The sequence below is a fragment of the Mytilus trossulus genome, chromosome 2 (genome assembly GCF_036588685.1).
Source record: "Mytilus trossulus isolate FHL-02 chromosome 2, PNRI_Mtr1.1.1.hap1, whole genome shotgun sequence".
NCBI classification, from domain to species: Eukaryota; Metazoa; Mollusca; class Bivalvia; order Mytilida; family Mytilidae; genus Mytilus; species Mytilus trossulus.
In genome coordinates, this window is record NC_086374.1 from 101,960,042 (window position 1) to 102,032,130 (window position 72,089).

General features: G+C 33.0%; 4 protein-coding genes across 4 annotated transcripts in view; all 4 read left to right on the top strand.

Moving 5' to 3' along the window:
• Nucleotides 1-6,498: 6,498 nt before the first annotated feature.
• LOC134706169 (uncharacterized) lies at nt 6,499-29,134 on the top strand. Its single transcript, XM_063564878.1, has 2 exons — nt 6,499-7,640; nt 29,001-29,134. Exon 1 carries the CDS (start codon nt 6,499-6,501, stop codon nt 7,594-7,596), a length of 1,098 nt encoding a protein of 365 aa, XP_063420948.1. The 3' UTR covers nt 7,597-7,640; nt 29,001-29,134.
• LOC134708560 (uncharacterized) lies at nt 27,689-29,101 on the top strand. Its single transcript, XM_063569203.1, has 2 exons — nt 27,689-28,424; nt 29,018-29,101. The coding sequence occupies exon 1, from the start codon at nt 27,745-27,747 to the stop codon at nt 28,378-28,380; it is 636 nt and encodes a 211-aa protein (XP_063425273.1). The 5' UTR covers nt 27,689-27,744; the 3' UTR covers nt 28,381-28,424; nt 29,018-29,101.
• Nucleotides 29,135-37,019: 7,885 nt separating the features above from the next.
• LOC134706170 (uncharacterized) lies at nt 37,020-51,727 on the top strand. The gene is made up of 2 exons (XM_063564879.1): nt 37,020-37,041; nt 50,039-51,727. Exon 2 carries the CDS (start codon nt 50,048-50,050, stop codon nt 51,725-51,727), a length of 1,680 nt encoding a protein of 559 aa, XP_063420949.1. The 5' UTR covers nt 37,020-37,041; nt 50,039-50,047.
• A 17,713-nt stretch (nt 51,728-69,440) lies between these two features.
• LOC134705593 (uncharacterized) overlaps nt 69,441-72,089 on the top strand; it is an 18,311-nt gene continuing 15,662 nt past the window's right edge. The window contains exon 1 of the mRNA XM_063564314.1: nt 69,441-69,572. Coding sequence (XP_063420384.1) covers nt 69,552-69,572 — 21 coding nt within the window. The 5' untranslated portion in view covers nt 69,441-69,551. The remainder of the gene's footprint in view (nt 69,573-72,089) is intronic.

Here is a 72,089-nt window from a genome sequence, read left to right on the forward strand (position 1 = left end):
GTGTGTCTATTCGAAGGCAAAGGTCCCCGAAATGGTCTTATCGCACGATAACCAGTAGCGATGAGCCGATCTCGAACAGTTCTTGTTTAAAGGCTCATGTATGGTAATCACTCTCTTTTTAGGATTGTCTTGTTTGCATTGGGTTTCCTTCTCTGACCATCCTTCATTATGCTTGATTTTTCCTAGCAGATGTTATAGGGTGTCTTCTCGATCTCGGAAGGTCTTTGCCTGATTTTATTCTCAAAATGACTTATAGCGGAAAAGGTATGACCAACAATACGTGCAATTGTCACAGCGACAAAACTGCTTCTCTTATGATGATTATCTGCCATCTTGCTGCAGTTATGAGTTGTGGATGACCAATTACAAGGTGTCAATCACATTACGTTGTAAACTTGGTTATTTAAAGTGTTGAAAACAATGAGAAATAAAACATCTGTTTTAATGTTTACGAGTACAGTAGCTGCATGCGCAGATAAGAACTTATCGAGTCGATATTTAATGACCAGACTCAGATGATATTTAAATAATGTTTATTCTATTCTATTCTACCATATAGTGACCGCCTTCAACAAATTGAAGATTATGTCACAGGAGGAAACTTACAACAAGACATAGATTGAAAAAATTGACATTTTTTTTTAAATATGAAAAAATTAAAAATATAAATTGTTTTGTATAATAAAGTAAGATGTTGTAATTGAGTTAATATTGATGCTTTGAAATTGAAGATTTGAAAGAGTCTACTGAAGTGCAATTTACAATGTTATCCGATACATTTTGTAGATTGTTCCAGTCGGTAATAGTTCTTGGAAAATATGATTCTTTTCTTTACTGTGTTTTGCAGGATGGAATTGTTCGAATTAGAATGTCTTTTTTGTCTTTTTTGTGGAATTAAGTTTACCTAGTTCTATTTCAACAAATTATATCACAAAAACATAAAATGATTTTTTTTAATTTGAATTTCAAACGGTGCAATACTTTTTCCATGTGTATATTTCGATTATCTTGTTTATTTATTTTGTAGATAATAATTGATTATTTCACCACGACAATATTGACACGTATGTGGTTTGTCGTTTCTTACCAAAATAGCAAGAAATCTAATCAAACAAATCATAATGATCTGGGTTAAATACTTAACATGCTCACGTCATATCACGGTAAGAATCATCACGAATATTTTATTTGACAGAAATCTTATTTTAAAGAAAGGAACGGAAAACATGTTTTCGCAATCTATAATCGCTTAAGTTTCGTCACCACACACCCACACACCCCATTTTTTTTGGCTTAAATTTGTAAAGTTCTTACGACTTTTCCCAACCACTTTGAATTTTCTATTTTCTATAATTGTTAGATGAGAATGACATCATGGGGTCAGAACTTTATTGGTTAGTTGCTAAATGGGTTGCTTGCATTAAACGTCACACTGAACATTGTTCAAACCTTTACTATAAAGCATATTGAAGCATTAGCTTGCAAAATATTGAAATTCCTAACTTATATTCTGAATTTGATATTATCTTTATAATCAAAAGTTTTTTTTATTTTCTCATCATCAATCATAATCACGTCTCCGTAATCAATCTAATTTCATGCACAAAACGAGTTCCTTATTTATTTACATCCCATAAAACGTGTGTTCTTTTGTTTTGAGTGTTATCACATTGACTTATCTTTAGGTTTCATACTTATCTCTAATATTGTGGCAAATCAACCTTTTTTAACCCCTTGTATAAAAATAATTATCAATAACCGGTGATCTCAGAAGATCATTGAATGAGTTTAAAGGTCGTAATATTTATAAGCTCACTGTATGAATCACAAAACGTTAACAGGTGTTACTGAAATTGACAAGTTTGTGGAATGTGGAAGTTTTCGTTTAACAAAAATAGAAATTACTTTTTTTAATCATAGAGAAACAGATTATTACATGTATGTAGTTACATGTATTCGTGGATAAGAGAGTTATCCAATCCCCGAGGCTCGGACTTTAAAATTGATAATTAAACTATCTCAACTGGATACTCCGATAATCCACTAGTATCAATGTGAGAATCTATATCATGTATGTGACTGTCCAGTACAATAACACAGAGTCATAACATAATCGAACAAGGTGAGATTGTCCCTTCAATATCGTTGTCTTTGTACTTAAGGGCATACGATACAGTTACAGGGGGTAATGACGTTGCTAACGTAAAATGTTATGTTCGTGACGTCAAACTATGACATATCGGGAAAAGATGCATTGTTCGACCAAATTTTTATCATTTAAACTGATTTAATTTAAAAACGAGTGCGTGGACATTTTGTTTCATTTTGCAGGGAGATTATGTGGACCCAATTTTATAAAACTGTAAATAATGCAATTTTTAAATTTTGATAAATATACAGCAACAAATTACGTTTTTTTGTTAATTGATGACCATTTGATAAATACGTGTATGAGTTATTTCTATATAAAAAATGCAATTTTTTTTAGGATATTTATAAAATACAGAAATTGCAAATTATTTAACAAAAAAAACATTTTGTATTTATCTTTTAAGATGAAAAAAAGTTATGGCTTTCTTTTAAAAGGAAAACTACGTCCAAAAATCCGAATTTTGAGCAAATGTACGAAATTTCGACCTCATTTAACTAAAAAAGTAGCAAATTAAGGTATATTTTTTATTTCATATTTGATTTAATCAGTCAACAATTAGGCTATATGTAAATTTTCATCAAACTGTGAATACGGGATCAAAACTGTATCGTATGCCCTAAAACGGTTAAAGTTTGATGTGCCGTAAAAGAATGTGGTATTGGATAATATGTTAAATTATCTTCTAAATCGGATGAACTACAATACCATTCAAATACTGAAAATGGCGACAGAGCTACTATAGTTTCATAACAGAAACCAACAGAACTGTTCTCATTATTTAATAGAGATTGCTGTTTGTTTTACGGGCTTCATGATATAAAAGATTGTGCAGTAGGGTCTCTGTAAATCCGGGATGCGGTAGGGGCTGCTGAGGAGGATCTAGCCATTTCAGAAAAAGGTGTAGCCAAACTCAGAATTTAAACTATATGTTCCCATTCAAGTGTCTAAATCGTCAAAAAGAGTGGTTCTTGATAGAAAAGAGGGGATCTGGGTTGGGGTTAAAAAAAACATACCCCCTCCTCCGGATTCGCCGCTGTGTTGTGTTTCTACGTTTCAGAGAGTGTCATAGTCATAGTCTCAATTATAGCGACACCATCATGATAACCTAGCAAATAAGCTCTTTCATGTAAGTCGCTTTCGGGGGATTATAAGCGAGACCAAGAGGATAGCTTTTTGTGCGACTACGACACACTGCTTTCAATTTATATTAATGAATGCGACCTTGGCTATTTTAGCTACTTAATTATTGATTTCGGTTGTAAAAACTTGTATGTTTCTCTGGTTGTTTTCCCTTACACAATATAATTTTTACAGCGGCAGGTAGCGTTTAGCTTAAAAACCTTACCACTATTTTTCTATACCGTAATGGAACAATGTCTGATACTATTTTGGATAGATTATTAGTTCAGCAACTCCTTCCATTTTGTTTTTATGTTTTGCTTTACAACTGTTTTGATATGAGTGTCAGTGATGAGTCTTGTGTAGAGGAATGCGCGTCTGGCGTACTAAATTATAATCCTAGTACTTTTGATAGTTGTTAAACTATACACATGGAAAAAAGTATTGCAACACCAAATTGAAATTCAAATTAAAAAAAAAACTTTTTATTTTTTGGTGATATAATTTGGTAAAATAGAATTAGTTAAACATTATTTAAGTATCACCTGAGTTTTAATCAATAAATATCAACTCGATAAGTTCTGATTTGCACATGCAGCTACTGTACCCGTAAACAGCAAAACAGTTGTTTTAATCCTCATTGTTTTCACCACTTTAAGTAACCAAGTTTTTGAAGTTATGTGATAGACACCTTGTAATGGGTCCTCGACAACTTTTAACTGCAGCAAGATGGCAGATTATCAGCATGAGCGAAGCAGGGATGTCGCTGTAACAACTGCATGTATTGTTGGTCATCACCATTTCACTATAAGTCATTTTGAGAATAAAAATCAGGCAATAAACGATGTTAAAGACCTTCCAAGTAAAGAAGACCCCCTTTACCATTTGCTAGGGAAAATTAGGCATATTGAAGGTTGGTCAGAAGGAAACCCATTGCATACAATACAATCCTAAAAAGAGAGTGGTGGGTATACAGGAGCCTTTTAACAAGAACTGTTTGAGATCGACTAATCGCTACTGGTTATCGTGCGAAAAGACCATTTCGGATACCTTTGCTTACGAACAGACACACTGTTTTCCGTATCCAATGTAGTGCAGAGCTCAGTAAAGTTGAAAATTAGCATCGTGGAGGAAGATTTATTGTTCCTATTGAATTCGGTTCATTTTTCTTGGCCCGATCGTATGCCCGGAATTGAACCATATCGAGCATATATGGGACACTATTGGGCAAAAAGTGCGCGAAAGGACACAACAGTTCAAACACATCATGAAATAAATAATGTCCTTCATTAGAAATGGTTGTTGCTACCTTAGAAACAAATTAGTCGATTTATGGCAGGAATCAGAAGACGTTATGGTGCGGTTATCCGTTTGAATGGATGCTGCGCACAAAGTACTAATTCATTGGCGTATAACGATCACTCATGATGTAAACAGTCATCGGAAGATTACTTTTGAAATGTCTGACATTGTAATGTTCGACTACAGTAATAGTTGTAAAATCCATTTTTTTGTACAAAAACACTTCATTTTGTTATCAAAATTGCGGTTATATAAATTATTATTTTTAAACATTGTTTGTTCGTTTAAATGCCAATGTTATCATAAACTATGTTTCAATAATGATATACAAATATTTTACTGTATTTCATCCAAAAAAAGAGGTTGATTTTTCAAGTTTTAAAAAAATAAGGTGGTGCAATACTTTTTTCCATGTGTATAGTTTGGTAAACAACAAACGTAGGGTGAGACAACAAACATTTAGAGAAATCTTGCTCTATATTTGTTTTATCAAATATAGATAAACAGAATCGGAGACAGACGTAAATGTCAGTGTACCTACAACAGATAAAAACAAACGAAAATCTCGAAAAACTCGTCAAAATTAAACAGTCATCTACACAATATGATAAGCTTGATATACCCTCACGAATCCAGTAATATTTTTAGAATCAAGTATGGAAAAAACATACTCATTTACTAACAACCATTATCCAAACAAATGAAATAAAGAAACGTAACTCGATCTTCTGATGAATTATTCAACAAATTCAATAGAAAAATAATATCGGTGACAATACTGATTCGATTATATCAAAACAGCAATAGTTTATTCAAAATCGTTTTTATGTTATTTTAAATATAGATGAAATTTCTTTTGATTTTTTATAATAGTATGCACTAAAGAAAACTAACGGACTAATTTAAAAAAGAAATTACATAAAAGAAATACCAAACTACATGCGTCTGACTTGGCAAAAGCAAAAACAGAATGTGGTGGTGTTTAGCCTGTTTGTGAGTGCTCAATCCTCCCATATTTTAGGACATCAGTTCATCAAAAATTACTTTACAAAACTCAACAGATGGCATTTAATCAGAAAAAAACATCTAACAAAAACACAGACTGAACGTAGCAGGGCATTAATACATCCTTTAAAACACGATGACACAAGGTACAGAACTGAGCTTCTTCGCAGTTATTGACTGATAGTTCATAGCACACGTAATATGACTTAATCAAACAATGAAAACTTGCCACCAAATTATAGCGTAAAGTCATCATCAACAAACAATCAAATAAAATCAAAATTTACCTCAATGATTTCTTAGACTAGATCTTCTAACTAATTTTAACGTTACTTATTTTTTTTCAGGAAAAATAACATGGCATCTAAACTGAACATATCGTGTGGTTCATGTGGATATGAAGATATCTCGAAAAATGCAAAGAAATGGTGTACCATATGTGAAGAGGGATTCTGTGGAGAATGTGTAAAGTACCACAAATCTATGAAAGTAACTAGAGATCACAGGATGATTTCGATTGAGAACTATCGTCAAGTTGAAAACATTTCCATAAATCTGAACTGTGAAATTCACGGCAAAAAGCTATATCTTTACTGCAAGAAACACGATATTGCAGTATGCGTAGTTTGTATTCCTTTGGAACATAAATCATGTTCCTCTTCTGATGTCATCTCCATTGATGACGCATCAAAAAACGCAAAACAATCAACTTCACTCTTAGACCTAGAAGGAACTATCTCAACAACAATAGACAACGTGCAGCACTGCATCAAAGACCGAGAAATAGCTTTGAAAAATGTGGACCAAGATGAACAAAAAATACGTAAAACGATTACAGACACACGAAGAAGTCTTAATGAATACTTGGATAAACTCGAGTGCAAGCTGCTTCTAGATTTGAAAACTGTAAACTTAAAATCATGAAAGTTTTTAATCAACTGAAGCAAATAGAGAAAGACGTAGAAAAACTGAAAGAGCAGACACTTCAAATGAAATGTTTTGCATTTGACCTGCAAGTATTTCTAGGAACGCGCCAATTAAACAAAACAATTAGTAAAAAGATTGAATCACTCAAAGAAGATATCAGAAATTGTACGAACAATAGAATGGAGATAGCGGTCAACCGCAGTTCCTTGGTGAATGAGGTAAAACTGTTTGGAGAAATCAAGGTTATGAAAACTATAGCCAATCTACAATTAAAAGATGCAAAGATCGATCAGGCTCAGATACAGGTACACGAATTATCGCAAAATATTCACAATGTCACTCTGCAGCTGGACCAGAAGTTTGATATCAAAGGATCAGTACATCCAATATCTGGCTGCATCATCTTACCAGATGACCGAATTATATTTGCATACTATAGAGGATGTGGTAAATTAATGGAATACAATAACAATGGTCAACACATACGTGACATTCCTGTCTATCATAAACCGTATAGCCTTACATTAGTAGACGCTGACTGTATTGCTGTTACATATGGAACATCCGAATACCTGGAGATTATAAACACTAAGAATAATAATGAAAGGAAGAAAGTGAATTGTTATAGTAGTTGCTATGGGATATCTTACCAGGAACAAAAGCTGTATGTTGTTGTATTTAGACAAGGCATAGTAGTGATGGACTTGAATGGAAAGCAATTAAATACAATCGGTATCGCTGATTCATATGTATATAATATAACAACGACCAGTGATAGGATATACTATACAGACTTGAACAGAAATGCGGTACATTGCTGTAGTATGACAGGACAAGAATTCTGGGTTTTCAAAGATCATTCTATTATCGAACCGAGAGGGTTATCAGTGGACATGAATCAGAACGTATATGTTGTTGGTGAAACCTCAAACAACCTGACAGTAATGCAACATGATGGCAAAGATAGCAAAGTCTTACTGACTGATCGGGATGGACTTGAAGCTCCTTATGCAGTGAAATACAACAAACGAAAGAAGATTGTCTGCTTAGGCTTCAAGGCAGGAAGCATTGCATTGTACCAAGTGTCGTAAAAAAAAATACGCGCATAAGAAAGAAGTCCTTACTGTTTGTAATGGTTTGTACTACATAAAGTTTCGAAAGAAATACTTATGCTTAAAATACTAGTTTATTATACTATTACCTTTAACGTAAGTTATACATAACCTTTAAGATTGTTCTATGTTATAGCTTTAAGATTTTATTTTTTATCTATTTTGATTTATTAATTTTGTTTATATTCAATGTAAAAACAAATCTCACAGGAATATGAAGTAGTTTTCTCTGAAACAGTGATTAATCACACCAACAATTATAGACGATACATATCACATACTGTGAAAGTACTTTTATTCGTGGGGTACCAATTTTCGTGGTTTTCGTGGATGAATGTATCCACAAATTTAAGTGTCCAACGATATAAAACAGCCATTGTCCAAATCAAGACATGGAAAGATCCCCATGAAGGTTTGACTACTGATATGATCTAGAGCATATATTAAATAACCTCGAACCCAAGAATACTTTAATAGCAGTCACATCACTACAACTGCACACAGGAGTATACCCCTTTAATCTTTAATAACCTAAACTGTACAACTTTTGGTCTTTTAATTCTCAAAAAAATATTTTTTTCGATGAAAGTCAGGTTTCCGGTATTGATATGCTAGTATGATAAAGTGTTAATTTTGTAGAACATACTCACCCCTTCTCGTCCAATGAAAACTTATTTTTTTGCCCTCTAATTTTCATAGTATTTGGTTTGCCATGCACTATGAAATGCTATACATGAATGACTTTTCATTGTCAGTTTATTAAGAAAGTGAACTCTTAATAGCTGCACTAACAAAGTAAACAATCCCCTAAGACATTTTTCATGGAAAAATAGCATACTGCAAAATATCTGACATGCATTTTCAAATGGTACACATATATAGAATACACCAAAATTTAAAAAAAAATGGTTATGATAAATAAAATGATACTTATTTAATTTATATACCTTCCACACGTAAGGGAATTATTTTCTTTTTCTTTAAAAAAACACAATGCCAGACTGCTGCTATATAAAGCACATTTACATTTATCAATGAAAAGTAAGCATTTAATGTTGAATGGTCTGAATTCAAATATTCATCCAGAGCCAGTTTTATATTTATAAAAATAATAAAATTTCAAAATTGGGATTAATAAAACATTGTCATGATCAACGTTGCTTTTTAAAATAAAAAAAATAAAAATATATAGTATTAAATTTTACCTGAAGCAGAAGAAAAACAATTAATCCTTCAAAAACTATATCAGTGCTATTTCATTTCGTCCATTGAAATAATCATTACCTATGTTTTATATTTAGTTCATTATAAAAAGTGAACTCTTATTTAGGTTTGAATATTACAATGGGAAAGGATATTTGTGTAAGGTCACTCGAAAGTGTGAATATGTTCTAAATTGGTCAGACAATACTTGGGCATGTTTTCTGAAGATTTAAGCCATGACCAAGTATTGTCTAACTATCCTCATAGTTCTCGTACATATGGGAAATAATACTGTCATGCTGGGCTTGATTTTGAGATGAATTATTTGACAATTTAAGATACCTTCATGATACAGATTTCTTTAGGTGACATATTTATGGCCTAATTACCACCTTTGATGGTCCCTAATCTGTTGATCACTTTATCTTGGTAGTCTCAGCTTGGGATAGTTAGTGTTGTCACTGCGATTTACACGGGTCAATGTTTACTTTGCAATTTCCTTCAATCAAGACTATGTGTAACTTCGTTTCTAAAGGCTTTAATATTTCATTTAAAAAACAAGAATGTGTCCACATTCTTCTTCTTCTTCCGAATACGGGAGTAGACTCCTAGGTAGGAGTGTAAAACTTCCCGGAACTTGTGTGCTATGTACATATGGACTTAATTTAAAAACAATATGACAAAGAAAAATCGTTATCAATAACATATATACATTATGTACAGTGACTTTAAAGTTTAATAAGTTGCTGTGGATCCTTCAAGTGTTAGAGTGGATATGCCACTTTTGAAGGATTCTAGGGTGTCAGACATACCTATTGCTTCAGGTAGTGAGTTCCAGTCCGAAATAGTGCGAGGATAAAATGAAAATTTATAGAAATCTTTATTTGTGGATATTTGCCTAAATTTATGTTTCCCCCTAGTGCGTCTATCAGAAATTGTTAAGTTGTCCTTAGGAACTTCAACTAACCCCCAATTTATTTTATACAGCATAGTTAATCTAGCCTTCTTCCTTCTTAATTCTAAATTTTCCCATTCCAATGATTTTATTAAATTTGAAACTGCCTCCAGGTGATCTGTCTTTATAATCATTGAAGACAAACCTGGCTGCCTTACGCTGTACCTGCTCAACCTGAGTGATGTGTTGTTTTTTGTACGGATCCCAGACAGGGGAAGAGTATTCGACGACCGGACGGACAAATGATGTGTACGTAAGGTTTTTAACCTTACGTGTGCAGTTTTTTTAAGTTCCTACGAAGAAAACATAAGGTCTTATTTGCCTTACAAGTAATATTGTCAATATGCGTTCCCCAATCAAGATCATGGCTTATAGTTACGCCTAAATATTTGCTGTCTTTTACTGCTTCTAAAATATGATTATGTAATATATAATCAAAAGTTGAAGGTTTACTTTTTTTAGAAATATGAATTACATAACACTTCTCAGGATTAAAATTCATTTGCCAATCCTCTTCCCATTTTACTAAACTAGACAAATCTTTTTGAAGTATTTGTGCATCAGAACTATTATTAACATTTCTATATAATAAACAGTCATCTGCAAAAAGTCTTGCATTGCAAGTTACATGTTCGGGTAGGTCATTTATAAAGAGTAAAAATAATGTTGGGCCTAAAACTGTTCCCTGAGGGACACCAGAATCAACTGCTAATTTTGAAGATTTTACACCGTTTAGTAGTACTTGCTGTTGCCTGTCAGCTAAAAAGTCATTTATCCAATTTAAATTTTGATTTCTAATACCATAAAATTCTAATTTCTGGGCTAATCTTTTATGGGGGACTTTATCGAAAGCTTTGGAAAAATCTAAAAGTATGACATCTATTTGGTTACCATATCCCAATGATTTAGCAAGATCTTGTATGCTGATGATAAGTTGGGTCTCACAAGTCCTTTTGCTTCTAAACCCATGCTGACTATCATTTAATATGTTATTAATTGTAAGGTGTTTCCTTATGTTGCTTGTTAAAATATGTTCTAAAATTTTGCAACATATTGCAGTTAATGAAACTGGTCTATAATTAATAGCGTTATGCTTGTCACCTTTTTTAAATATAGGTACAACATTAGCCTGCTTCCAATCATTTGGGATTTTACCAGTATCGGATGTATTTTACACATTACACGGATGCCCCACTTGCACTATCATTTTCTATGTTAAGTGGACCGTGAAATTGGAATGAATTCTCAAATTCGGCATTAAAATTAGAATGATGTTATCAAAGAGAACATGTACACGAAGTTTCAAGTTGATTGGACTTCTACTTTATCAAAAACAACCTTGACCAAAAACTTTAACCTGAAATTTGCACTATCATTTTCTATGTTCAGTGAACCGTAAAATTGGGGTAAAAACTCTAATTTGGCATTTAAATTAGAAAGATCATATCATTGGACACATCTATAATACTAAAATTACGAGGTCCAATATGTCAGCCGTCATCGGGTAAAAACGACAAATCAAAGAATTCGACTTTATATATAACTAATAAAGGGCAATGGTGTAGATTAAAAATTGCACTACTCAAGACCCTTTTGTTTTCCAAACAATTAATATTGCCAATAATTAACAAGTTCCGGGTCGAATCCGATACCGATACCAATAGTATATTCACCTGTTACCTATTACCTTATCTGTACGTTCCGCATTTGACAGGCGCACCACCAAACGGTGTATTTAGGATTTTGCTACATACACGGGTCATAATCAAAGGGCTGACACTACTAAATTCAATCATTGTCAAATTGTTCCCTATTGTAGTTTTATTCAGCAATCAGCAAGATTTTCGAAGATAACTAATATAGGACAATGCTGTTGATTAAAAATACCCCATTCCTGGATATTCAGAATCTTTTGTTTTCAAAATAATTAATAAAACCAAAAATTGATAAGTTCCAAGTCGACGGGTTCAAACAGAAAGATTTGAAAGCAGAAAAAGCTGTGTATCTTATACTCGACATGACTTTATCAGATGACAATACCAATTACTAAAATAAGGCTTATATATATATATAATAAGGCATAGTTATATACTTTAAATCAGTCACGGACTCGCGATATCACGGGTGTGTACTTGTGTATACTAAGTTTCAAGCTGATTGGACTTCAACTTCATCAAAAACTACCTTGACAAAAAACTTAACCTGAAGCGGGACAGACGGACAGGTGCACAGACGGACAAACGAACGGAGACACATACCAGAAAACATAATGCCCCTCTACTATCGTAGGTGGGTTATAAAAACTAAAATCAACGAATTTAAAAACCCACGAACATGTAAATATTGTTCAAACCAGGAAAATTGATACCCACGAATTAAACTACTTTTACAGTATATGCCAACATATTCAATATATAGATAAGGACATATGTTAAGGTCAAGTTACAGTAAATGGGTAATGTCACATATTTCAGAAAAAATTGGCATACAACTCTGGCTTGATGAACTTCAACTGAAAATCGAAAAAATATTGCAATTATCACAATTATCATTTGAAATATTACTGATTGAATTCTTACAAAATGGGTGAACATTTGTATAGAAAGCACATAAAATCGGCGCAACCCCTCTAAATATTGTCTTAAAATCTCCAAATCTCTAATTCTACTCCATAGATTTTTCTTAAAAAACTTTATGTTGTTGATACATAAATTTCCGTTATAATGATGCAAAATAAAGATAGGGTCACCGACTTCGTTTTTACGGGAAACATTATTCAATGTTGTGTTCTTTGTGAAAAAAATCCAACAAAACGTCGAAATAATCGTAACGTTATCGCGTTGCAGGCCGTAAAACATTGGTTTTTGACGTTTTTCACTACCAACAAGGTAACAAATTGATTATTAGACAAAAACCGTAGTCGATGACCCTATGCTTATTTTATATCATTAAAACAGAAATTTATGTATCAACAATATATAGTTTTTTAAGAAAAATCTATGGAGTAGAATTAAAGATTTGTCGATTTCAAGACAAATTTTAGAAGGTTTTTCGCCGATTTTCTATACAAATATTCACCCATATTAAAAGAAATCAATCTGCAATTTTTCAGATAATAAACGAGATAAATGTATTATTTTTTTGATTTTCAGTTGAAGTTCAACGAGTCAAGGTTGTATGCAAATTTTTAGCAAAATCTGCGACATATCCCATTTACTCTTCCTTAACCTTAATGTACAATCATTCAACTTTCCATCAGAGAACTGAGGATGAGGATGTTTTAAACAAGTATAGGTCATCGCACAGGTTTTAACAATGAACAAAACCCGACATAAAAGTGAAACGATTCGTAACCAATTACATTCCTGTGTTTATAAATCCTTCGGCTTAAAAATACCAGGACTATAATTTTATACGCCAGACGCGCGTTTTGTCTACATAAGACTCATCAGTGACGCTCAGATCTAAACAGCTAAAAATCCAAACAAATACAAAGTTGAAGAGCATTGAGGACCCAAAATTCTTAACACTATAATGGATGTATTCGTTCATAACAGGTATTCAAACATATTAGTATTAAGAAAAGGGGTACAGTTCAAGTTGATTGAATGGTATTATGATAATAAAGAAATTAAAGCTATTGATAATTTTACCTACCTAGGAGTACTTTTAAATTTTAATAACAAATATGATATGTAACAACGTTAACAGAAACTGCCGGAACAAGCTAGACAATCAATGTTTACTTATAGAAGAAATGTCAAAAGTATGTATTTAAACTATGTCACTGTGTCATCACTTTTTAAAAACTAAGAATTTTCTTATCCCAGGAATAGATTACCTTAGATTTATTTGGCACAACTTTTTGGAATTTCGAATCCTCAATGCTCTTCAACTATGTACTTGTTTGGCGTTATAAATATTTTGATCTGAGCGTCACTGCTGAGTCTTATGTAGACGAAACGCGCGTCTGGCGTACTAAATTATAATCCTGGTACCTTTGATAACTATTTGATACTGATATCGATTTTTTATTGAGTTATGCAAACGAAATATAGGGTACACATAAAGCCCCGGCCATAGAGTCAAAATGAACTATTGTAAGAATATGATTGGTGTTAAATTGTCTACTAACAATGTTATGTTAAATCAAGTACTAAATAGATTGCTTTCTATTTTCACAAGAAAATCCAAGATTTCACAAACATTGGTTTAAATTGCTAAATACTTCAAACTGTATTGAAAAACTGTTATTACTTTTATTGCAGATTAGAGAGATGTCCAAATAATAAGTGTAACTGGCAGTATGTTATAAAGAATGAACTGTTTGTCATAGGTTTATGTGATCATAATTATGGTTTAGCAAAAACTTCATTTCAGACATACCTGGTGTATTTTTGTGATTTTAATTTTTGCTGTCATACTTCTCCAAAATGTTCTAATTATTATATTTTTTTGGATAATTTTAGTCTGCAATTTTATTTCTGCAAATCAATGTAACAAAACATGTATAACGAAAACAAGAACAAGTAACCACATCGTAGCTATAGAAAATTGAAGATGCTATGGTATAACAAGAAATAACACAAAATGTACTATAAAAATGATATAGAGGACGAGTTTCATTTAATTCTTAAATGTCTATTCTTTCAAGGTTTTATAACATTTTGAATTAAGCCATATTAATGGAAATAAACATAAATGTACTTTATAAAACTAATGTGTACAATAAAGGCAACAGTAGTATACCGCTGTTCAAAACTCATAAATCCATGGACAAAAAACAAAATGGGGGTAACAAACTAAAACCGAGGGAAACGCATTGAATATAAGAGGAAAACAACGACATAACACCGAAACGTAACGGACCAAGCATCAGACAAAACACCACGAGAATAACAAATATAACATGAAAACCAAATACATGAATTTGGGATAGACAAGTACCGTGCCACGTCTTATCTCAATATCTCAAAAATAAGAGAAAACACAAACGACTCAACGTTAAAATGCAACACACACATAAACGAACAATAATATAACAATGGCCATCTTCCTGACTTGGTACAGGACACTTTTAAAGGGGAATAAAAGGGGTGGGTTGAACCTGGTTTTGGGGCATTCCAAACCTCGCACTTTAATGGCAAAGTTAAATATAACATTGAGATGACAACATAATATTACAGGACTACAATACAAATAAATAGGAGAACATATTAGACAAAGAAAAACATGATTAATAGATAACAAAAAGCATCAGGTTTAAAATTCGATACAAACAATATTAAAGGCTGTGTAGTTTAGATGTTTATATTAAGAACTTTTAAGCTTAGAACCGAAATATATTGAAATAATGTTTATGTTTTACTTTTACTTTTCTCTCACATAGTTTGTGTATATGTATGCATTGCATGTATTGATTATGTGGATTTAATTCAAATGTCAAACTATGGTTTATATAGACTTTGTTCACAAGGAAGCTATTAAATCAAGAGTTCCTAATGGTGAAGTTGAAATCATCCCTTCGTAAATTTTACGGACGCCATCACGAGTTGGTTGACCGTTATGGAATAACCGTTTCACAAATGATATCGGATATGTTCCTTACGTCGTAACTACACTCCCCTTCCCTTTCATGAATTTGACCTAACGAATTAGACTATTTACCGGATTTGTAATCACATAAGCAACACGACGGGTGCCGCATGTGGAGCAGGATCTGCTTACCCTTCCGGAGCACCTGAGATCACCCCTAGTTTTTGGTGGGGTTCGTGTTGTTTATTCTTTAGTTTTCTATGTTGTGTCATGTGTACTATTGTTTTTCTGTTTGTATTTTTCATTTTTAGCCAAGGCGTTCAGTTTGTGTATCTTTCGTTCCTCTTTTAATAAAGATATTACAAAAGACAGAGAGTGAGCGAGTGCAGAGAGAGAGAGATAGTGAGCAAGTGCAGAGTGAGCGCTCAGAAAATGGTGCATGCAAAGCTAGATTAAACCATTTGGATATTTAATCCTATTTTCAGTATTATACACAAATTATGTACAAATCTCTCATAAATATTATATTACATTATAACAAAATATGTTAATCCGACATAGCTATTTTGCCTTCATAGTCTTTTTCGCTTATCTTTTCTCTTTAAGAATTTATCTCTTTTGTCATGTTTATTTTAAATATTACTAAATATAATTTTCCATATTGTAATCTGTTGGAATATGTTCTTTTTTCATCACATCGTACAGTATGTATATGCAAAACAAATGGTATCAATAGAAGATGAATCTCTTTTTCTGATGGAATGTCAAGAATTTGAAAAAAAAAGTTATGTAAAAATTCACCTAAAAATATGTACTGATTTCAAAAAGTCTTAATAACGAAACTAGATTTACTAATAAAATTGAGAATGGAAATGGGGAATGTGTCAAAGAGACAACAACCCGACCATTTAAAAATACAACAGCAGAAGGTCACCAACAGGTCTTCAATGAAGCGAGAAATTCCCGCAACCGGAGGCGTCCTTAAATTTATTTCGTGTTAACACTACTAATATATCTATAGTTGAATCCATAAGAATTATCGTTATTTATTCTCAACTTCCCGCAACCGGAGGCGTCCTTAAGTTTATTTCGTGTTAACACTACTAATATATCTATTGTTGAATCCATAAGAATTATCGTTATTTATTCTCAACTTATTCATACGCTTTCTATTTGTTTTCAATCAGCTCAATAATTAGCTAAATAAAGCATTCGTCATCGTACTAGAAAACGGACCGGCGCGTTATGTTTTCGCAGATTGGTCCTGTCGCGCGAAGAATACCTGCTGAAAATTATTACATTTGCGCGGATTTATACAAAAACAAATTAAAAATAGATCCATTACTTTTTATATATTTTTCAAATAAATTGAAATGCTATTCCAAATAAAGTGACATAATAGAGGTAAAATAACAGCAATTACGTATGCAACTTATATAAAATTGGCCAATAAAAATATCCTATATAACGTATAGAAGAAAACTCTTCATTGAATCAAGATGAAGATTTAGAACAATATAGAGAAGATGTAAAAAAAACAATACCAGCATTCTTTGTGCATATTCAAATCATGAACATAAGTTTATTGGTGCAATTGTTGTTATATTTTTAATTTTAAACTCGTTATTTTGTGCGTTTTAAAGACCAATTAGTTCTGGATTATAACTTCCTTGGCATTTAGATTTTTTTTTTTGTTTTGGCATTTAAATAATACATTTTCAATTTCCGTATTTGATTTTAGAATATAATCTAAACTTTTTGTGTATAAGAATCTTATTTATATGCACCTCGAAAGTCTCTATCCAAAAATATAGATTTTACTTTGTTGTTTTGACATTAAAATGGAAACTATTATACATAGCTACCATTAATTTTCTTTTGTTATAGTAACCAAACTTTAAAAAAATGTTTTAAATTATAAAGGCAACAGTAGTATACCGCTGCATTTTCATGTGAAATCCGTCGTGTTTAGCACTGCCACATTCTGCATGTATCTATCACAAGTCATGAACCTATAATTCGGTGGCTTTCGTTCATTGTGTGACAGATATATGAAATTTTGATTCCCTGAATGGTTTTGTACATAGACGAGTCTTTGAATTTTCTCGTTTTGAATTGTTTTACATTTGTCATTTCGGTGACATTTATCGTTTACTGTGCGGTATCGATTTTGCTTATTGTTAAAGACCGTACGTTGGTCTTTATTTTGTTAACTTCTACATCGTCTTCGATTGAAAGTAATTGGTGTCTTATTTAAAGATACTAGTTGGTTATCACAACGAGATCGATTTTCTCGCTTGAGCCGGTACGGTGAAAGTGAGAAAAACAATTGTGTTTCCTTAGTTTCTAGCGATAATTTTAATATCACTCGAGTCCGTTTTCATATCTCTCGATTCGGCCGAGAAAGGAATTTATCAGTTAGCAAAACCAAACGAAAATAGTAAATAAGCCTTTATAGCATATCATCATATTTATATTATGATGGTGTCCACATAACTAATGGAGGGATAAATTTTGCCAATGGTTGCCTTTTATTTTTTTAAAATACATATTATTGTAGAATTCTTTCCTTCTGTAATATAGAGTTTTAGATAAAATTTACTATGCTTGAATGGTGTTTTTTTTATTTGAAAAAAAGTGATAAACATGATTTCTTATCTGACTCTTTAAGAACTCAAATATTTAACATTATCTAAAATTCTAACAAGAGGAAAGACAATTTTTGTTGTTTTGTTTTAACAATATTTACTGCTGATTATATCTGTGAGAGATGTTTCCAATTTTAATTAAAGTAATCGGAGAACATAGGTATATCAATTTACAATGAGACATTTTATATTCGTCCGATTACAGATTATAACTGTAGGTACCTTCTGCAGGTTTAGTGTTACAATATATTACGATTATCTTATTTAATATTTTGCATATTATAATACTGCTTGCATCATGAAAATTTCGACACATACATGTATATGGTTTATCTTACAAGAAAAGAATTTTTATCAAATATAAGACATGATCTAGGTTAAATACTTAACCGGCGAATGTCATATCGTGGCACCAATCATCACGAATCCGTTTTGTGTCAGAAATTAACGGAAAACATGTGTTCTTGATAAATGATCGTTTAATTTCCTCTACCACTCCCCCACTCACCGTATTTTTTTGGTTTAGTTTTGTATTGTTCAGAAATATTTTCCGAACCGTTTTGAATTTTCGATCACACTATTGTTGTTTGAGAATCGTATTATTGGGTCTGAACTAGATTGTATACTTGGCATTTACAGTCACATTGACCATTATTGAATTCTTTACTATATATAGTATATATAGTACTGCAACTGACCTAAAAAAAAAGACGCTTAGTAAACGAGTTTAATGGTCCGGAATAACACACGGCTGCAGATTGATTTAAATGATAGAATAATATCTATATTTTAATTTCCGTCGGGTCGTACAAAGTTTCTATGGTCACATTTTTGTATTTTATCTCTTTAATTGAGGTAGCTCTCAATTTACGGTTTTGGGTAGTTACCTTACAATCCAAAAATATATATTTTGGTTAAGTTTCCCTCTATTTTTGTAAACATTTTCTATGCACATATCATCAAGGATCATTGGAATGATGAAGACATATATATAATACCATCTCCAAGTGAAACTTTTAAACTTAAAGTTGGCTGTTTTTTAGATAGAAATTTAACGCGTTTTTTTTTGACAACGAGAAAACGTATGATTCAAAAACAGTATTTGACATTTGAGAGGACAAAGCATATTATTGAGATACTGCATGCAAATTTTGTTGGGCAAATTCCAAACAATTTGGTCAAAAACTCAAAAATAAAAACATGATTTGTACCTTTTTTAATTACGGAAATTTCCTATCCGTCAATCAACTCTAGCATTTATTTTTTCCTTCACAATCAATTTGATAGTTTCGATGTGATTATGCAGATTTTGTAGGAGAAGTTAATCAATTTTTGTTTGATTTGAATATATATAGTAGTTCTTTCATGTATTTTCTGTAAATAAGTTATATTTTTGTTAATAAAATTTTGACTTTTTATGAAAGTTAATCAAATCCTGCGGATTAGAGTTTTTTCCGGATATTGACTATATAGTTGATATTGTGTGAAAATACATTGTATGTTAATGTTTAACCTCAGAGCAAATATTATGCATGTAAGTGGTCGGGGGAAAAGTACTATAAGTTTCGCAGAGATTTGGTGTGTGACAAGGTGATGCTAAAACCAACTTCTCTTGATATTCTGCTTTTCTTTGGCGAATCATCAGTAGTGTTATGAGACTTGCACCAGAAGGCACAATTGGTGCGTCTTTAAATTAGATTGATTGATTGATTGTTGGTTCCTTAACGTCCAGTGGAAAATATTTCATGCATGTTTAGGATGAGAAAAAGTTAACAATAAAAACAATAGGTAGGTTTTGTAATAATAGAGGTCATTCGGGATGATGGTCGGGAAAATTTAGACTGCCACTGGAATATGATGGTATATAGGATTGGGACAACATTTTCAATTGCAACAGACCACCTATCGACCCCTCAAAGAGTTGTTGCAAGGGTTTTAAACGTGCAAAGAACGTGACCCTCCCTTTACACGAGGCATCGGATTTAACGTCCCCACTGTGACCGGACGCGACTGCGAACTTGATACATCCCGCAGAGCAAAACGGACGCCTCACTCCTTTTTACTGTTTAATTTTTTCCCCAGTCACCCATGGGGAACTTTAAATTAGAAACAACAGAAATCCATATATGTGATCAAACTGGTAGACATGTATCCTCACAATCTGACACTTTTATACGATCTTGCGCTCAGTTTCTTCTTGTAGTTTAGGGTTTTTTGCGTAAAAGAAAAACCTTTACAAAACACAGAAAACTACACAAAACTGAGTCCTCTTAACGTGTTGACAGTAATTTAAGTTGTGCTTATTAATGTGAGTAATCATTTGTCCATGCATAAGCAAGTACTTATTGAAGTCAGCACCTGTGTATTAAGTAAAATAGTTACTGAAAAATTAGAATTTGAACTTGCTGTCAGTTCATTAATAACGATTGTTAGTGATGTGATTTGTTCTTCCATAAGAAAAAGTCTTTCTCATGTAGCACATACTCTGCATGTACCGATCACTTTTACATAAGATTGTCTCTGATGCTTATCAAACTGTCAAACTCCAGAACTAACTAGATATTGTAACACCTTACAATTTAGACACAGGGGGCAAGGGATATGAAATATAGAGTTTAGCTCTGAATTCAATACAGGGGATGCCATTTGTAGAATTATATCAAGGTGTATCTGGAAAAAAATCAAGAATACATTAAAAGAAGAACAACTACTTCACCCTGCCACCAGTGTTCTTATCAGCCATGTCCTCGTTTTGATATTTCTATGGAAATGATGCCGCTTAGCTTCTTCGTCGATATAGGAAGATGTGGTATGAGTGTCAATAATACAACACACCATTCAAGTCACAATTTATAAAAAATAAACCATTATAGATCACTGTCCGGTCTTCAACACGTTAGTTAATTGATGAAAAAATAACACAAAGGCGCTTCTGAACCGTATACTGTCCCTAGAGATAACCAAAAATTCGTAAATGTATGGCTATTTAAAAATCAATCGTTTCTGTAGCAACATTCGCCCCATTACATTTGGGATTGGCAGAGCAGATATATCATGCATATGCATATGGGAATATGTGTCACGAACATTGATCGAAACTTTGTACTCACATTGCTTTTGTGTTTCCTATGCAAAGGTAAGACTGTGTATGACGTGTTTGACCATTCATGACGGTAATTACGCTACAGATAGCATTTGTTCTCAAAAACTGTGTTTTCTTTGAACAAAATCTGTCCTGCACCGAACTTGTTGCTATAAAAAAGGGAAGTATTTTGTAATGCTAATAGTTTTTACGCGTACTGAATCCGCATATGATGACTGAGAGATTGATTCATGTCCCTATTTAATGAATACTTGAGCTATTGTGTGTCGCTTTTAAAAGTTATATAAGGATCATGACTGATTTTGAATTACAACATCAAACAATTATATTAGCAGTACATTGTATAATTTTTCATCCTTCCCTTAAAAAAATATTGAATTAACCTTTTTTAATAGGATGATCCCACTAAAAAAATTTTCATTCATTAATCTGACTTTGTTTTACACTCATTTTTTTAACCTCGCTCTGTCCTGGCTTCGCAAATACACAATATATATTTGTCTATAACTAGATACTAATTTTCACAAAATACACAACCTTTACGATGCAAAATTAAAAACACTGTTTCAGCGCTTGTAATTTTATTTTTTTTAAAGATAGAAAAATATTGAAATAATTTGATAAACTTGTGTTTTATAGTTTAGAAAATTATTCTGTAATATACTATAGTGAAACACTATACACATATGAAAGTTTATGGATGTGAAAAGGTCAAGGCCACTTCTTCTTTTGCTATGTCTTAAATGGAAAAAAATCAGAAGGTTCCAAATCAACGCTTTTTTGTAATGGCATCTCTTCTTATGAGTAGTCAAATTTGTCGTTTTAACATCGTTTATAGCATACTGTAAACCAACTTATTTTCGCGTATACTTTATTTCGCACTTTACTTATTCTTGTTCCCTTCGCGGCTATTTAATTTCGTGATATTCTTATTTCTTAGTGTAGTTTGATAAGAAGAGATCCAAATTTTAAATATTCGCGACGATTTATATTCGCGTTATTTTTCTACTCGCGAAATTCGCGAAAATAAATCGCTCGCGAAAATAAGTTGGTTTAAAGTATGCTTATAATTTAATCGGTTTTGTATCATTATATTGAATGTATATCAGTATATTTCTCCTTTTTGTCCTTGTGGTTAAAATATTGATATTTTTAGGTCTGACCTTTGACCTCAATTTCACAAAATTGTGACCACTCTGAATTTTTACGACCCAACTTTTCATTTTACACGAATTTTCCATCGATATATAATTTAGGTTTGTGTTCTTCCGGACCATTAAAATTTAAAAAAAATGAACTCTGGTTGCAGTACTAATAGTTAATAGTATATAACTTTTTTGTTTGTTTATTGTCTATTGCAATTGTGTGATAAAAAATCAATGTCCTGATACTGGTAATGGGTCCACTATTGGAAATAAGATATATCTTATCACATCTTATCTTATGGAGAATATCAAGGCACGCCGGCAGTACAACTGTACCTTCTGTCAGCTCCTTTTGTGAGTTCTTTTTTTCTTACTATAATGGTTTCTTTAATATAATTCTCTGGATTATATTTTCGTTTTTATCAATGCTTTTATTTGATACGTTTTCATAGCATTGTATACTTAGGATTCTTAGGCATAGTTCTTATATTTGTTTAGTATCATTTGTCATCGTTGTCGGTGACCGCGTTCACAAATATTCCCGCGGTAGTTAAAATTCTGAAATGTTTATTACTTTCTTGTTCTATTCTGGATTTCTATAAAACTAGAAAAGAAGCTTGTTTATGATCATTATCCAGAAGTAATTAAAAAAAAATCATTTTTTCCGTAATTAACTTATAAATGAAGTTAGTTTTTCTGCAAGGAAAAATTATATTCTTTCTGTGGTTACAGTTTTTAAAACTTTGATAACTTTGTCAAACTATCCTGAATTTCTACCAAACTTGAACCGAAGCTTGTTTATGATCAAATGCTAGTATCTAGAAAGGAAATTTTGTAAAATGTTGTACCTGTTTATCCGTATTTTTCTTATAAATGGACTTAGTTTGTCTTCAAACACAAACTGCAGTTAAATATTTAAAACATTTATTACATACATAAACTATCCAGGATTTTCAAAATTTGAAAAGAAGCTTCTTACAATAAAAAAAAATAGTATCGAATGAATATTTCTATTGATTTAATTTTTCATTTTGATTGAGCCTGCGATTAACAGAAAAAGTAGGCGAGACAGTGGTTTCTGTAGAACACTGACAAATTTTTATTGATTCTTCAATATTATTCATTGTAGACAAATTTTGTGGTTTTCAGTGCAAAAAAAAACCGCCACGTGTTTAAAATTTACCTTCCCAGAGTCAGAAACTTCGACATTGTTTATCTTTAGGGTAAACAGCATATAAGGTTCTGAAAAAGGGGGCACTCCATATCTGTATTATTCTAATTTGTTGTGCCATTTTCTCTATTCTTTATAATTATTGACCATTATTCTCTATTCTTTTTATTTTAGTATTCTTTATTTTTTGGTTCATTACTCTCTATTATGTAACAAACCCACCCCACCCCCATCTACACACTCAAATACGATCATTTTGGGATTTGTATTTCATTGTTCATCACATTAAATGTTTGAAATAACTTCATGAAATCTGCGTTAAAGAACTATTAAATGATCTGGGAATACTTGTGTCAAACGTTGCTGTTTTTTTATTTTCAAATTTACCCGCGTCTTTGACATTTTAAATACATGAACAAATAGGTCATGTGATTTAAGTGTAAAGACACATATATATTGACTAGCGATAGAAACGAAAGTTGGAAAAGATAGTATCGCATGTTTTTATAAGATTTTCAAAGCACAAAGTAAAACCAAATATGTAACTAGCTTCCTTGTTGATTTTCCAGTACAATAACACAGAGTCATAACACGATCGACCATGGTAAGATAAGTCCTTCTTTATCTTTGTCTCTTTGGTTTTAAAACGGTTATAGTTTCACGTGCCGTAAAATAATTTGGTATTTGATGATATGTTCAGATTATCTGCTAAAGCTGACAAAACTACGGTATGATTAAAAAAGAGGGACGAAAGATACCAAAGGGACAATCAAACTCGTAAATCTAAAACAAACTGACAACGCCATGGCTAAAAAGGAAAAAGACAAACAGAAAATCAATAGTACACATGACACAACATAGAAAACGAAAGAATAAACAACACGAACCCCACAAATGTGTACTGAAAATGGCACTGCTACCCTTATTTGAAAGAAAAGTGCTGTTGTTGTCACAGGCTATAAATCTATATAAATATAAAACAGTAAAGTGACTGTAAATCCGGGTGCGGTAGGAGCGACAGGAGCGGATACATACAGCCTTTTTTTCCAAAAGGCGAAAGGGGTTCCCAACACATATTTAAGGAGTTCCTGCTATATGTCCCAATTCAAATGTATTGATCGTCGAAAAGAGAAAGACAAACCTCACGATCTTTCACCAGGCTGTCTTTCTACGTTTCATAATGGTTAATATTTACTCAATTATAGTGGCACAATCGAGTTGACCTAGCAAGTAATAATTTTATTACAAGTCACCTACGGGGGAATCATAAGTGAGGACAAGATGACAGAATTCTTTTTGATGGGACACTCTACTTTAACTTAAAATAATGAGTGTGGTCCTCAACTATTTTAACGACTTAATTTCGACTGTAGACACATTTTATATTTGTTGGGTTTTTTATATTTACAGAGGCATGTAAAATGTAGCTTTAAAACCTAACCAATATTTGTGTGTATCGTAATGGAACAATGCCTAACACTTTTTTGTCACACATTGTTAAAGAAGAGGGACGGAAGCTACCAAAGGGAAAGTCAAACTCATTAATCTAAAACAAACTGACAACGCCATGGCTAAAAATGAAAAAAAGACAAAACAAACCAACAACAGTACACATGACACAACATAGAAAACCAAAGAATAAACAACACGAACCCCACCAAAAACTGGGAGTGAATACAGGAGCTCCGGAAGGATAAACAGATCCTGCTCTACATGTTGTGACGAGCAATTACTTCAATTTTAATAAAAAAGTTAATAGCTCAAGTAGTAAACAACATAGGTAGGGCGAGAAAAAAAATATTAAGAGAAAATGTGGTTTATATATGTTTTCCCAAATAAAAATAACAATAATTGAGGGTAGACATTCTAGAAAACAACATAGCTCATAAAAAATGAATAGAATGAAATTCAAAACAGTGTGGCTGTGGCCATTGATTGACACATTAAATTTATCAATTGACTAGGACAATTTCGGTGAACGTTTGTATGTAACGACCAAAGCTCACTATTAACTTTTGATGGACTCTTAAACTATTGGATCACCAAAGGTTCTCAACACCTAATTAAAGTAATTCGAAAAATTAATCAGAAATAACACGATGTTTTGATTTATATCAATTATATAAATCAAAACATAAAGATTATTCCTGATTAATTTTTCGAATTATTTTATAATTAAAGGCATGTAGAAACTTTTGGAGACCCAACAGTTTGAATGTCTATCGTAGGTTCGTGATGCTATTATTTAAAAAAAGTATTTAGAAAAAAAACCAACATGATAATTTTCAACAGCTAGTATCTATATCAAAACTAAGAAATAAAGAAAAGTAACTCTTCTGATCAATAAGTCAACAAATTCAATAGTAAAACAATATCGGTGACACCAAAACAACAATCATATATTCAAAAACGTATTTGTGTATTTTCAAATATGGATGATTTTTTTTTGTCTCCATTCAATTAGAAACAAAACGCATTGATAGACTGTGAAATTCGAAAAAAATAAACTTTAAAACAAAAATTCAAATGAAGTGTTTGTATAGTTAACTGTACGACCTGCAACAATTAGAAAACCTCTTGTCGTATAGTATGCTCTAAAAGACCTAGCCATGAAAAATATGCACTTTAGAAAAAACTTCATTTTTTTCCATAAAAAAGGCCGTTAGTTTTCTCGTTTTACATTGTCTTATTGAGGCATTTTATAGCTGACTATGCGATATGGGCTTTGCTCATTGTTGAAGGCCGTACGGTGACCTATAGTTGTTAATGTTTATGTCATTTTAGTTTTTTCTTGATATTTATCTCGTTGGCAATCATACCACATCTTCTTTTTCATATTTACGGCCTAATTTAAAAAAAAAGAATTTAACCAAAAAATACCACTGAACCATTGTGAAATTCATGCATCGGTATTGGCAACAGCCAAAAAGGAAGGTGTTCGGGTTAAGCATGTTTATCAGTAATCAACCTTTCTATATTCTGGGACATCATATCATTACAAAATACTTTACAAAACTCAACAGATCATATTAAATCAGAAAAATGTCTAACAAAATTACAGACTAGACGTGGCAAGGAATGTATACACCCTTTACAACACGATGACACAAGGTAGAGATCTGAGCTTCTTGGGCAGTCATTGACTGATAGTTCATAGCACTCTTAAAGTATGACTTAATAAACCAATAAAAACTTGCCACCAAATTATATCGTACAGTCATCATCAACAAACAATAAAATGAAATAAAAAATTTACCTCAATGAATTCTTAGACTAGATCTTCTAACTAACTTTAACGTTTCTTATATTTGAACAGGAGAAATTACATGGCATCTAAACTGAACATATTGTGTGGTTCATGTGGATATGAGGACATCTGGAAAAATGCAAAGAAATGGTGTACCATATGTGAGGAGGGATTCTGTGGAGAATGTGAAAAATACCACAAATCTATGAAAGTAACAAGAGATCACAAGATGATTTCTATTGAGGACTATCGTCAAATAGAAAACATTTCCGTAAATCTTAACTGTGAAATTCATGGTAAAAAACTAGATCTGTACTGCAAGAAACACGATATTGCAGTATGCGTAGTCTGTATTCCTTCTGAACATAAATCCTGTTCCTCTTCTGACGTCATCTCCATTGATGACGCATCGAAAAACGCTAAACAATCAACGTTACTCTTAGACTTAGAAGGAACTATCTCAACAACGATAGACAACGTGAAGCTTTTTATCAAGGATCGCGAAATAGCTTTGACAAATGTGGACCAAGATGAACAAACAATACGGAAAACGATTACAGGCACACGAAAGAATCTAAATGAATACATAGATAAACTTGAGAGAAAACTGCTTCTAGATTTGAAATCAAAACATGGAAACTGTAAATCTAAAATCTCGAAAATTCTTAATAAATTGAGGCAAATAGAGAAAGAGGTAGAACAATTGGGAGAAGAGACACTTCAAATGAAACGTTTTGCATCTGAATTGCAAGTATTCCTAGGAACGCGCCAATTAAACAAAACAATTGGTAAAAAGATTGGATCAATCAAAGAAGAAATCAGAAATTGTACGAAAAACCGAATGGAGATAGAGATTCATCGCGTGATCAGTTCCTTTGTGAATGAGGTAAAACAGTTTGGAGAAGTCAAAGTTATTGAAACTATGGTCAATCTACAATTAAAAGATGCAAAGACCGACCAAGCTCAGATACAGATACAGGGATTATCGCAAAACATTAAAAATGTCAATCTGAAGCTGAAACAGAAGTTTGATATCAAAGGATCAAAACAAATCACTGGCTGTATTGTATTACCAGACGACCGAATCTTGATTGCGGACTATTATGGATGGGGTAATTTAATGGAATACAATAACAATGGTCAACACATACGTGACATTCCTGTCTCTGATAAACCGCATAGTCTTACATTAGTGGATACCGACCGTGTTGCTGTTACATATGGCATATACGGATACCTGGAGATTATAAACACTAAGAATACTAGTAAAAGGAAGAGGGTGAATTGCAGTAATTGGTGCTATGGAATATCTTACCAGGACCAGAAGCTGTATGTTTTTGTATGTGGACAAGGCATAGTAGTGATGGACTTGAATGGGAAGACATTAAATACAATCGATATCGATGTTTCAGGGGTGTTTAATATAACAACGACCAGCGACAGGATATACTATTCACACCAGGGCAGTAATACAGTACACTGCTGTAGCATGACAGGACAAGAAATATGGGTATTCACGGATCAGTCTATTTCCGAACTGAGTGGGTTATCAGTGGACAGTAATCAGAACGTATTTGTTGTTGGTGGAACCTCAAATAACCTGACAGTAATACAACACGACGGGAAATATAGCAAGATCTTACTTACTGATCGTGATGGACTTAAATCTCCTAATGCAGTAGATTACAACAAACAAAAGAAGATTGTCTGCTTAGGCTTCAAGGCAGGAAGCATTGCTTTGTACCAAGTGTCGTAAAAATAATTACGCGCATAAGAAAGAAGTCCTTACTGTTTGTTATGGTTTGTATTACATAAAGTTTCGAAAGAAATACTTATGCTTAAAATACTAGTTTATTTACCTTTAACGTTAGTTATACATAACCTTTAAGATTTTTCTATATTATAGCTATAGGATTTTATTTTTATCTATTTTGATTTATCAATTTTGTTTATATTTAATGTAAAAACCAATCTCACAGGAATAGTAGTTTTCTCTGAAACAGTGATTTATCTCACCAACAATTATAGACGATACATATCACATATATGCCAACATATTCAATACATAGATAAGGACATAAGGTAATGTACAATCAGACAACTTTCCATCCCAGACCTTAGGACGAGGATGTTAACAACTATAGGTCATCGCACAGGTTTTAACAATGAACAAAACCCAACATAAAAACTAAAGTGAAACGATTCCTAACCAATTACATTCTTGTGTTTATAAATCCTTCGGCTTAACACTATAATGGATTTTATCGTTTATAACAGGTAAAAATGTGATACGGACGCCTCGAATTTTTTTTTTTCATTTCTTTACACTCACAACTATACATTTATATAATATATGTCTGTCTAATTCCTTTTTAGTTTTAATTCTAAAACAGTACTGGTATTTTCCAAGTGATATATGCTAACCATTGAGGATGTCATAACTTAAGCCGCAGTGTGAACGGGGTAGTGGAGCAAATGGAACTAGTTTTCGCATTGTCACCATTTTTATTATCCTCATAAATTGAACCTTGTCGGCTACTAAAAGGAAATTATTATTTCACTATTTGTATTTCATTATTGATTGAGCCACAAAAATAGTATATTAGGTTTTTAATATACCTCGTAGCTAGTGACACTTTAAATATTGTTAGAGTTTGTTTTAAGAAACTTATTTAATTTCTTATTTTTATTTCTAAAAAGAAACATGTATTGTAAATGTTCTAAATTTGTGGTTATACGTTTGTGACTATAGTAGTCCCTTGCAAAACACAATATTCTTATTAGAAATTCAGGATTAAGATTAAATTATAGGATAATTTTATTTGTCAATGTCAAAGCATAGTTGTAACCAAATCATTGTAATTATTGTTATCATATTCGACTGTTTTAATTCAAATATTTTCTAATGTTTCTATCACTTTTGATAATATGAATATAAATAAATATTAAAAATCACATCAAAGGTAAAAAAAAAGACAATTTAAACACTATAGTATATACCAATATATTGTTTTGAAACTGTAGGTGCAATGTTTGCTTTAATTTCTGTAATTGTAATGTCGCAATCAGCAAGCAAAGAACTTAATTGTTGTTTTGTTTATTACACATAATCAATCGAAACTGTTAAAAGGCTTATGCTATGGTATTAATTATCAAAAATAGTATACAAGGTAAACTCATAACTAAAATTAAATATTATCGTACTAATGTGTCTACTTGTGTATGTGTTCATGGTTACAGTTCTGATTACTTCACCAATGAATTGGATTTGATGCAGGGATAGGAGTTATCTCCCATATGCTATTTTCAATATATGTTAACGATTGTGAAATGGCTTTACTAAACAGTAATGCCATTATATAGGAAATGAAAGAATGCTATCAGAATAATAAAGAAATTAAAGCTATTGATAATTTTACCTAGCTAGGTGTACTTGTAAATGTTAATAGCAAATATGATATGTAACAACGTTAACAGAAACTGCCGAAACAAGCTAGAAAATCAATGTTTACTTATAGAAGAAATGTCAAAAGTATGTATTTAAACTATGTCACTTTGTTATCACTTTTTGATACTGATATCGATTCTGTATTGAGTTATGCAAGCGAAATATGGGGTGCACATAAAGCCCCGACCATAGAGTCCAAATAAACTATTGTAAGAATATGATTGGTGTTAAATTGTCTACTAACAATGTAACGTTAAATCAAGAACTAGATAGATTGTTTTCTATTTTCACAAGAAAATCCAAGATTTCACAAACATTGGTTTAAATTGATAAACACTTCAAACTGTATTAAAAAAATGTTATTATTTTTTTTATTGCAGATAAGAGAGATGTCCAAATAATAAGTGTAACTGGCAGTATGTTATAAAGAATGAACTGTTTGTCATAGGTTTTTCCTTAGAATAACGTTGACTGCACCTTCGCCAGAATCTGCCTATCAGATCTTATTTTTTAAATCGTGCAAAATGAGAACATGTTAAAGCATCAGTGTGTTTTGACAATGAGTATAAAATAATTCGGTTTTAAAATAATGGGAAACAAGCAACAAATTCATCAGAAAAAAAAAGGAAACGACAAGGTGGCTTTCGTTCGTTATGTGACAGATATATGATATTTTGATTTCCTGAATGGTATTGTACACAGACTAGTCTTTGAATTTTCTCGTTTCCAATTGTTTTACATTTGTCATTTCGGTGACATTCATCGTTTACTGTGCGGTATCGATTTTGCTTATTGTTGACTTCTACATCGTCTTCGATTGAAAGTAATTAGTGTCTATATAGATTAGACCGTTGTTTTTCCCGTTTGAATGGTTTTACACTAGTAATTTTGGGGCCCTTTATAGCTTGTTGTTCGGTGTGAGCCAAGGCTCCGTGTTGAAGGCCGTACTTTAACCTATAATGGTTTACTTTTTAAATTGTCACCACATCTTCCTATATCTACTTTTTTAAAGATGATAGTTGGTTATCTTAACGTTCTTTCACTAAACTATTCAAAATTTGGTGACTATGTGGAACGCATCCATCCCATCGAATTGGAGATAAAGGATACTACAGATACAGTTAAGTCAGCTTCATATCTTGACTTACATCTAGAAATTGACAATGAGGGTCGGTTGAAGACAAAACTTTACGACAAAAGAGATGATTTCAGCTTTCCAATGGTGAACTTTCCATTTCTAAGTAGCAACATTCCAGCAGCACCTGCATACGGGGTATATATCTCTCAATTGATACGATATTCCCGTGATTGCATTTCCTATCATGATTTTCTTGATAGAGGGTTACTGCTCACAAGGAAGCTATTAAATCAAGAGTTCCAAATGGTGAAGTTGAAATCATCCCTTCGTAAATTTTACGGACGCCATCACGAGTTGGTTGACCGTTATGGAATAACCATTTCACAAATGATATGTTCCTTACGTGGTAACTACAATCCCCTTCCCTTTCATGAATTTGAACTACCGAATTAGACTATTTACCGGATTTGTAATTACATAAGCAACACGACGGGTGTCGCATGTGGAGCAGAATCTGCTTACCCTTTCCGGAGCACCTGAGATCACCCCTAGGTTTTGGTGGGGTTCGTGTTGTTTATTCTTTAGTTTTATATGTTGTGTCATGTGTACTATTGTTTTTCTGTTTGTCTTTTTCATTTTTAGCCATGGCGTTGTCAGTTTGTTTTAGATTTATGAGTTTGACTATCCCTTTGGTATCTTTCGTCCCACTTTTAACGAGATCGATTTTCTCGCTTGAGCCGGTACGGTGAAATTGATATTGGTGTTCTCTTCGACTGGTAATTTTTGCAAAAACTCCTCCAGTACATGAAATATTTGTTCGAACGGCCGATTAGTCTTGTACAAACATGTACAATCTGTTCGATTCAATCTGAATTTCATTTTCCCCTTGTTAAATATGTTATAGGTCAGAGGAGAATCGTTTAAAGTTTTGGTTGACCAACTGAGATTAACTTTATTCGTTTATGGGTGCAGGTATGCACGGATATAATAGAGTCAACCAAAAGATAGTCATCAAATTATGTAATACATATGTTCGCCCATGATTAGTTTTTGGTTTGGACAAGACTGTGTAACACTTAGCAGCAAGGAATTGGATGAATTGAACTTTTTTCACAGAAATTTCTCCAAAACTTGCCAGAACGAACCGTTGATGCATCAGTATATATTCTGTCTGGCCAAATGCCAATAGAAGCGTTATTACGTAGACACATTTTAGTGAACGTTTGCAACATTGTGCGAAACAATGATATAGAAAAGGAGATTTGTATCAGACAACTTGTGATGAAAGATTATACTCAGATAATAAAATATTTGTCCCAAATAGGTGATAAAGTAACTATTGTGTAAGCTACTCATTTTCACTCTAACTTAACTTGTTCTGTTTTTTTTAGTGAAGTAGGAGATATAGGGCTACTGATGCAGTGTAAGGAAACCTGAGTGAAGTACCAATAAAGATGTGCATATTGGTTTAATTTAGAAGGAACAATAGAAAGTTGAGTTATATGCTGAGTTACAAACTATCACAGTAACATTGATAATTTGGTGGTACATGAAGTGATTTTAGATTTTTGTATATGCCACAGTGCGTAAACTTTAAAAAGTAATATACATTGATTAGTGTACAATTGACAAAACATGTGTGATTTATATGGAGTACAAATGTATATAGTATGGTGATGGAACAGTTTCCTGTACGTTTACAAAAGTGCTTTGACATTAAGTTACTTTAAAAACACTCAGGTTTTATGTTAGAATTGAGCACCCAGCTGGGATCGCAGCTTAAGCTCATTTTAGATAAGACCAACTGTCGTTGCGTTGTAAATTGGTGGTGGGTACGCCAGGCTGTGTTGCTATTCTCTACACCAGTATCTAGAACAATATAGACCTTTTATCTATAGATCATTAAATATTCGTTCCATGATTAATAATTTAACAAATATCGATTCTGTTCCAGGACTATGTTCTTCTGCATTTACACTTAGGGGCCAGCTGAAGGACACCTACGGTTGCGGGAATTCTCGCTACATTGAAAACCCATTGGTTGCCTTCGGCTGTTGTCTGCTCTATGGTCGGGTGGTTGTCGCTTTGACATTTGCACCATTTCCTTTCTCAATTTTACAAATCAGAGCTTGAACTTCTGGAAAGTTTGACTGTATCCAACACGCCTTTCGTAAATAAACAAAAACAAAATCATTATAAAACAATGAATAACATTGTATTAAGATTACACTGCAAAATTGACTTTCAGCTTAACAATGTTTTTGATGTCGTGAAAAAGACAGACATGTTGAAACATAAATATATAACCAGAAACCTTGTCCATTTTGTTCTTATGTATTATGATTCTTTAATTTATTTACACGTACCTGTTTTATATCATTTTGTATTTGAGTGTAGTTTATAATTTGACATATAGTGTAGCATTCTACTGTTTTCATTGGAAAGGACGATCACGTGTTCCAAAAAATATTTTACGCAGTTGACGCTTTGTTTCTATTTTACCCTTTTTTGACGCTATGTTTCTATTTAGACGTATAGTGGTGGTCAAAATAAGAAAAATGTTGCTAATACCAGATTTAAGAATATATGACGTCACACATAACAACCAATGAGGAAGCGCCGCATCAGACAAGGAATTTTGCAAGTTTATCAGGAGATTTCAAAATTGTTTATGTTAAATGCAGACGATAGGAAGATAGGAATCTAGAATGCTAATGCAACAAGATATAATTGTGTTAAAAAAACCTATTTTCAATAACATATTAAAATTCGGTCAAAATAGAATAAAAATACACAGAACGAACGTAATGTTCCTACTTATTAATTACAAAATAATGTAGACTAAATCAGTTACTCGGTCAAAACATTATATATGGACCTTTAAGATTATACACTAGCACTTTGCCCTTGTCAATATAATCTGAACACGACTATATATATATATAGAACGTATTGACCTCGTCAAAGTCCAAAATGGATAACTGTACTCGATATTTTATCTTTCTGTGCAATTATTGTTTGTGTTGTTATTGACATAGCCATAATAGATTATGGTTTTTCTTATGCAATAATTGTCAGATACAAACACATTAAACAAAGATTTCTAGCTCAAGCAGTATAACATGTTTTAGCATTCTAGAAAAATGCACGTTAAAATGCATGTCATTACACTTTAGTGACAATTTCTGTACATTATATATAATTAATAAGCTCAACATTCATACATTAGAAATGATCATACCATAGAGTCTTTGGTTCTATTCAACATGTTTCTTCTGCCACTGTTTATGTGTACTTATTTACAATAGGGATATTGCAGTGTTGAGCTTGTAAAAGACTTGTGTTTGTTGTGTTATGTGTTGGCCGAATTTTTGTTTTCTTTGGAATTTTGTTTGTTTTTTTTACCATGGAGCTTTTTGGTTTTGTCCGGATATCTAAATTTTCTATGAGCCCCTTTTGATATTTCTAATTTTTGCTATCCACAAGTTTAAAAGATTATGCAAGTTTAAGTTTTGGATTTAATTTTTTTTATTGTGCTCCCAAATTGCCAGTAGTCTATTTATTATCAATGGTATTCTTTGAAACGGCTATTTTTAAATAGCATTGTTTTTCTTGTACATAGATATTTAAGCTGATCATCATCCTTAGGCCCGAGAACACAGTTATTTCGTAGTGCATTTCCTTTAGACAAATAAAAAAACGCACCTGCTCTTTCTCAGATAAATAACATTAAAATTATAGAAACTTCTACTAACTCTAACTCAAACTATAGACAATTCTGTGTTCAGGGGGTATACATTCAGTTTGATAGCTTAAGACGTGATAAAATTTTACCTTTTTGAACTGGACCAAATCACTACTTTACATAAAGATTCAGCACCAAAATTTTGTAAACATGTATTTAGATCCCCCTTCTTAAAATTTCATGCATTTAATATCAAGAAATAAATTTGGAAAGTGTATCAAATAAAACATGTAAGTTCTACACTGTTTTACACTAGAGACTATATTCGTAGACAACGAAAACCAAAGGACGATAACTGTGTCATTGAACCTCCTGTATTAATGGAACTTTTCAAAGTATAAAACTTAGACATTGGTTATCCTAATAGTGAATATGTTTTTATCAAAACTCGTCCTTGACATGAGAGGGTCTATATGGTTCATATGTTTTTCTATTTTTTATAATGTTAGCCATCATTATTAACTCTTTATTTATTAGCAAGTTAGTTTTGTCTATTCTATATTTAATTTTTTTGTTAATTATTTCTCTATTCTTTATATTTTCTCCCAATCATTGTCTCCTCTATAAACCCCTATCTGCACCATCAAATATGATCATTCTACTCTATAAATCCCTATCTGCACCATCAAATATGATCATTCTACTCTATAAACCCCTATCTGCACCATCAAATATGATCATTCTGCTCTATAAACCCCTATCTGCACCATCAAATATGATCATTCTACTCTATAAACCCCTATCTGCACCATCAAATATGATCATTCTACTCTATAAACCCCTATCTGCACCATCAAATATGATCATTCTACTCTATAAACCCCTATCTGCACCATCAAATATGATCATTCTACTCTATAAACCCCTATCTGCACCATCAAATATGATCATTCTACTCTATAAACCCCTATCTGCACCATCAAATATGATCATTCTACTCTATAACCCCCTATCTGCACCATCAAATATGATCATTCTACTCTATAAACCCCTATCTGCACCATCAAATATGATCATTCTACTCTATAAACCCCTATCTGCACCATCAAATATGATCATTCTACTCTATAAACCCCTATCTGCACCATCAAATATGATCATTCTACTCTATAAACCCCTATCTGCACCATCACATATGATCATTCTACTCTATAAACCCCTATCTGCACCATCAAATATGATCATTCTACTCTATAAACCCCTATCTTCACCATCAAATATGATCATTCTGGGATATGTATTTTATTCGTCATTGCATTTAACGCAGAATATAACTTTCTAAAATTGACGTCAAACAACTACTAGACGTATTGATGTATTTGATGTGATAATCAAACAAATGCATACGAAACAAGAGCACAGCCACTGATACGGGACGAAGAAAAATGTAAAATATGATTTGTTTGGTTCAATCAATAATGCAAGTCAAATAGTAAAATAAAACATTGCTTTAAATAGAAAGTTGCTGATGAATGGCTCACTTTAAGTGACCAATTCGACCTCATTACATTCGTAATTATGTTAATTTGGATGAAACATCTTACCTACAGATGGGTTACGAATAAGGTAGGCATGCTCAGCTAGTAAAAGGAAAAAATGTCAACATTGAAAGTGAAAAGGGTTAAACATTTGATTGACCGATTTCATCTACTAAAACGCATTCTCATACAGGTAAAACGATAGTTAACCTATGAAATCAAATATCCTTGACAAAATCCAATTGCACAAGTTCGCTTTCTATTTATATCTATGTTTATGTTTACAACGGATTATATAACTGTTGGTAGTCGTCGGAAGTCCACCTCGATGATGAGTGATCAGATGGCGTCTAGACTAAAATACACACAAAATGCTGATACAAAATTTTGCATCGTAAATTGTTTATTTTAAACTGTTTCTTCGTTGTTATACATTTCAATGTATCATAAGTCGAATATGAGAATTTAAGCCAAATAAGTGAACATGAATTTGACAGCTATAACCTTTTTAAACGTTTTGTCTCTCATTTTTTTTTTAACTAATCTATATATCAAACAATCGGTTCATGTGACTTATGTGGGCGGACACAAATTAAGACCGATAGAAACAAAAGTTGGGAAAGATAGTATCGTAAGTATACTGCTGCTGTTGTAGTTTATATTCACAGGTAAATAATATATCAGCAAGCTCAGTGTAAAACCAAAAATGTAACTAGCTTCCTTGCTGATTTTACAGTACAATAACACAGACTAGTCATAACACGATTAATCACGGTAAGATTATCCCTTTAATTTCGTTGTAATCTTTTTTTAAAAAGGATTAAAGTTTAACGTACTGTATACGAATTTGGGATTTGATGATATGTTATAATTATCTGCTAAATCTGACTTAATTACGGTCCATTCAATACTAAATATGAGGGTTAACATATTTTCATTGCAGACACTAACATAACTGATATTATCAATTGATAAAGATTTGGTGTTGTGACAACTGGCTATTATATTATAATATAAACGATCAAGCAGTATGGTCTCTGTAAATTCGAGGTACGGTATGAACTGCCCGGAAAGAAAGATCAAGCCATTTAAAAGGGGGAAAGGGGGAAGGGGGGGTCCAACCCCGAATTGAGGAAGTGAGGATCCAACTATATGTCTCCATTCAAATCTATTGATCGTCAAAAAGAGGGGCGGAAACCCCCAGACACCAACAGGATCCGTCACTAGGCTATCTTTCTGCGTTTTGGGATGGTTAAACAGTTACTCATTTTTTTTTTACACCGTCGTGATGTCCTATAGCAAGTATAACAAAAATTGAGGCAGGAGGGGAAAAATTTCACCTTAAGGTAGCACTCCACAGTTAGATGTGTAGTTTCGCATTTTGACCCCTGTGAATTTTTCAAATATGAGAGCTAGTGTGCAATAAAATTAATTTTTGGATAGCTGAGTATTAAAATAACCTTTGTATTGGGTTTATATGAACATCAAGGTTATGTAATGTATGTAATATATGCTGTTTTCTGTATGACAGTCCGTATTTGTATGTCCCTACCATACACTGGTCCGGCAATTATTGCAATGTTTTTTCCAACTTTTTATCGCACGAACTTTGTGATTGAATTTTACGAAAAAATTAGGCGAAAGACACCCAGTTTTTATTTGATCATTATGAAGATTTAGGGAAACAGTTTCTGAAAAGGTATCACTCAAAGGCATTGAAATTCTAGTTTGATCCAAATTTTTGGGTGAAATGTGACATGTTCACCCCCCTTTTTGCAATATTTTATGGGAAATAAATGCAGAATGTTGCCATGGATACACATAAAAGGAATTAATTTTCACCCTTTTCACTTTTAAAAATCAAATCTATGGAAGATACTGATTACATACATATGCACATGTACAACACAAACAGTTAGGTTAATGTATTAGAAATCCAGGAATAGGAGATGATAAAACATTTTGTGGCTCATTTTTAATTTTATTTTCTAACTGTGGAGTGCTACCGAATGCATAGTTGTAAGAAGCATAGCTGGTGGCAGACGTGAGAACCAGTGTCATCATATGCGCTGGAATGGTAACTCCTAGATATTCCAGTTTATGTTTCAAAGCTTGCTGACAATATTTGGTGTTATTATTTTCTTTATCAAACATTTCCCGCACACAGAGCAAGCCAACATTTCGAAGAACTTTCAAAGTTTCTGATTCTGTCATTTTTCTTTGAGTTTGATCTTTAATCTCTTAATTTCCCATGATTCCCTTATAACAGCTCATAATAATAGAGAAAAACTATCATAAAGAAAAACCTCATCATAATAAAGAAAAAGCTCATAATAATAAAGAAAAAGCTCATCGTTATAAAGAAAAAGCTCATAATAATAAAGAAAAAGCTCATCATAATAAAGAAAAAGCTCATCGTTATAAAGAAAAAGCTCACAATAATAAAGAACAAGCTCATCGTTATAAAGAAAAAGCTCATAATGATAAAGAAAAAGCTCATCATAATGAAGAAAAACCTCATCATAATAAAGAAAAACCTCATCATAACAAAGAAAAACCTCATCATAATAGAGAAAACCCTCATCATGATAAAGAAAAAGCTCATCATAATAAAGAAAAAGCTCATAATAATAAAGAATAAGCTCATCATAATAGACAAAAAGCTCATCATAATAAAGAAAAACCTCATCTTGATAAAGAATGAAGTACCATAAGGCAGTTACGGCGTTCCATATGTATCTCTTTATACAAAATGCGAACGAGCTAGTCCTTTTTCACTGTCATTCACGATAATTACTATTGAAGAATATAAAGCATGATAGGAAAAAAATTTGATAATACGATATGATAAATTCAAATAGTGTTTTATTAAACACGATCTCATTAGAATATTTCTTTCACATAGATACTTACAGTTTTAAAGCCAAACCATGTGTTATTAAATCAACTTTATATAGAATATAGATTTATGTTAACTATCAGTGTAACGAATTATCAATGTAGATGCAATCATTTCTTATGTGGGAATTTTTAAGGTGTAACCAGTCTCACTGTGTTTTCTTTTTTCCTTTTGTTGTGATATTTGGAAATGTAAGGGGACTTTGTTACCGACTGGCCAAAAAAATCGAACATCTGTTCGGAACAAATCTGTCAAAACCGAGGTTATAAATTCGACTAAGAATGTCTGTTTCCAAACCGAAAATTTGGAATAATCAAAATACTATCTGTTTACGACGTTCTTATTTCTTAAACAAATGTAACCGATGTAAGTTATGTACGTTGACATGTCAAAAGTGTGTCATATTCGTTCATGATATTAGAAACAGTTATTAATATTTAACAGGTACATGACTTGTATGTTTCGAGAACAGATTTTTTTCTGCACTATCGAGTACACACAAAGTTGTTTGCTAAACATACACAAATATTTGAAATTAATATCAAATTTCTGCTGCAAACCTTCTAAATAAATCTTATTGTGATTCATTCGACATACGTTGAAATTAAGTGTATACATTAATCATCTTCAACAATTCAATGACGACTTCCAGATTGTGCTGCAGTCGGTAAAGCATGAAATCGAGCAGAATCTACTGTATCGATCGTTCATTACGCTTTTCTGTAATAGTATCGAGTCCTTCGTTGGTGAAAACAAATCGAGAGGTACACATACTGTCTTTTTTAAAATACAAGTCTTTTATTTCTGATCTTAAAAATATATTTTTTACTGTAAAAATAATTCATGAAAAGTTTTGTTTAAATACAGACTACTTCAATTGACTTAACTTGTAATTATTGCATAATAACTAACGTCTTCAAAGCAGAAATAATCAATGCCGAAATTAAGGCAAATGTCTATCAAAGCTTAAATTAAGTGGAAGTAAGAAATAATAGGAAACCATATCGCCTTCAACAATTTAAAATCCATACCGTTTAGCCGTTTAAAACAGGCCCGACATGAAAATTGAGAATGCAATGGAGAAAAAAATTTAATTTAAAACAAAACAGTTTCCAAACAAAACAATATGACAGACATCAACAAACTACACCCACTAAACTACAGACCCCTGACTGGGATGGACACATACAAAATTTGGCAATATTGAGCATATTTGAGATGGCTCAAATATCCGCCTACTTTGAACTGCGTTGTTGTAGTACAGGATACGAAAAAAAACTGTAAAAATAAGTCAATCTGCTTAACTCAAAAGATCAATTCGAAGCAACCGAAAACCAACTAACTGAACACCGACATAAGAGTACTTGCATATACCAAAAGCTAGTTCAAAACCAATTACATCTTACATCATTCTGATTCAAACAAAAAATTCTCTGAAACCGATATTATCAAGATGCTTGATTTCTTGATTGACAACATATTTGTTACGTTCGGAGGACGTGTTTTTTAAAAGACTGTCGGCATCCCAATGGGACCAAACTGTGCCCCTCTACTTGCTGACTTGTTTCTTTATTATTATGAGGCTGACTTCATGCAGGAACTTCTTAGGAAGAAAGATAAGAAGTTAGCAATATCCTTTAACTCTACTTTCCGCTATATAGATGACGTTCTTTCACTAAACAATTCAAAATTTGGTGACTATGTGGATCGCATTTATCCCATCGAATTGGAGATAAAGGATACTACATATACAGTTAAGTCGGCTTCATATCTTGACTTACATCTAGAAATTGACAATGAGGGTCGGTTGAAGACAACACTTTACGACAAAAGAGATGATTTCAGCTTTCCAATTGTGAACTTTCCATTTCTAAGTAGCAACATTCCAGTAGAACCTGCATACGGGGTATATATCTCCCAATTGATACGATATTCCCGTGCTTGCATTTCCTATCATGATTTTCTTGATATAGGGTTACTGCTCACAAGGAAGCTATTAAACCAAGAGTTCCAAATGGTGAAGTTGAAATCATCCCTTCGTTAATTTTACGGACGCCATCACGAGTTGGTTGACCGTTATGGAATAACCGTTTCACAAATGATATCGGATATGTTCCTTACGTCGTAACTACAATCCCCTTCCCTTTCATGAATTTTATCTACCGAATTAGACTATTTACCGGATTGGTAATCACATAAGCAACACGACGGGTGCCGCATGTGGAGCAGGATCTGCTTACCCTTCCGGAGCACCTGAGATCACCCCTAGTTTTTGGTGGGGTTCGTGTTGTTTATTCTTTAGTTTTCTATGTTGTGTGATGTGTACTATTGTTTTTTCTGTTTGTCTTTTCATTTTTAGCCATGGCGTTGTCAGTTTGTTTTAGATTTACGAGTTTGACTGTCCCTTTGGTATCTTTCATCCCTCTTTTACAAATAATTCATTTTTACCTACAAAAAAGTATCAATCATTACACATGAAAAACCACGAGTATGTTTTATAGTGTTATTTCACAAATTCGTAGGTCTCCTTTTTTTAAATTATGGAAAAAAATATTTTCCATGTTTTCTCGTTCATTGTAAAACTTTAAGTATTTGTAATTATAGTATAACTAATCGCCGTATTTGAATATCAAAAAATAATACAACGCGTCACAAGTTGTCTTATTTTTTATATTCAAATACGGCGATTAGTTATACTTTTTATTACATTGTCAAATTGCTTTTTTTTTTATGAAATTAATGTACAAAATGTAAGGAACTATATGTTTTTCCTACGCATGTTTTGTTTCGACGTTATCGACGTCTTGACAACGCCTATTGTTGTATGACGTTAGAGAGTGAAATAACCACGTTTATTTCACATGTGAAATTATCGGTTTTTATCTAACTGGGAAATCAATGTAATTCAGTGCAACCAATGTAATAATAGGTTTTATTCAACTGATGTCTTCTTTATGAATATGCGCCTTTTATTGTTATTATCCATGATCGAAATTTATGTCGTTTTCAATGAAAAGTAACGTGCATCAAGGTCTTATAATCCTGTCCCGAGTCATTGTCTTCGGTAGCGTCTTACTAAATGGAAAACAAAACTATTTGTATCACGTAATTTGAAGTATGTACCTACCAGAAAAAATATCTTATGTAAACCCTCCACTGTATATTTTAATTGGTCATTAACTTTTTATGTTTGCAACTTTCTTGAAATCTACGACTAAAATCGTCTTATTATTTGAAATGAATGCCTAACTGAAAAATTAGGCACACTAGTAAATTGATATCTTCTTTTAAAATTACCCGCGTATCTGACATATCTCACATTTAAATGCCTTAACAAACATGTCATGTGATTTATGTGTGTTGTTCTTGACGACATAAACAATCATAGACTAACGATAGAAACGAAAGTTGGGAAAATATACTACCATCAGTTTTCTTGTAATTTTTATATTCACTCAGTCAGGTAAATAATAGTTACTTTTAATCTACCAACTTATGGCCGTGTTCACATTGACCTAAAATCGGTGTTGTGTAAGTGTAACTCACACATAAACTAAACATACTTACGTTTCCATTAATAAAACTCAATGTTTACATGTAGTTTAAATCATGTTTTGTCTACATGCAGTCGATGGTCGATGTAGGCCTTGTGTAGGTTCAGTGTACACAAAACTAGACATTCCGAACTGTAATTTTTCCATTTATATGGAAAAAAGAAACGATTTTTATATAAAATTGATACTTATAACACTTATTAATTAAGTTCTTTACAGAAATATTTGTCTAAACTTGATATATTAATTTGTTATAAAAACACTTGACGTAGCCTTATTAACCCCTTATCAAAACTCATCCATCATCATTGCCGAACACATATTTCCTTAGAAAAGGTCTTCCCGAATCGAATGGACGTACACACTGACAGAAATATTTGCCACTGGTCTTTACTCAAACAACGATTCACTCATAAATGCATTACTGAAAAAGGGTGAGGTTAATTGTTTGTTTGTGTAGAATCTCAGATCCGTCAAAATACAATTAGACATAGAAAAATTATCACCCTCTTCGTTTGCCAAAAAAACAAAAAAAACTTGTAGAAACAATACCATTTGAAACAAATAAAAAAGATAGAAATGTAGTGATCCTTAACATCGCAATTCTTTTTCTTTGTCTATAAGCACGCTGATGCAGCCTACATTTTTAATGCGTAGTCGATACATCTTTAAACTATTTAAACTACTGCAAATCATTCAAAATGACTTTCTCAAAGGAGCAACCACTATAGTTTTTTTTTAAAAGGGTGGAGGGGGGGGGGGGGTCTGAGTCCGAATTTTTTACACTTTAGTATATTGGGAAACTTTGGATTCAGACTAAATTTTTTTCATTCTAATCATCTGTATGACCCGATTTTCTTCAATCAAACTGTGGAAAAATCCATCCCCCCTTTTTTTTAAAGTCAAATGGTCGTTCCCTTACTGGTATAAAAGTTGTTCGAAAATTTGAGTTCGGTTCTACGTGATGAAAATCCTGGTACCTTTGATAACTATTTACACCACTGGGTCGATGCCACTGCTGGTGGACGTTTCGTCCCCGAGGGTATCACCAGCCCAGTAGTCAACACTTCGGTGTTGACATGAATATCAACAATGTGGTCATTTTTATAAATTTCCTGTATACAAAACTTTAAACTCTTTGAAAAACTAAGGATTTTCTTATCCCAGGCATGGATTACCTTAGCCGTATTTGGCACAACTTTTTGGAATTTTGGATCCTCAATGCTCTTCAACTTTGTAATTGTTTGGGTTTATAAATATTTTTGATTTGAGCGTCACTGATGAGTCTTATGTAGACGAAACGCGCGTCTGGCGTACTAAATTATAATCCTGGTACCTTTGATAACTATTTACACCACTGGGTCGATGCCACTGCTGGTGGACGTTTCGTTCCCGAGGGTATCACCAGCCCAGTAGTCAACACTTCGGTGTTGACATGAATATCAATAATGTGGTCATTTTTATAAATTTCCTGTATACAAAACTTTGAACTCTTTGAAAAACTAAGGATTTTCTTATCCCAGGCATGGATTACCTTAGCCGTATTTGGCACAACTTTTTGGAATTTTGGATCCTCAATGCTCTTCAACTTTGTAATTGTTTGGGTTTATAAATATTTTTGATTTGAGCGTCACTGATGAGTCTTATGTAGACGAAACGCGCGTCTGGCGTACTAAATTATAATCCTGGTACCTTTGATAACTATTTACACCACTGGGTCGATGCCACTGCTGGTGGACGTTTCGTCCCCGAGGGTATCACCAGCCCAGTAGTCAACACTTCGGTGTTGACATGAATATCAATAATGTGGTCATTTTTATAAATTTCCTGTATACAAAACTTTGAACTCTTTGAAAAACTAAGGATTCTTACGTCGTAACTACAATCCCCTTCCCTTTCATGAATTTTATCTACCGAATTAGACCATTTACCAGATTGGTAATCATATAAGCAACACGACGGGTGCCGCATGTGGAGCAGGATCTGCTTACCCTTCCGGAGCACCTGAGATCACCCCTAGTTTTTGGTGGGGTTCGTGTTGTTTATTCTTTAGTTTTCTATGTTGTGTGATGTGTACTATTGTTTTTTCTGTTTGTCTTTTCATTTTTAGCCATGGCGTTGTCAGTTTGTTTTAGATTTACGAGTTTGACTGTCCCTTTGGTATCTTTCGTCTCTCTTTTACAAATAATTCATTTTTACCTACAAAAAAGTATCAATCATTACACATGAAAATCCACGAGTATGTTTTATAGTGTTATTTCACATATTCGTAGGTCTCCTTTTTTTAAATTATGGAAAAAAATATTTTCCATGTTTTCTCGTTCATTGTAAAACTTTAAGTATTTGTAATTATAGTATAACTAATCGCCGTATTTGAATATCAAAAAATAATACAACGCGTCACAAGTTGTCTTATTTTTTATATTCAAATACGGCGATTAGTTATACTTTTTATTACATTGTCAAATTGCTTTTTTTTATGAAATTAATGTACAAAATGTAAGGAACTATATGTTTTTCCTACGCATGTTTTGTTTCGACGTTATCGACGTCTTGACAACGCCTATTGTTGTATGACGTTAGAGAGTGAAATAACCACGTTTATTTCACATGTGAAATTATCGGTTTTTATCTAACTGGGAAATCAATGTAATTCAGTGCAACCAATGTAATAATAGGTTTTATTCAACTGATGTCTTCTTTATGAATATGCGCCTTTTATTGTTATTATCCATGATCGAAATTTATGTCGTTTTCAATGAAAAGTAACGTGCATCAAGGTCTTATAATCCTGTCCCGAGTCATTGTCTTCGGTAGCGTCTTACTAAATGGAAAACAAAACTATTTGTATCACGTAATTTGAAGTATGTACCTACCAGAAAAAATATCTTATGTAAACCCTCCACTGTATATTTTAATTGGTCATTAACTTTTTATGTTTGCAACTTTCTTGAAATCTACGACTAAAATCGTCCTATTATTTGAAATGAATGCCTAACTGAAAAATTAGGCACACTAGTAAATTGATATCTTCTTTTAAAATTACCCGCGTATCTGACATATCTCACATTTAAATGCCTTAACAAACATGTCATGTGATTTATGTGTGTTGTTCTTGACGACATAAACAATCATAGACTAACGATAGAAACGAAAGTTGGGAAAATATACTACCATCAGTTTTCTTGTAATTTTTATATTCACTCAGTCAGGTAAATAATAGTTACTTTTAATCTACCAACTTATGGCCGTGTTCACATTGACCTAAAATCGGTGTTGTATAAGTGTAACTCACACATAAACTAAACATACTTACGTTTCCATTAATAAAACTCAATGTTTACATGTAGTTTAAATCATGTTTTGTCTACATGCAGTCGATGGTCGATGTAGGCCTTGTGTAGGTTCAGTGTACACAAAACTAGACATTCCGAACTGTAATTTTTCCATTTATATGGAAAAAAGAAACGATTTTTATATAAAATTGATACTTATAACACTTATTAATTAAGTTCTTTACAGAAATATTTGTCTAAACTTGATATATTAATTTGTTATAAAAACACTTGACGTAGCCTTATTAACCCCTTATCAAAACTCATCCATCATCATTGCCGAACACATATTTCCTTAGAAAAGGTCTTCCCGAATCGAATGGACGTACACACTGACAGAAATATTTGCCACTGGTCTTTACTCAAACAACGATTCACTCATAAATGCATTACTGAAAAAGGGTGAGGTTAATTGTTTGTTTGTGTAGAATCTCAGATCCGTTAAAATACAATTAGACATAGAAAAATTATCACCCTCTTCGTTTGCCAAAAAAACAAAAAAAACTTGTAGAAACAATACCATTTGAAACAAATAAAAAAGATAGAAATGTAGTGATCCTTTACATCGCAATTCTTTTTCTTTGTCTATAAGCACGCTGATGCAGCCTACATTTTTAATGCGTAGTCGATACATCTTTAAACTATTTAAACTACTGCAAATCATTCAAAATGACTTTCTCAAAGGAGCAACCACTATAGTTTTTTTTTAAAAGGGTGGAGGGGGGGGGGGGTCTGAGTCCTAATTTTTTACACTTTAGTATATTGGGAAACTTTGGATTCAGACTAATTTTTTTTTCATTCTAATCATCTGTATGACCCGATTTTCTTCAATCAAACTGTGGAAAAATCCATCCCCCCTTTTTTTTAAAGTCAAATGGTCGTTCCCTTACTGGTATAAAAGTTGTTCGAAAATTTGAGTTCGGTTCTACGTGATGAAAATCCTGGTACCTTTGATAACTATTTACACCACTGGGTCGATGCCACTGCTGGTGGACGTTTCGTCCCCGAGGGTATCACCAGCCCAGTAGTCAACACTTCGGTGTTGACATGAATATCAACAATGTGGTCATTTTTATAAATTTCCTGTATACAAAACTTTAAACTCTTTGAAAAACTAAGGATTTTCTTATCCCAGGCATGGATTACCTTAGCCGTATTTGGCACAACTTTTTGGAATTTTGGATCCTCAATGCTCTTCAACTTTGTAATTGTTTGGGTTTATAAATATTTTTGATTTGAGCGTCACTGATGAGTCTTATGTAGACGAAACGCGCGTCTGGCGTACTAAATTATAATCCTGGTACCTTTGATAACTATTTACACCACTGGGTCGATGCCACTGCTGGTGGACGTTTCGTCCCCGAGGGTATCACCAGCCCAGTAGTCAACACTTCGGTGTTGACATGAATATCAATAATGTGGTCATTTTTATAAATTTCCTGTATACAAAACTTTGAACTCTTTGAAAAACTAAGGATTTTCTTATCCCAGGCATGGATTACCTTAGCCGTATTTGGCACAACTTTTTGGAATTTTGGATCCTCAATGCTCTTCAACTTTGTAATTGTTTGGGTTTATAAATATTTTTGATTTGAGCGTCACTGATGAGTCTTATGTAGACGAAACGCGCGTCTGGCGTACTAAATTATAATCCTGGTACCTTTGATAACTATTTACACCACTGGGTCGATGCCACTGCTGGTGGACGTTTCGTCCCCGAGGGTATCACCAGCCCAGTAGTCAACACTTCGGTGTTGACATGAATATCAATAATGTGGTCATTTTTATAAATTTCCTGTATACAAAACTTTGAACTCTTTGAAAAACTAAGGATTTTCTTATCCCAGGCATGGATTACCTTAGCCGTATTTGGCACAACTTTTTGGAATTTTGGATCCTCAATGCTCTTCAACTTTGTAATTGTTTGGGTTTATAAATATTTTTGATTTGAGCGTCACTGATGAGTCTTATGTAGACGAAACGCGCGTCTGGCGTACTAAATTATAATCCTGGTACCTTTGATAACTATTTACACCACTGGGTCGATGCCACTGCTGGTGGACGTTTCGTCCCCGAGGGTATCACCAGCCCAGTAGTCAACACTTCGGTGTTGACATGAATATCAATAATGTGGTCATTTTTATAAATTTCCTGTATACAAAACTTTGAACTCTTTGAAAAACTAAGGATTTTCTTATCCCAGGCATGGATTACCTTAGCCGTATTTGGCACAACTTTTTGGAATTTTGGATCCTCAATGCTCTTCAACTTTGTAATTGTTTGGGTTTATAAATATTTTTGATTTGAGCGTCACTGATGAGTCTTATGTAGACGAAACGCGCGTCTGGCGTACTAAATTATAATCCTGGTACCTTTGATAACCAATTAAATTAAATATAGTTCAAAAGTGTGAACACATCTTATGAACATGGTAACTAAACAAGGTGTATAGATGTGGACAAATCTTATGTGAAAGTAGTGTAGATTACATTAAACCAAATGTAAACATGTTTACTGTACACGGCGTTTGGTGTGAACACGGCCTATGATAAATATTTGACTTTTAAAGTGAACCAACTGTCAATGTAAGTAAGGTAACAAGCTTCCTTGTTGATTTTCCCAGTTCAAAAACAACGTTAATTTCGGTTAAGGTGAGTTCATTTCTTTCATGTCTCCGGTCATCAGAGTTACTATAATGTGACGTGACTGAATATAATTTGTTTAACCGTGTTAACATTTGTTAATGTAAGAAGCCAACACAACTGTTATCCTAATTTGATAGCGATCGCTGTTTTGATCACTTGCTATATATATTATAAAAAGATTCGACAGTTTTATTCTGAGTACGGTAGAGGCTGAACTCATGCATTACGGAATGGTTGATATTTACTCCATTACAGTAGCACCACCGAGCTTGTGACATATTCTATAAGTCGTATCAGTGGATTTGTAATCGAAGAAAAGAGAACAGGTTTCTGCATGAATCGATAAACTGCTATTTTAATTATAATGAGTGTTACAATTAATTATTTTAACTACTTTTTTTCAAGTTTAAAAACGTTTATAATTGATAAAAAATAATAAATTATAATGAACAAGATAGACAGGCATGAACAAAAATAACTCCATTAAACTACCTGCCTCTGACTTGGGACAGGCATATAAAGAATGAGGTGCGATTGAGCATGTTTGTCAGCGATAAACCCTCCAGTATCCTAGGATATCACAACATTAGAAAACACTATAAAAATCAGATAAAAAAGACCTTACCCATTATATCGTCTCAATGTAGAACTATATCTGACAAGAACACAGACTGGACGTGGAATACTTTTTAAACATCCCTAATAGCAACGAAAAAGGGTATTCGAGTGTACTCGTAGTTACTGACTGCAAGTTCACAGCTTTACTGATAACTTAGAACAAAAACTCATGCATCGATCTACGATAACTATCAATCATTACACAACCAAAATACTTGTCATGTTGCTATTCGCTTTTTTCGATACTTGACTTTCAAATATTTGTCTTTGAGTGTTCTCAATGTTATTTCATCACAAAAAGTTCTTCGAACAAGTAACATTAATTTTATCAAAAAAGGTTGTTTTTTATTCATTTCTATTTTAAAATCTGTCTCCGTAAACAAATATCAATTTTAAATTGACAGCTTGGTTCGAATCTTGTGTTTACTGATTACGATTCCCACTTTTCCTTACGAAGTTCAGTGAAAATTTCTTGGCAATCTTCTTTCTCAACCAAAAACACTGGCCTCCAAGATAAAGCTTACAGCCATTATCCATCAACTAAAATAAATTACATTTAATCACAATTAATTCTTGGTATTTTCATTTACTTCAAGTATTATATATTTGATCAGGAAACAAATATGGCTTCAAAACTAAACATCTTGTGTGGTTCATGTGGATATGAGGACATCTCCAAAAATGCAGAGAAATGGTGTACCATATGTGAGGAGGGATTCTGTGGAGAATGTGAAAAGTACCACAAATCGATGAAAGTTACAAGAGATCACAAGATGATTTCTATTGAGGACTATCGTCAAATTGAAAACATTTCTGTTAATCTGAACTGTGAGATTCATGGTAAAAAGCTAGATCTATACTGCAAAAAACACGATATTGCGGCTTGCGTTGTTTGTATTCATTCGGAACATAAATCCTGTTCCTCCTCTGATGTCATCTCCATTGATGACGCATCGAAAAACGCTAAACAATCAACATCACTCTTAGACTTAGAAGGAACTTTCTCAACAACAACAGACAACTTGAAGTACTGTATCAAAGACCGAGAAATAGCTTTGACAAATGTGGACCAAGATGAACAAACAATACGTAAAACGATAACAGACACACGAAAGAATCTAAATGAATACTTGGATGAACTCGAGAAAAAACTGCTTCTAGATTTGAAATCAAAACATGGACACTGTAAATCTAAAATCATAAAAATTCTTAACCAATTGAGGCAAATGGAGAAAGAGGTAGAAATACTGAAAGAGCAGACGATTCAAATGAAAAGTTTTGCGTCTGACCTGCAAGTATTTCTAGGAACGCGCCATTTAAACAAAACAATGAGAAAAAAGATTGAATCACTCAAAGAAGAGATCAGAAATTGTACGAAAAACAGAATGGAGATAAAGGTCAATCACGTGATCAACTCCTTAGTGAATGAGGTAAAACTGTTTGGAGAAATCAAAGTTATTGAAACTATGGCCAATCTACAATTAAAAGATGCAAAAACTGACCAAGCTCAGATACAAATACAGGGATTATCGCAAAATATTCACAATGTCAGTTTGAAGCTGAAACAGAAGTTTGATATAAAAGGACCAGACGCATCTATCACTGGCTGCATTGTATTACCTGACAGCCGAATTATAGTTGCAGACTATAATGGATGTGGTAAATTAATGGAATACAATAATGATGGTCAACACATACGTGACATTCCTGTTTCTGATAAACCGGATAGTCTTACATTAGTGGATACCGACTGTATTGCTGTTACATATGGATATTCTACATACCTAGAGATTATAAACACTAAGAATACTAGTGAAAGAAAGAGGGTGAAGTGTAGTAGTGACTGTTGGGGAATATCTTACCAGGACCATAAGCTGTATGTTGTTGTATATAAACAAGGCATAGTAGTGATGGACTTGAATGGGAAGACTTTAAATACATTCGATATCGATGTTGACAGGGTGTTTAATATAACAACGACCAGCGACAGGATATATTATACAGACTACGAGAGTAATACAGTACACTGCTGTAGCATGACAGGACAAGAAATATGGGTATTCACGGATCTGTCTATTTCCGAACCGAGTGGGTTATCAGTGGACAGTAATCAGAACGTATTTGTTGTTGGTGGAACCTCAAATAACCTGACAGTAATACAACATGACGGGAAAGATAGCAAGGTCTTACTTACTGATCGTGATGGACTTAAATCTCCTAATGCAGTGAATTACAACAAACAAAAGAAGATAATTTGTTTAGGCTACAAGTCAGGAAGTGTTGCATTGTACCAAGTGTCGTGAAAATGCACGCGCAAATCAGGACGAGGACCTTATACTGTTTGTTATTCTGTGTCGTATATTAATTATGTTAATGATGCTACATTTTCAATATTTTTAAAGAGACGAACGCATCACCTGGAACAAAGTCATTATTTTGGTTATTAAATTCGAAAGAAACACTTATGCTTAAAATACTTAGTTATCACCTAAAACTCATTGCTAAACTGTTATATAATTGAGTGTCGAGTTTTTAAGTACCCAAAATATATATGTTGTTAGGCTTTTAGATTAGTTTGAACATATTTGATAAATATGTGACAATGGAAAAAGCAGCTTCGTTTAATATTTAGGACTTTAATATTTAATTCTCAATTTTGATATTTTAGACATTAATTATCTGTGTTTTATTATTCATTATATTTTATAATTTCATTTCTATTTACGTTTCGTATCCAGGACTTAAAATCAACATTCTTTTATATGCATTTAATTCTCAGTTTGGACATTGAGTGACATGTTTCAATCGGTTAGCTAATTAGCGACATTTTACCTTATTCATAATGTATGTTCTTAATTGTCATAATCAGATTATCATTTAATATTCTATTCTTCAAGTTCTAAAAATAGTTTAATCTTTGTCAGTGAACAATATCACTCAAATTAATTGTTATTTGTTTTGTCCATACTTGTTAATTCAATTGTGTATAAATACTTGTTTATAATTTCTATAAGCAAGATTCGGACTCAGGACTTTACGCTGAACACAGTCCATCTGTAATAAAAGTAATAGTATTCCATGCTGAATTATTGGTTTATTCATCGCTAGTTCCAGAGTCTCAGTAGTCAGTTTTCACCCGAGTTCCAGTCTCCAGAGTTCTCATTGCTATTCACAGCAATCGTTCATTGTGTGATCAGGTGCATCACACAATTTCAGTAACAATAGGCCATTCAGTCAGGCTCTTGTTGCACGACCCCACAAGTCACCTATATTTCCCCGGTGACAGATGTGTGATATCCATTTTACATCATTTTAATAAATCGATCAAATTTACAAACACAAAGTATTTGATTAAATTGAATAGGGTACAATCTCTTTCTGTAAGATATTTAGTCGCATTGAAAATGTAACATGACGGGTATAAGATTTTATTATACTAACCTTTAACTTTAGTTATACATTAACCTTTAAAATTTTGTTTAGATTCAGTTTACGAAAAATCTAGTATCAACTTCTATTCTCTGCAACAGTGAAATATCACACCAACAATCATAGACGATAAAAACCACATCGCTTCTCGCGTTTCCAATATAAAAACAAGGAAATATCATAATTAGTTAAATGAGTAGGTCCAGAAAGACCTTTTTAGGCCCCAAAATATAGCAGTTTTACAAAATTATTGAAATGTAAACTTTTAGTTATTTAATGGACAGAAGAATGCTTCTGCTTCATAAATATGGGCTGTTTTTTTACAAGACAATGCACATATATTGTGTACTAGCACCAATAAGTCAAGATCAATTACTGAAATCTTCATAATTCGAACATTTTAGTTAAATTTTAGACGGTGTCCGTGTAAAACGAAAGTGGTCGCATTCGTGTTCATCCTAAATATTTGAGTGTTAGTTGTATTTGAGGATGAACACGAATGCGACCACTTCCATTTTTGACAATAAACTTCTGAAAAGTGACATTTTTCGGCATATTTTGTAGATTTTTCATATCAAAGCTTGAATCGGAACGTTTTAAATGACTAAATTAGTTAAAATCTTTCACATTAATTAATTGAATCCAAAATCGTTCGTCAGATGAATCTGAAATTTGAGGCCAAAATCGGTCCTTAAGCTGGGGTCACACATTCACGATTTTTACTACCGTTCTTGATAGGACCATTCCCGATTAAAATTTATTAAAAGTCTGATCAAGATCCTGTGAATCGTGGATGGAAATTCAAATTTAAATTAAAATTTGTAAAAAAAATAATTTGATCACGACAACAATCAGATAGTATTCAGGAAGCACCGATATTCAACCGTTTCTAAGCGAATTAGTCCCGATAATACCGTTCTGAATCCGCTTCTAATCCGATTTGTATTTTTCGCCAGGTAAAATTCGACCGAGTCTGTCACGACTGCGTCCCGACTCTACCAAATGTTAACCGACTGAGATCAGACAGTGACCGGACAGTGAACCGACGCTGACGGAAGTTATCCGTTCGAAAACTGTCGGCATATTCGGGATGATCAAGTACTGTCGGAACGTAATCCTATCATAGTCCGCTCTATCGCATTGCAAACGGCTTTGTCTGGTCTCAGTCGTATTGTATTCTGTAATTGTCGGGACTCTGACGTGGGTATCATTGACGAATTTCGTATTAATAACGGGACTGTTTCGGAACGGTTTCGGCAAAAAACGGTTCGCAATCGACAAGATCTGGATGCAATCTGGACTCAATCGGCAGAAACACAACTATGAAAAATTACTCCGGATCATTCCCGTTCCACAAGACACCGTCCAGAATACACAAGACATTGTTCGGAATTCGATCCGATACAGCAGAATCTGTCAGGACAAAGCCACGATTGTAATCCGACTAGACAAAATCGGCTGAGTTGCCCCGAATGTTACGGGACGCACCTAACTGTCGGGATGCTTTGCCGAACTATTCGGACCCTTCCCGATCCGTAGGAATCTGTTACGAACTAAAACGAATGCGTTCAGACAATGATAGGACATTCCAGATAATTGAGGATACTAATCCGACTTTTTCACTTTTCGTGTCGTATTGCTGTCTGATCTCAATCGGGAGCAATAATCGGCAATGTGTGAACCCCGCATTACCGGACCTACTCCTTTCAATCAGAGAACGAAGGCCGAAGATTTAATCAACTATAACATATCACTGTTTTTCACGATAAACAAACCCATTACTGTACATAGCACAAGACTATAAATGACTACAACGTCCTGACTTATGGTTAAAACAATAAAGGAACATTCAAAATATGCTAAGAGTTATCAACGACAACCATAACGACCACTGAATTACAGGCTAGTGTTTATGATTACTTAGGCTTGAAACTGTTGGATTGGAGCGTTCATAAAAGGGTGAATAAACTCGTCATAAATACTAGGATCAGTGACGCTCGAATCCCAAAAAGTTAAAAAGGCAAAATAAAGTACGACGGGCTTCATAGTTCTTGTGAAACTGCCTATTCAAGAGGTGGCGTGAATCGGATGTGGATACTTAAAAACTCCAAAGATTTAGAGTATATACAATCTAACTCTCTTTCATCTTGTAATAGTATTAAAATATTTGACTGTTCTACACGTTATACAAGTATTCCACATTCCAAACTAGTCTAAAAGACAAATTGAAAGAGTTGGTAATGTTTTGTTTCATAATAAGGAATGGCCAACGTAGATACAATCATCTTGTCTTAGGTAGGGATAGATCCTACTTTGTAAAGGATCACTCTGATTCCAACAAAAATTTCTCTGAAACTGACATTATCAAGATGCTTGATTTCTTGATTGACAACATATTTGTTAAGTTCGGAGGACGTGTTTTTCAAAAGTCTACCGGCATTTCAATGGGAACGAAGTGTGTTCGTTTTTATTGCCGACGTGTTACTTTATGATTATGAGGCTGACTTCATACAGGAACTTCTTAGGAAGAAAGATAACAAGTTAGCAATTTACTTTAACTCTACTTTCCGCTATAAAGATGATGTTCTTTTACTTAATAATTCAAAATTTAGTAAATATGTCGAACGCATATATCCCCTTGAACTAGAGATAAAGGATACAACAGATACACTTGATTCGGCCTTATATCTTGACTTACATCTAGAAATTGACAATGAGGATCGATTGAAAACAAAACTTAACGACAAAAGAGATGATTTCAGCCTTCCAATTGTGAACTTTCCATTTCTAAGTAGCAACATTCCAGCAGCACATGCATACGGTGTATATATCTCCAATTTGATACGATATTCCAGTGCATGCATTCCCTATCATGATTTTCTTGAAAGAGAGTTGTTGCTCACAATGAAGCTATCAAATCAAGAGTTCCAAATGGTGAAGTTGAAATCATCTCTGTGTAAATTTTACAGACGCCATCTCAAGTTGGTTGTCCGTTATGGAATAACCGTTTCACAAATGATATCGGATATTTTCCTAACGTCGTAACTATAATCCCTTTCCCTTTCATAAATGTGATCTAACGAATTATTATACTATTTACCGTATTTGTTATCTCATAAGCAACACGACGGGTGACACATGTGGAGCAAGATCTGCTTACTCTTTCGGAGCACCTGAGATCATCTCTAGTTTTTTGTGGGGTTCGTGTTGCTTATTCTTTTGTATTCTATGTTGTGTCATGTGTACTATAATTGTTTGTCTGTTTGTCCATTTCGTTTTTAACCATGGTGTTGTCAGTTTATTTTCGATTTATGAGTTTGACTGTCCCTCAGTCTGTTATATGTCGTCCCTCTTCTATAGTTACCGAATGTTTACACTATCAACTCACAACAAATGATAATCGATAACATAATTCATTGATCAAAAATATGATAATTATTCATAATTAGTTTAAACAAAATCACGAAGCGCCTTTTCTATGGAAGTCTTATTATTAAGTCTTGTTATGCGTTTACTTTTCTACATTGGCTAGAGGTATAGGGGGAGGGTTCAGATCTCATAAACATGTTTAACCCCGCCGCAATTTTGCGCCTGTCCCAAGTCAGGAGCCTCTGGCCTTTGTTAGTCTTGTATGATTTTTAATTTTAGTTTCTTGTGTATAATTCGGAGTTTAGTATGACGTCCATTGTCACTGTACTAGTATGCATATTTTTAGGGGCCAGCTGAAGGACACCTACGGGTGCGGGAATTCTTGCTACATTGAAGACCCTTGGTTGCCTTCGGCTGTTGTCTGCTCTATGGTCGGATGGTTGTCGCTTTGACACATTCACCATTTCCTTTCTCAATTTTATTTAATGTATAACTTTAAGGCAATTTATGATTTTTATTTATTTTTAACAAAAGTTTGAAATATATTTTTGGTATTGTTTGAAAATATTTTTTTCGTGTTGTTTTTTTCTGATATGTTCAGCATTGCCTGGTTGTATGCTAGCATGTTCCATTGTTTCCAGAGCGGTATGTCGTGGGTTTTGAACCCCGGTTGGTCAAACCAATGACTTGAAAATTGGAAGAATAATGTGTGCAGGTCTTCCAGCGGAAAAATTACAGGCAACTTGTGATCACTTGTGACATTAGCACGACAAAAATCTCGTTTAGTAACAATGTTGGTCATTCGAGGATCCAGTGGCAAAAGGGGTGTCCGGTTGTACCCCTTTTTTGGCCGATCAATGCATTCGAATCGGGACATATAGTTGCCCCCCCCCCCTTTTGTCCTGGGTTGGGACCCCCGTTGGTATAGTCTTCTCTGTACCTATTCTTATGGTTAATGATTATGTATTAAAAATAAATATATCCTAATTGATGCTTATAACATGTTCTCGTCTTTTATAAGCTTAAAACTTGCTGTCGGATATAAATATATACAAATGCATATAATAAAGCAGTGACTGTGTTCGTATTCCATATTCACTTTAACATGTTCTCGTCCTTTATATGCTTATAACGTGCTACTGGACATAAAAAAAGGCATCCCTCATCATTATCATCATGCTAGCATCAGGGGTGGTGTTGGGTGGTGTTCTCAAAGGTATATCTTAGGATTAGGAAGTGTCCAAAGACCATTTTATGTCAAGTCTTTGTCCTAAGTCGTGTTCTCGATGCTCTCATAACTTAGGATATATCACATTTTTCGCCCGAACTTTAGGACACCCAATTAGGTGTCTTAAGATCATCTTATCTACATCCTAACTTTGTTCATGCATTTTTTTCTCTACTTTTTACGTGAAAATGAACAAAATGAAACGCACCATCGGTTATTAACTCGTATAAAGAAATGGTGCATGATTTTAAACTTTGATCCTCGTGTTTTAGTACACTACGAATTCAATAGTCTCATTTAAAAACAAATTATTTTCCACTTTAAATCACAATCCTTTTTGATATATTTTTTATAATTACATTTGAAATCATACATTTGATTAAATACATATTATTGCAAAATTTCGTAAAATGTTAGTAACTTGTTTTGTCTTTACTAAATGTTTTATCTAACAATTACTTTAACTATTTAAAAAACGCACATAGGATATGTTTTAGGGCGTCCTAACATAAGATGCGTCTGAGATCACAGGGACACGGTTAGCAGATTCAAATTTTGTAAATCAATATTTTTAATTCATGTTTTATTATTTCTTGTCTATCTGCATTACTTTATTAACGTATTTAACGTTGCCATCACTATTTCTTTGTTTTCTGGCAATCCTTTCTCAGTATATGGATATGGTTAGTAAACTGCACATTGCCAGATCCTTTTTCAGTATACGGATATGAATAGTAAACTGCACATTGCCAAAAAACTAAGAAACGGATTTTTTCAGTATACGGATATGGATAGTAAACTGAACATTGCCATCAGAAAACAAAGAAATAGTGATGGCAACATTAAATACGTTAATAAAGTAATGCAAATAGACAGGAAATGATAAAACATGAATTAAAAACATTGATTTACAAGGATTTTTAGGATTTGTTGAACCTAAGGGAAACACAAATCAAATAGTAGCTCCCTTTATTGACGTTTTTTTTCAACAGATATGATTACACTTCTTCTAATGCTTTATTTTTCAACCTCTCCTTTAAATATCGTAAATCTGTTAATAAAAGAAACAATAATGTCTGAATTCCCCAATAATACCAGATACTCAAAAGGTTCTATTGTCCCTATAAAGCGTAGGGGAAAAAATGAAGAAAAAAATCTCCAATTTTCACAAACTGGTAATTAATATGAACTGTTCAATACCTTATTTATATAAAATATATGAAATCAATATAAAGTTGTTAACCCCCAATGCATTTTGATATTGAACTAAATAAAAAATAAATACGAAATATTGCAAAGCCATAACCATTTGTGCACTTATCAATAGGACATTACCCTTCCCTCAGTGACTGATTGTTCCTCATTATTATCACAATATCAGCTGGTAACATACATACTAGCATACTAGACAGCTTTATTTGTCCTTATTTATCAGAAAATGCTTCGTTGGAACAGACAGTTACGATCATCTTAAGTAACAGTTACGATCATCGTTGATAAAAATAAATAAAAGTTACGATCATCGTTGATAAAAATAAATAAAAGTTACGATCATCGTTGATAAAAATAAATAAAAGTTACGATCATCATCGTGATTTTTTGTATCTTGATTTACCTATTGCTTTTCCATCCGGTCCGAAAAAATATTTCAATGGAAATGCTTATAAAGATGTTTCTTGACATATGATATTAATACAAATCTGAAAATAAGCTGTTAAAGTGCAGAAATCGGCCATATAAAATTTCCCTATATTTGTGTCCGCCATATTGGGATGATCGTAACTGCAGATCATCACATTGACACCGGTGAGGAAAGGAAGTTGACGCTGAACATATTGCTAAGCAATTGTTACCTAGAAAAATGGGGACTACCATTGCAGAAGTTGCGTGTACAAGGTTACGATGGAGCCTCTGTCATGAGTGGACATGTATCGGGTGTACAACAGATGAACCTATTCTGTATGTTTTCCGCCTTTTTGAATTGTTCAGAGGGCATCAGGATCAGGGAAATTAGTATTGTACTAACCGTTGATTTTACCCTCTTTAAATAAAGTATTTAATTGATGCAAGCTATACTTTATTGTAGTTTTAACATGGGTAGGCATTATATTCGGGATTAATTTTGTCCGAGCGATAGTGAGGGAAAATCAACGGTTAGTACAAGAATTATCTCCTTGATGCCCTCTGAATATTTCAAAAGGCAAAAAAACATACAGTTTAGGTTCATGAACATATTTGTGACTATGTCAGATGTACAAGATAAATATATGGACTTTTATTTAATATAAGGCCGTGTTCACACCAAACGCCGTGTAGAGTAAACATGTTTACAATTAGTTTAGTGTAGTGTACACTGGTTTCACATTACATTTGTTCACATCTATACACCTTGTTTAGCTACCTGTACATATTAAGATTTGTTCCCACTTGTAAACTATATGTCATTTAAATGTTCATTACGTAGAACTGAATTCAAAATTTCTGGAAATTTTTTCTAGCGGTAAGGGAACAACCATTTGACTTCAAAAGAGGAGTGGGGATGGGAATGGAAATATTCCGATCCCCAAATTGATAAAAAAAAAAATGGTCATACAGATGATAATTTTTTTTATTCTGAATCAAGAGCTTCGCCATACATTATAGTGTTAAATATTGAGAAAAAAAGTATTTGATCACCAGCATCGAAAAAAAGGAATAAAACGTAAGCGCGACAAAAATATGACTCAGATAAAAAAAAAAAATCCCCCTTTTTTTTTTAAAGTTAAGTGGTTGCTAATTTATGAAAGCCATTTTTATAATTTGCAGAAGTTTGAATATACTAGAGATGTCTCGATAACGCATTAGAAAATGTTAGCTGCAACAGCGTGCTTACAGCCGAAAAAAAGAAGGATCGAGATATTAAGGATCACTACATTTTTATCTTTTCTGTTCGTTTCAAATGGTATTTCTTCTCCCAAGGAGTATTTGGTAAAGGAATAGGGTAAAGTTTTTTTTTTTAATTTATTTTACGTGTTATTTAACGGATTTGAGATACTAGACAAACATATCATTTACCTCACACTTTTTTTAGTCATGCATTTATGCGTGAATCGTTTTTTGAGTAAAGACCAGTGGCGAATATTTCTGTGTACGTCAAGTCGATTCGCGAAGACCTTTTCAAATGAATTAAGCAGCAACTATTTACTTCATTTTTTGTGGAGGGGGAGGGGGCGTGAGCTATTTATCTTTTTCTGGACAAATTTTGGTGACAAGTCGAAATCAATTTTAGCATTATATATAGTGGCAGCTGAGGGTGAAACAAACAATTTTTTTCAGGGCCAAAAACTGGAAACATTTTTGGTTTCCAAAACAAAATCCATAGCTCACCCCCCCTTGCTTTGCCTTTATTTTTAATACTCAACTATAATACCCCCCCCCCCCGAAAATCAATTGGTTGCTGCCTTATGGGTTCGGTAATGATGCTGCTTTGAGTCTTGCTTAGGGGTTAATAAAGTACGTTAATTTTTTTAACCAAAAATAATCTGTAAAATTTAGACAACTAATAATTATCAAAAAAATCAATTTTACTCAAAAATAGTTTCCTCCTTAAATATAGACACGATGAAACTAATGTCCTAAATGCCTTGTTTTGTGTACACTTAATCTAAACAAGGCCTACATTGACTATCGACTGTGTGTAGGTAAAACATAATTTAAACTACATGTAAACATTGAGTTTTATCAATGGGAACGCAATTGTGTTTAGTTTACGTGTGAGTTACACTAACACAACACCGAATTTAGGTGAATGTGAACACGGCCTAAGGTAAATTTCATCTGATTTTTAGTTTAGAAACAAGAAATTGTTAAAACTTTGTTTGAACTGTTTTATCGTTTCTATCTTTGTTTATTCGAACAGGAATACTGTTCCAAAGAACTGTACTGGGATTGAAATGTTATTTTCATAAAATTTGTTACGTGGTATGAAAAGATAATTATTGTCCGATGAACGCAAAGAATATTTTGCATTAACATTTTAGTTGATATTAAATATTAAATATTTGACAAAGATGCATTTAAAGCGATTGTGTAGGCTTTTCCATGAACCTCACCTTTTTCATGGTTTGTAAAGTAGCAAACGGCTGGCATTGTGATTTTTCAGAGGGAGGAGTTTTTGAACAGCCATCATGAACGGTCAAATATGTCGATTTCGGAATGCAACACATTTCAGTAATTATAAATGAATTAGTATGTGTATCATTTAAGAGTTTGGAAGTGTTGAAATGCATGCCAATTTGATAAAATTCATTATTCTGCAGAAGTCAGCATACGTTAAAAAAAATGGATTTAGAGTTTATTGGTTTATTCATAAAGCGAAAGAAGCACGTTATATTACAGAAGTTGAGATTGGAAACTTGTACTTATACGGGTACATGTAGCCACACGTACACGTAGTCCTATAACATATGACCTCGGGGCCATTATTTACTATTTCTATTTACTGTTCTGGTATATTTTTGTTTACTATCAATGTGCCTGGCGAAAAAAAATGAAAATATCAGTATAAAAACGTTAAAAATTTAATGAGAATGCGAAGTCGTATGTTATAGGACAACACGTACACGTACACGAAGAAACGTCTAGATTGTTTGTTGAGATTTTGTTGTCGCACGTGTACTGGTACGTGTACCTAGACGTACACCGAAGAAATATAGTGCTTGCTTGAGATTTGCTTTACGTGTACGGATACTTGTATGAAAAAATAGCTGTTTTGAAAACAACAACTTCATTGGCTGGCTTATTCTTCACTTTCTTCTAGCTCAATATGTCTTCTGCCGAGATTCTTTTGTTGTCTGCTATTGAAGATAACGACAAGATGATCATCATTTCAACTGAAAAGAACCAGTCTCACGGCAATGTATACAATCATGACAATGGAGAAAAAAATAATTTGCAGGTTCTCATTATTGAACAATGCAGATTTATGTTTCGATTTAAGAAACAGGAAATTAATAGGCTGCGTGTTGCTTTGGGAATCCCACCAAAAATTGATAACGTGAAGTTAGTTTTTGACTGGTTTTGTCATAAATTATGTCAAGCGTCTTGGAAAGTATGTAAGATAATTCATACAACGAAAAGTTCGAGAGATATCTTCAAGTCTGTTAGGATAAGAAAGTCTTCTCAAAACTAAACAAAGCCCTTCTATGGTACTTGCAAAAGTTCCATTGCAACAATTCAATTTTTGGTGGTATGTTTTGCAAAAACACCTCCAGTACATGCAATATCTGTTCAAAATGCCGATTAGTCTTGTACAAACATGTACACTCTGTCCGATTCAATCTGAATTTCATTACCCCCCCCCCCCCCCCATAATTGATGCAAGCTATACTTTATTGTAGTTTTAACATGGGTAGGCATTATATTCGGGATTAATTTTGTCCGAGCGATAGTGAGGGAAAATCAACGGTTAGTACAAGAATTATCTCCTTGATGCCCTCTGAATATTTCAAAAGGCAAAAAAACATACAGTTTAGGTTCATGAACATATTTGTGACTATGTCAGATGTACAAGATAAATATATGGACTTTTATTTAATATAAGGTAAATTTCATCTGATTTTTAGTTTAGAAACAAGAAATTGTTAAAACTTTGTTTGAACTGTTTTATCGTTTCTATCTTTGTTTATTCGAACAGGAATACTGTTCCAAAGAACTGTACTGGGATTGAAATGTTATTTTCATAAAATTTGTTATGTGGTATGAAAAGATAATTATTGTCCGATGAACTCAAAGAATATTTTGCATTAACATTTTAGTTGATATTAAATATTAAATATTTGACAAAGATGCATTTAAAGCGATTGTGTAGGCTTTTCCATGAACCTCACCTTTTTCATGGTTTGTAAAGTAGCAAACGGCTGGCATTGTGATTTTTCAGAGGGAGGAGTTTTTGAACAGCCAATATGAACGGTCAAATATGTTCATTTCGGAATGCAACACATTTCAGTAATTTTAAATGAATTAGTATGTGTATCATTTAAGAGTTTGGAAGTGTTGAAATGCATGCCAATTTGATAAAATTCATTATTCTGCAGAAGTCAGCATACGTTAAAAAAAATGGATTTAGAGTTTATTGGTTTATTTATAAAGCGAAAGAAGCACGTTATATTACAGAAGTTTATATTGGAAACTTGTACTTATACGGGTACATGTAGCCACACGTACACGTAGTCCTATAACATATGACCTCGGGGCCATTATTTACTATTTCTATTTACTGTTCTGGTATATTTTTGTTTACTATCAATGTGCCACGCGAAAAAAATGAAAATATCAGTATAAAAACGTTAAAAATTTAATGAGAATGCGAAGTCGTATGTTATAGGACAACACGTACACGTACACGAAGAAACGTCTAGATTGTTTGTTGAGATTTTGTTGTCACACGTGTACTGGTACGTGTACCTAGACGTACACCGAAGAAATATAGTGCTTGCTTGAGATTTGCTTTACGTGTACGGATACTTGTATGAAAGAATAGCTGTTTTGAAAACAACAACTTCGTTGGCTGGCTTATTCTTCACTTTCTTCTAGCTCAATATGTCTTCTGCCGAGATTCTTTTGTTGTCTGCTATTGAAGATAACGACAAGATGATCATCATTTCAACTGAAAAGAACCAGTCTCACGGCAATGTATACAATCATGACAATGGAGAAAAAAATAATTTGCAGGTTCTCATTATTGAACAATGCAGATTTATGTTTCGATTTAAGAAACAGGAAATTAATAGGCTGCGTGTTGCTTTGGGAATCCCACCAAAAATTGATAAAGTGAAGTTAGTTTTTGACTGGTTTTGTCATAAATTATGTCAAGCGTCTTGGAAAGTATGTAAGATAATTCATACAACGAAAAGTTCGAGAGATATCTTCAAGTCTGTTAGGATAAGAAAGTCTTCTCAAAACTAAACAAAGCCCTTCTATGGTACTTGCAAAAGTTCCATTGCAACAATTCAATTTTTGGTGGTATGTTTTGCAAAAACACCTCCAGTACATGCAATATCTGTTCAAAATGCCGATTAGTCTTGTACAAACATGTACACTCTGTCCGATTCAATCTGAATTTCATTACCCCCCCCCCCCCCCCCCCCCCGTGTAATGATATGTTATAGGTCATAGGAGAATTGAAAAGTTTTGGTTGACCAACAGAGATTAACTTTAATATTGAAATTTGTTTTGTTACTTAATAGGATAGCTAATAAGTAAGAAAAAAAGCATTTCTGTTATATTTTTTTGTTTCTTACTATAAATACATTGACTTCTCCCAAAGTAATGCTGAAATAAGCGTCTCCCGTTTTAGGCACCCGAACCCCCCTTCGCTCGGCTCAATTTTTTTTGGATCAAATCATTTGGACATGCGGTACTGCCTTTGGCGACGGATGAGTGAGTCTGATATAGAAAAAATACTTACAATTTCCCTCACATTCAAAAGGCTTCAACTTCAAAAAAATAATAATATAGAAATGAATGAGTCAGATTCAGCTGTGCATGTTGGCATACAACACAGCTCTGATTTAAAATATCAGCATCCATGTTGATGAAAATATCTAAAAGGCAAGACGAACTATGTATAGCCTGATGGGGGCTAGTCTGCATGGAAAGAACGGGCTAAATCCAATAACATGTCTTCACATTTTCAACGTTTATGTTGTTCCAGTTCTTATCTATGGATTTGACATTCTTCTTCCAGACAATAAACATTTAAAGCCACTTGAGGTATTCTATTAAAAATCAATCAAACAGATCTTGTCGCTTCCCAACAACACGGCGGATGCAGCAATTTATACTATAGCAGGAGTTATACCACTCAAAGGCATTATACACAAATCAGCCTTAAACATATATACAACAAGATTTGTGGTATGGAAACATCCGTCGAAAAAGATTTGGCAGAAAGACAACTCTCGATATCCAGATTTTTATTTAACTCCAAAAACTGGTTCTCTATATATAAAACGTTGCTTACTGGCACAATATGTATAAACTACCATCATGAACTTATACAGAACCCGGTCAGTAGATACAGATGGAAAGCAAATGTTAAAAAGGCAGTGGACAACGTTTGGCTTGAACAACTCAGGACAAAAGTATCTTTATTCAGCTCTCTTCGCAATTTATCTGCAAATAATATTCTATGGCACAATATTCATCCATGTCTTGCAAGTGTTGGTACCTCTGCACACTTGAAGATAATAGCCGCACACAACCAAAATTAAAACTATTAACAGGAACTTATTATCTGCAAAGCAACAAGGCTGCATTTAACCAAAATTCAATAGACCCGACTTGTCTCCTCTGCAATAAAAATTCAGAAGCTGTTGAACATATATTTTATTCTAGATTGTAATTCTCTGAATAATACTCGTTTACCATGAACAATACTCGTACTCCATACCTGCATGAATTATACTGCTAGCCTTTCTTCGGAGCATTACAAACTGTGATAAATGCTTTAACCTAACCAGTTTAATAATAAACAGCTTATTTTAGACCCAAGTAGATTATTATGCGCATGTGGCTGTAGATGTAAATATATGCCATGGACAACTGCTTTAAACGGTAGAGTATATAAATAGAAAATTGTGTTATGCTTTGCATACTCAAAGAAATAAACTTTTAAAAGCTCCGCCATCAAACAAACGAACACAGGCACTTGTTTCTATCCATTGGAAGACCCACTATCAACGTGTCTTCCAATGGATAGACAAAACAAACAAATATTCTATTCGCCAATCACGGCGCCCAAAATAAGCAGAATGTAATTTTCAAACATAATGTAAAGTAAATTAAAAATAGGTTAATTAACAAAGCACATAATATGATTGATATAGTTGATTGATATAATATTAAAGCAAATGAAGTAGGCAATTTGTAATAATAAAAAAATATAATATAATATGACCAATTGTCTGTTACTCTGGTCCCTTAATTGGACAGCACACCTCATAGTAGACACAGATTGCGAATTAATATGGGCAAAAATAACTCCAACGGGAAATAAAACCACCTATCTTGGAGCATATTATAGACCACCATCAGACAAAGGGGAATCACTAGAACATCTAGGTACCTCACTAAATAGGATATGCAACATATCCAGTGCAAATATCATGCTCAGTGGCGATTTCAATTTAGGCAATATTGACTGGTCAAATTCATCAGTAATACCTAGCAAACCAGATCCTTCTCTTCATCAACACCTTTTAGATATATTACAAGATCACAATCTCACACAGGTAGTTGACAAACCAACAAGAAATGAACGCACACTTGATCTACTGTGCATGTCAAATCCATCCCTACTAAACAGAGTAGAAACATTACCACCACTAGGTGACCATGACATTATCTTCAGTGAAATAAATCTTTCCCTTTCGAAAGCCAAACAGTCACCACACAAAGTATTGATTTACAAGAAAGCAGACTGGGAAAAAAATGGAAAAGACTTAAAAGAAACATACACACATATGGAAAAACACAAATTAGAACTTGATATAGACAATATGTGGAATTTCTTTAAAACAAAAACAACAGAAAGTATCCAAAAGCATATACCAACTAAGCTAATAGGAAATAAAACCCACCTACCATGGATAGACTCAAAATTGAAAAAACTGATAAATAAGAAAAACAAATTTTATAAAAAGAAAAAACATGATAGCAAACATACTAAAAAATTTAAACAAATTAAAACACTATTACAGAAAGAGATGAGAAATGCCTATTGGAATTATATCGAAAACATGATTTTTGACATTGAAATACAAGAGCCTGAAAATTCGAGATTTAACAAACAACCTAAAAAACTCTTTTCATACATAAAAGGCCAAAACAATGAAAACACTGGTATTGCACCTCTTAGGAGTGAAGGTCTACTTCATACAGATCCCTTGAAAAAAGCTAACATATTAAATGAACAATTTAAATCAGCTTTTACATCTGAGACCAATACAGTTATCCCTGACAAAGGTCCATCAACACATCCAATAATGGACGACATAGACATCAACAGAGAAGGCATCTATAAATTAATTAAAAATATAAACCCAAAAAAGGCAACAGGACCTGATAACATCACTGGAATAGTGCTTAAAGAAAACATCAACACATGCACAGACATACTCACTCTAATTTTTACAAAATCAATGCAAACAGGAAAAGTACCTCACGATTGGAACCACGCAAATGTAACACCTGTTTTCAAAAAAGGAGACAAACATCATCCTGGTAACTATCGTCCAATTTCACTTACATGTATTTCATGCAAATTACTAGAGCACATAATTGCAAGCAACATTATGAAGCACCTTGAATCCAACAACATACTTTATGACTTGCAACACGGCTTCAGGGCAAATAGATCATGCGAATCCCAAATAATATCACTAATTCACCAACTATGTTCAAATAACGACAAAAATATACAAACCGATCTTATCATCATGGATTTCGCAAAAGCCTTTGACAAAGTTCCACACAACCGTTTACTATACAAACTTAAATTTTTCGGTGTATCAGATCAAGCCGCAAACTGGATAAAATCTTTCCTTTCAAACCGTACACAAACAGTTATGCTAGAAAACCATTCCTCTGATAACATACCAGTTACATCAGGTGTTCCTCAGGGCACTGTATTAGGTCCAATACTATTTTTGATATATATCAATGACTTACCTGACTACTTACATCATAGTCAAATCAGGCTCTTTGCTGACGATAGCATCATTTACCGACAGATAAAATCACCATCAGATTGCCTTAAACTCCAGGAAGACCTAGAAGGAGCAATCAAATGGGAACAAGACTGGCTAATGCAGTTCCACCCTGATAAATGCAACATACTTAGAGTGACCACAAAGAAAACACCTATCCATTTTTATTACAACATGCACGGTCACATTCTTGAGTCAGTTGAAAATGCAAAATATTTAGGTATAACTATTTCATCAAATTTAAAATGGAACAAACACATTCAGAACATGACATCTAAAGCAAATAAGACCCTTGGATTCATCAGAAGAAACTTAAAAATAAACTCAGTAACCATCAAAGACCGAGCATACCAAGCCCTTATTAGACCAAAACTTGAATACTGCTGCACTGTCTGGGACCCCTACACAACAGAGAACATTAACTCCATAGAAAAAGTTCAAAGACGTGCAGCGAGATATGTATGCTCAAACTACAAATATACTGAAAGTGTAACAAACATGATTAACACACTCCACTGGCCAACATTACAAGAAAGGAGACTCAAAAGCAGATTAAATATGTTCCATAGAATAACAAACAACAAAATTGCCATACCACATACTGACATATTAATTAAAAGCCAATCAAACACCAGGTCTAGCCACGAACAAACATACCGACAAATTCGATGCAGCAAAGACAGTTACAAATTTTCATTTTTCTGCCAAACTATAAAAGACTGGAACAAATTACCAGAACAAATAGCCTGCAGCACCACTACTGAGTGCTTCAAGGAGAAACTCACTAGAGAGATGCTCCTTGACACTTACAAACACCTACATGTATAATATGTATCTTGTTTTTATCTTATACCAAAAAATTAAAAATAAAAATTGAAAAATATTACTTACATACACATTTGTATCATAAAAATTGAAAAATTATTAAGAAACCAAAAATATATATTTTTAATCATTAACAATATTGTTAAACCAGGCATGCGCCGGAAAGTAATCATCAACCAGTTGATGTTTTTCTGTATATAAAGAAGAAGAGAAGAAGAAGAGTACACTAATAATAGAAACAAGTGCCTGTGGAAACGAAAGGTTCATTGAATGTAGCCGACATTAAACCCACGGGCGTCGATTTTTGCATTTTTTGTATATCGAAGACCCCTGTAAATATATATTGTGAACTTTAAAACCAATTCTGAAACGAAGTGCTCCTTTGAAGGAGGGAATTCCTTACACAGATACAGATATCGCATCCTTTCCATGCTCTTCCGTCATTGTGCATATTTATAATAAATTCTATACTTCCTGTGTTGACCACGTGCATTTGTTTTGAAACTTGTAATTTGAATCCTTTTTGAGATGGGAAAGATTTCAGCCAAGGTAACTATGTATTTTTTACTGAAAATGATAAGGTATCTTCCTTCTTAACCTTAATGCATTTCAATAAGCACAACTGATAACATACAAATGACACATTGCAGGGGTAGTTAGCATGGTTAGCTAGGATCACAGGAAAAATTATCGGAAGTTCTATCAATAAAATTCTGTAAATAATAAGGTCGACTATCAATAGAGCTTAATTTTATTGATAGAACTTCCGATTCCTGTGCTAGGATACTTCCAAGGATAAATTTGTGTATACATGTACTAATTTGTCAGTGATATTGTTCACAGGTATTTGGGGAATGGACCCCCCCCCCCCTTTTTTTTGACCTCACTAAAATAAAATTTTGGCGTTTTTTTTTATTCATTTACAATTTTCTACAATGTATAAACATATATCAAGTCTCAACAATCCATTGCTAGTCGATTACAATATTTTTTTTACTATCCATACGAGCCCCAAGTGAAAAAAGAAGCTCTCAACAATCCATTGCTAGTCGATTACAATAATTTTTTTACTATCCATACGAGCCCCAAGTGAAAAAAGAAGCTTCTTTTTTCACTTGGGGCTCGTATGGATAGTTAAAAAAATATTGTAATCGACTATCAATGGATTGTTGAGACTTGATAGATGTTTATACATTGTAGAAAATTGTAAATGAATAAAAAAAACGCCAAAATTTTATTTTAGTAATCTGTAATCTGTAATATATATTCTGCCAATGTAGGCACACCTCTTCCGAGTATTGGTTTATCACATCATGAATAAAAATATCTTCCACCAATATCACTATACACTATTTACATTGTTCATCATATTCTTGACGATAAAATTGGACTTAATGTCAATATCATCAAATCATTAAATATTTTAAAATCTAAAAATATTTATCTAAAGATATCACTGTTTAAGAGTAGACAACCAATTGACACTTAGGATTCATAAAATGTTACTTTCTTTTCTTTTTCTTTATATCATCTAATTGCAACAGTCTATATCTTTCACAATGGAGATTGTAACATAATCGCCTACATTTTGGATCTATAATGTTCTGTATCACTTTAAGGATGTATTCTTCTGATATTTCAGTCTCTTTCAGTCTCGTTGAAATCTCGTTCTGGAATTATGTCTAAAACATGTGGGACAAGTGGAAAATATGAATGAATTTAAAATATGTTATAATCAAACTAAACTATGTGAAAAAATTGGGTATTTCCAACGAGTAGTTTTTGAGTAATAAATTTTTCAAATTTTATTACCAATCAAGTCAGTATTTTTAGCCAAAATTTTGAGAAAATGGGTGAGGGATACAAAAAATTATTTTACCAGAAACATGTACATCCCACATCCCTTTTTTCTTTTCAAATTTCTTAGATATGTATGTTTTCAAACATTTATAACAAAGAAGTTGAAAAAATATGCAATTTGTACTTAAAACGGAGAAAAATCTCAAATTTACAAAATTGACAACATGGTAAATTTGGCACAAAAAAGCATCAAAATATGATAAAACTTTCTTATATTAACACCTACCTATAGTGTTTGTAATTCAAATTTATTCAGATTGGTCCCCCTTATCTTTATTGAAAGTATGACAAAAAGTTTAATTGTGGAAATGTGATTTTTTTCATGATTATAGCCCAAAAATAGGTAAAAACTAATGAAAAATGAGAAAATCATCAAAATTGGGTACTTTCAAAGGGCCGTAGCAAAGAAAGAAGTGCACCACCATATGATTTTTTCTTCACCAATTATTTTTTTACAGTCATATGAACCCAAAAAACAGGGTTAGAAAAAAAGTTTAATTCTAGAAATTTTTGGCTCCTCAGAGGTGTACATCCTTAAAAACTTTTTCATTTCTTAACATTGTCATGTAATTAAAGGGATCTATGATCAGTTGTAAAATGTCAAAATGTTCACCTTTCATATTAAAAGCAGCTAGTTCTTCACTACAGGAATTAATTAAATCTTCCAAAATTGGTTTTCTGATATCTTCTAAACTTTTACACATTAATAAGAAATGTGGTAAAGTTTCTTCTGTTTCATTACACAGTTTGCATATAGACAGTTCTGTATTACTTTTAAACTTGGCTCTAACTGTTTGCAGAATGTAACTCCCAGTAGCTATTTTCAATTTTGTAGGAATTCTAATAATTTCCCTTGAATTCATAGTATTTGTATTTGCAATAGGATGACATTGTCCTGGTTTATATATCAACGATAAGTATCTTAAACTGGTATAAAGTTTTACTTGATTCAGTATCTTCTCAATCCAGAATTTTTGAACTTTGGAAGTTATTTCCCTTTTCCATTGGTATTTACTAATTGGATTAAGTATTGTGCAGGATCATTAAGTTCATATTTCAAAAATATTTTCCTCAGTAAACTAAACCAACTATTACTATTAATAGATTTAACATTTAATTGCCTTTCCGCTAGTTGCCATTCAATAGAATTTTTTCCTTGTCTAGTAATATTTCCATAATTTTAAGCCATTTTTTTTCAAATTGGGA

Excerpts from the sequence above, each read along its gene's own strand:
- LOC134706169 (XM_063564878.1), top strand. The coding sequence starts at position 6,499 with ATGAAAGTTTTTAATCAACTGAAGCAAATAGAGAAAGACGTAGAAAAA.
- LOC134708560 (XM_063569203.1), top strand. The coding sequence starts at position 27,745 with ATGGAATACAATAACAATGGTCAACACATACGTGACATTCCTGTCTCT.
- LOC134706170 (XM_063564879.1), top strand. The coding sequence starts at position 50,048 with ATGGCTTCAAAACTAAACATCTTGTGTGGTTCATGTGGATATGAGGAC.